This window comes from Gymnodraco acuticeps, unplaced genomic scaffold (assembly GCF_902827175.1).
Source record: "Gymnodraco acuticeps unplaced genomic scaffold, fGymAcu1.1, whole genome shotgun sequence".
NCBI classification, from domain to species: Eukaryota; Metazoa; Chordata; class Actinopteri; order Perciformes; family Bathydraconidae; genus Gymnodraco; species Gymnodraco acuticeps.
This window is the reverse complement of record NW_022992216.1, coordinates 677,896-749,984: the sequence shown is the minus strand read 5'-3', so window position 1 is coordinate 749,984 and position 72,089 is coordinate 677,896. Positions and strand designations below refer to the sequence as shown.

Sequence of the window (72,089 nt, the reverse complement as noted above, 5' to 3'; positions counted from 1 at the left end):
TGACCCGGAAGTACGTCACTGGCAGCCATGATAAGTGCCGTTCCAATTCTCCAAATGAAAGGAAAGGAGGTTTCAAACTTCCTTTATAACCTCCTTTAGCTTAGGAACCACTGGACCTCCCTAACCGAAAGGAGAGGAGAAAATGCTGCCCCACAATGCATTGCAGCCGCAGCATTTGCCATCACTCAACAGTCGGCCGTTCACGGAAACAACCGATTATGACGGAGAAATGATATCATGAAAGTTACGGTGCTTATTAAGCATTTTAAAACGTGTGTGGTAAGTTGCCAAAGTGCTTTTTTCTGAACGTTCATCAGTATTATAATCAAAAAGAGAAATATGAACGTTAGTTTTTACTGAAATGATCAAATAAAGTCAACATTTCACAGTGTTTACTGAGCTGTGTGGGGTTTGTTCAACTTTTAAAAGATGTTTGAATGGTGACACAGTGATAGATGTTAAGGACTAACGTTTATAATAAATACATTTGTATTGACTTTAAGATATGTTCATAGTTCATACAATCATACGTATTGGGATCATTTGTATTAATGTGGACCGGAGGGAGAGGGTGACGAGCATAAGTTTCACTTTCCTTTTTTATTTCAATTCCAACTTTGGTCATGAAGAATATGTTTCTCTGTTGTCCACGTTCATAAAGCATAAAACAACAGCATCAGAGCACAGTGCAGAGTCTCTAGATGAGTTTACAGTAGTCCCTCGTTCTTATTAAACATCCATTTTGTAGTCCGCTGTATAGAAAACTGTAGTTTCCCCACAGCAGCAGACGCACATTCATGACGTCCGCTGGCGCATCATAAACACGTCGGATAGTGAAAGTGCATTCGGATTCTCTAAAGTACCGCGGTCTCTTCTCCTAAATCCTTTTGAATTCTCCTATCCACTATCCCTTAATCCCGTGACGTTTCACTCAGAGGTCAAGGAATAGGAGATAGGGTTAGAATTTAGGAGCTGATTTTTGGATTATCGGAACGCAACCCATCCTTCGATGAAATCCTCAGACACTCGCCCCGCCCCCTTACTGTGTATCGCTCACTGATTGGACGATGCAGGGCATGCACTGATCTGATGCTTCTTGACATGAGAGCAGTTTTCCAGCGGAGTGAAGAAAATACATGAACCTCACGGGAGTCACTCCTCAGTTTATACCGTGTTTTGTTTCAATTAATGTATGATTTAGTTACAAATATGTGATATATCTGAACAACAAAGTGGTCAAAAATCATTTTATTCATTTTTTGGAAACATTTTCATGATCGCATTTTTCGTTTTGCATTTTCATTTATTGTCATTTCCATTCAGTCAGTCATTAAGTGCTATTAAAATGTGAATGTGCTACATATCCAAACAAACAAACAAAGTGTGCAATCCAATGAATGTTAATCTAACTGGGTTTTGATAGATAATATCTCTCTTTTTCTTCTCTCAATTATTGTATTTCTATTGTGCACTCTAATCAATATTAATCTAACTATTGTTCGTTTATACATTTTAAGAATGGCGTTTATCTTTTTTGAGAATGAGTTCTTATTTTATTTAATGTATTTGGGTCTACAACAGATGATACAAATGTTTGTGTCAGTAAATGTGTACTAACTGAGGCGGGGGTGTTTGTGAACACAACGGGGACAGAGCTATTTAGGCTTGTTTGAGACGCGTTGCGGCTCGCCTCGAAAGTAGACGAGAATAGCCGATCGCAGCCGGGGGAGGTCTCAAAAAGCTCGCCTGAAGTCGGACAGCTCGGAGTCGGCTTCGTCTTCTTCTTCTTCTTCTCTTGGTTTTTTGGCGGATTGCAAAGAACTTTAAGGTGCATACCGCCACCTCCGGAGTCGGCTTGACTCGGTTTGCATTTATAAAGAATGCACACATGTGTTTAATCGTTAATGTCAAATATGTACTAAGTAAATACATTTGTTCCTGCTCAAGATTAGATTCAACTTTATTGTTATTGTACATATTACAGGTACTGATACAACGAAATGCAGTTTAGCTTCTAACCAGGTGCAACAAGCAGTGAAGTGAAAAGTAATGTACACAATCTACAGAATAAAATATAGAATGAATTGAATGATGAATTAACAGTGAGGGGTATGAATACACTAGATATCAGCCTGTGAGCAGTATGAACAGTGTGTATGAATATGCTAAGATATATAAAGTATGAAACGGTAAGCAGTGCAAGTATAGTATAACATATATAGCCTAGATATTAATGTCATGATGATAAACATTGTGGAACAATGATGAAAAATGGGAATGGATGTGGCGACATAAAACTGACACAAAACAACAACACACTTTTGCTGAGCCAATTGGAGAGTTTCATCAGCAGCACGGGGTAAAAACCACCAATGAGCGCTCAGCTCGAGATACCAGCGAGTCGTTTCCCATCAAGCATTTCGCTTCCGCAGCCCGTGGAGAGGAACTGTGCCGCCTCGCCACGCCTCGCTCTCAAGGCTGCGGGCGTCTTTGTCTCGCGAGATTTCAACGTCTCATGTAGGCGAGCCTCCAGAGCAAGTCGGACAAAATGACTAACCATCATGCAACGCACTAGCAAGACGTTGATCTCAACTGCGCAGGTCTCGCTTGTCTCAAACAAGCCTGCTGTCAGACGATCAGCTGTGCAGTGTCATCACAAACGGACGTCGCTTCACGTGACGCTCCGGAGGAAAGGACGTCCCATTGCTCTTAAAACTCATTTCCCTGCTTCTCGTGGTTTCCTTGCGTCTCTACCAAGCGGAAAACTGTGGGGTAGAGCCGGTGTCAGTACCAGATATGTTCGGGCTACCAGATATGTTCGGGTGTATTTCCGTCGCATCCGTCATATTCGTCATATTTTACGGCAACTCAAGAGGGCCATCACGGTCAAATTCCGAACATTTAAACATAGCCGACACTTCATTCTTTACTTTGTCCGTTATTATGTAGAAGATTATACTTTTTCTCCGTCATGTTGTTTCCTTAGCAACAACTTCAAACAGGCATAGCCTACACTTCATTCTTTACTTTGTCCGTTATTATATGTAGAAGATATTAATTTGTTCTCCGTCATGTTGTTTCCATAGCAACAACTTCAAACAATAACAACTAACCGCTAGCCGCAAAGCTAGCATCACAGCCACTGCTCCGTTTTCGGAGACTTTGCACACGTTTTTCACAAACATTTTCACACGCTAGGAGTACTTCCAATAGCTTCGTCTTGATCTTTAGATGTGATTTGATGTGTCGTGTGTCCCCCAACTCCTCTCCAAAGTTCAGATATTTAATAAAATACTCAGGGGAGTTTCCTGAATGTTCATGCCCAAAGCCAAGCACTAGGCCCTGGGTAAATTAAGAGGCTGATCTCGGGCACTTTTGTCCACTTTCCCTGGTGGCCGAAACTCAAGCCAGACATCCATGGAATTGTCTCAGAGAGTAGATGATCAGTGGGGCCTTGTTTTTACTGAATGATGTGTTTTTTTATGGGGAATTCAAATATGAGCTTATTTTTAGGATTTTCGGAGACTTTGCACACGTTTTCACAAACATTTTCACGCTAGGAGTATGGGAGTACATCCATTCGCTTCGCCTTGATCTGTAGATGTGATTTGATGTGTCGTGTGTCTCCCAACTCCTTTCCAAAGTTCAGATACTATATAAAAATACTAAAAGGTAAATAAAACATTAAACATAATGACAAAATAACAACCTGAAATATATGTATTCTATCTACACATTTCGTAATTATCTAATCTAGTGGCCTTATAAAAGTGTTGGCTAAAGTAACGCAGAATATATATTTGTTTTAATTGTAAATAATTAGAAACATTATTTATGTGCACAAGTACATGGGACCCCACCATAGCACCCCACACATAACAAGCTGTCCCGAGTTCCTCCGGCTGCAGTTCCGCAGACGGCCGGTGTGTGGCAGCAGAGCGCTGGGAGCAGAGGGAGGTGAGTATATGACGGATATGACGGATGACGGATGCGACGGAAATACACCCGAACATATCTGGTAGCCCGAACATATCTGGTACTGACACAGGGAAGCCAATACGGAAGTGCCACACACTGCAGTTCATATATTGGCCGATAGGCGATGGCTGCAGAAAGGAGCAATTTCCATAGACCCCCATGTTAAAATGCCCAACTTTACAGCAGAAAAAAACATGTTTCTACCCCTGGCTCCATACATTTTATTATCGATATAGTTAGATTCCACCTTCATGATTATGGATCTGTGAGTGAATTGTTTTCTAACGCAACCCTTTTATTTATATTAGGTCTTAAAGTTTGTGCATAAATTAGGGCGTGGTCACATTGAGTGACGGCTCTGTCAAGTGCCTGCCGCTGTTAGCTTCTTGTCTCTCTGCTACCTGCTCCGTGAAGCTAGCTACAGGGACTCTGCCTGCTCAGCTCATCCAGGAAACACAACTTGTAGCCGGCCGTGGTTGTTTGTTCTTCATGCTTATATATCGGACTATTGTGACTCGCTCTGCGGTTAAAACAGACGGTGCATGAATGCGGTTTTGCGGTAAGTGAAATTCTAGTGCTTTATTTATGTGTTAATGATTTTAATCAGCCACGTAATGAATGGTAAGGCTTTGGTTAGCATGTAAGCTAGTGGTAGCTACATCGGTGCTAACGATTGTAATCGTAGCCTCCAAGTTAAAATCATAGACTGTATATATAAAGGTTACAACGAAATAGACAAGTGTTAAGTGGGATAATACTGTTGAACAAACGGCTTCTGTTTGAGGTTGATAAAATAAGGTTACACCCTTGTAACTTAGAGATATTGTATTATGTAGGTAGAACTGTATGCATCTAAGGTTAATTTAAATTGGCTATGCTCAAGTATGTAGACAAGCTAATGTCGAAGTAGTGTATGTGAAATCAACCTCACAATAAGATGTGTGTATATTACAATTATTAATGTCATATTTCAAGATGATTACTTAGATATTACAATATGGTTGGTTGAGCTGGAGTTCATTATTGAGCTTACACGTTAACGTCACAGTCATCTGAAGAACGAACCCAAACCTTGTTGTTTTTATTAATTGCATTACCAAATGGGTATCAAATAAACAGTAAGCATTGGTAACACAACTTCCAAAGTTACAGTAAAATAAAAAGGACCCTGACTCGGACCATACACAATCCAACATGTTCAACAGAAGAGAATCAGTTATATTGTTTGTACACATGGTACTTTACATATATATCTGTGTGTTTAAGGTGTCCAGGTGATGCGGACAGGCTGGACCAGAGAGTGAGAGACAGAACTGGACTCCTCACAGCAGTGAACTTCAGCTCAGGTACAAATACTCTTTTTTCATACTGTACAAAGAATCAAGAAAGATATTGGTTTAAATGAATGAAGTATTGACTTGAATACACTGATATACATTCCATTAAACAATACTAAATACTAGATCACCTACACATCAGTTAAGTTGAGGGTTTTTTCCATGCAAAAAGTTACATTTAGATATTTAGCAATATGACTTTGTCAGCTTTCTAATTTAATGTATTGAAGGCAAAGATATTTAACACATAGTGAGAACTGCTACTATTTATCTCTCAATATTGTCTGTAAAAAACGTGGTAAAAGTTATTCTTTCAGTGAGACAACAGAGCAAGCTTCTACAGTTGCACTACGTTTTGATAACAGTTCAATATTATTTTGATAATAACATATATTTCAATATTGATGAACTTCATACTGTTCATTCATAATCTGATTGTCTTTGTAGCTCATTGTTGAAATAAAAATAAAAACATTACAATTACAAAATAATGATATCTACAGCCCCTAAACACACAAACACACCGCTTTCATAAATAACACACTTGTTCTGCAATAATATGTTTTATGTTTCCTGTCATTTTTGTTAGGAAAGGACATGCCTGAAAGACAGGACATTTTCTCCTTCTCTGAGGGTCAAGAAGAACATCCAAGAGGAACATTAAAAGCTGATGTTACGAGATTTTAAGACCAGTACAGGACATTCACTAAGAAACTACTTTTATTGTAAACACAGTCAGCTGATCGAATGCAGCTATTTCCACATCTACACTCCATTTCTATTTGCCTCACTTTATGAGCTTCACAACATGTACCTTGTTTTGCAACGTCACAAATAAATGGGGCCAATCTTCAGTCAGATGTGAATGTGTAATCTAACATTTTCAGTAAGAATAATGGACAAAAGGAGTGCAAATACAAATACAATTTATTGAAATGTGAACCAAAAGTTAATCAAATGTTTTAAATAAAAAGCACATATGGACAGAAGGTGTAAACCTATTAAATGTATAAGTAAACACATTTAGTCAAATAAAGTGACAGACTAGGCCTGTGCAGTTGGTATCAGCTTTGCCCAGCATGGGCTCCTCCATCAGGCCTGGTCCTCCTCGCAGAGGAAAGACCCTCAGTCCTCTCCAAACCAACAGACAGGACGTCCATCACACGGACGTTTCTCCCTGAAGTCTCTGCTGCTCTCTGGACACCATGCTGTCTCAATCCGTCCACACTGAATATGAGATTGGGAAAATGAAAATAATAAATGCTTTAGACAATAAGAAACATAAAGTTGACTGTTGAGTTGCTCAGTTTTTTTAGATTGTCAATACTATTACTGTATAATTAATATGTCAGGTTAAGAGGCACCTTCAAATAAAGATTGGTCTTTAAATACATGTTGTCTTTTGAATTGTTTGTCTAAAGTCAAGGATCTATAACTGGTACTTAGTTGTAATGATAGTCTGGTTATTATGTTGTTTGGAGGAGGCCTCACAGGTAAGAGCACTAACTAGCTACCATCACATGTACCTTAGCTTGACTTAAATGTATTAAACGTATAGTTAAGTGATATCAAAATATAAATAACTAATGTCATGCAAACATATTAATATTTGCTTGATTCCAGTGTTGAATTTAGCACAATTGCATACAAACGTTAAGGGGTTTTAAGATTCTGAAGTATTATGTTAAAACTCGATAACTTAGATTATTATTTATAGTTTTGCTGAATAGTTTCATGTCCGCTTACCTTAGAAACGTAAAATGCGACAGCAGTGTGCAGATGGGGAGCATGTTAGCTTAGCTTGGTAGCTTCAGCTAGCTCTGGAGCTTCCAGCTCGGTGGCAGCAGATCCCGCCTCTGCTCCGCCTCTTTGCCCTTATTTGGAGCAGGCTGGAGAAGGCGGGAGTTGAACTCTGGCGTCACTGTCGAGCCGTTAGTGGCCGACTCCGCCTACTAAGGGCTTCACGGCAACTCTGCAGAATCCTATGGGTGACGTCATGGACCCTACGTCCATTTATATATACAGTCTATGGTCTCTACATGCTTCCCTGGTGGGAGGGACTAGACGCAGGGAAACGACGCAAGTGAGGGACGCAAGGAATCCATTTAACCGAAGTGAGAAGGACCCCCGTTGTTTTCACAAACACCCCCGCCACACATTTACTGACAAACATTTGTATCATCTGTTGTAGACCCCAATAAATAAAATAAAATAAGAACTCATTCTCAAAAAAGATAAACGCCATTCTTAAAATGTATAAACGAACAATAGTTAGATTAATATTGATTAGAGTGCACAATAGAAATAAAATAATTGAGAGAAGAAAAAGAGATATATTATCTATCAAAACCCAGTTAGATTAACATTCATTGGATTGCACACTTTGTTTGTTTGTGTGGATATGTAGCACATTAACATTTTAAATAGCACTTAATGACTGACTGAATGGAAATGACAATAAATGAAAATGTAAAATGAAAAAAGCGATCATGAAAATGTTTCCAATAAATGAATAAAAGGATTTTTGACCACTTTGTTGTTCAGATATATCATATATTTGTAACTAAATGATACATTAATTGAAACATAACACGGTATAAACTGAGAAGTGACTCCCGTGAGGTTCATGTATTTTCTTCACTCCGCTGGGAAACGGCTCTCATGTCAAGAAGCATCAGATCAGTGCATGCGCTGCATCGTCCAATCAGTGAGCGATAGTAAGGGGGCGGGGCGAGTGTCTGAGGATTTCATCGAAGGATGGTCTGGTGGTTCCTCCATTATCGCTCCTCCATTATCGCTCCTCGATCCTCGATCCTCCGGCAGAAATAACAGCCATGGGACGGTACTCAAGATGGCGCAGACAAATCAACTTCCGGTGAGACCGAGGAGCGAGGAGCGAGGAAATGAAAATAGTCGACCTGAGACAGGGCCGGAAACATGAGGTGCATCTCACTTCGGTTAAATGGATTCCTTGCGTCCCTCACTTGCCTCGTTTCCCTACGACTAGTCCCTCCCACCAGGGAAGCATGGAGAGATGCAAGGAAACCACGAGAAGCAGGGAAATGAGTTTTAAGAGCAATGGGACGTCCTTTCCTCCGGAGCCGTGAAGCGACGTCCATGTGATGACGCCGCACAGCTGATCGTCTGACAGCAGCCAGATTAGTGCATGCGCTGCATCGTCCAATCAGTGAGCGATACACAGTAAGGGGGCGGGGCGAGTGTCTGAGGATTTCACCGGAGGATGGTCTGGTAGTTCCTCAATTATTGCTCTTCCGTTATCACTCCTCGATACTCCGGCAAAGATAAGGCCACTGGGACGGTACTCAGGATGGCGCAGACAAATCAACTTTCCGTGATACCGAACCTGAGGAGTGAGGAAATAAAAAATAACCGAAGTGAGACGCACCCAGTGTTTCACAGCTAATCACTAGCCACTTTCAGGTTAAGATTTTACACGTAGTACACGTGAAGATCTTTTAAATGTCATTTTCACTTGTAATTATTACATTTACATATATTCAAATGTTTGTACAACTTGTATCCGTAAGTGATTTTATTACAAATATATGATACATTTTTACACTTATTTTGCAGTAAATGCTGTTAAAGTATGCAAGGGGCTGCTGCTTCTCTCACCGAAAATAACCTGTTGATCCATTGAGGGGCTGCTAGATTGTGGACTGCTTGTCATTGAGTTTTTTGTATTGAGTGGCAACTTTTCTTTTATTTATTTATTTTTCGAAACTTCATATAGACAGGGATTTACAATATGTACTTTTGGTTATACCTTTCCAATCATATTCTTCTGGCAGGGCTGTGTCAGTTGTTTAGTGTAGAAAGAGCAGACATATATCTTCATCTCTTGAAATCCCAACATAAACAAGCCTGCAGTAAAACTAGGAAACAAAGCTAAGTATGAAATGATATAAAAACATAAAGAAGGAAAGCCTGTTGATACAGACACAGAAAAGAAAAAATAATCGCTGTATATCAAAGATATATCTATGATAGAATTTAGAAAAAAAATCGCACCTCTTACCTTTAATTATTTTTACAAATGTTTCATAATTGGTATAAATAAAAGAGACAATGCTGCATGTTTTTGTTTAGATGTGTTCAGGACATTCCTGGGCGTCAACCTGGCATCAAACAAGAGTCTCTGATCCTAGCATAAAACTGTGGAACACAAAGTATACAAAGCTAGTTCAAAAAAAGAAGAAGCTGGGGATGGTTCAAATGTGTTTACAAAACCACAATGCACAAATTCTACCCTACCGTGGTGCAGTGATGACATATTTTTGTTGGCCGACCCGGAAGGTAGCATCACAATGGCTTCCTTCACAAAAGGCAATGGGATTTTTCAATTGGATTCCTTAATATTTCACAATAAAATCTTAGTGGCAAACACATGTTTAAGATTCTTAACCGGAAATGCAATCACCAGAAGTAAAAGCTAACGTTAGGATATAAACAAACTAAGATCACGTTCCCATCACATCAACACCGCTATGCTAAAGGTGGACTTGTGTTCGCCGTGATCACTTTTTCCCTTATTTCTGCACCAGTCTATTGTGCCGTTAATGTAAAGAAAAGACACAGACGAGCCTGTAAAACTGTAGCCACTGAACCATGTTTTCCTTTGACACCAGTGACATGGCAACATTTCAATTTACGGTACTGCAGTGAATAATACAAGGACACATTGTGTTGTCTGTCATGAAAACCCACAACATCCCACTCTCTTCAAAAACATATCTTTATGAAAAACAAGGTAAGCAAGCATACACATTTTTCCCAGCTTTCATTAACATCCAAGGCTAAATCATATTGTGACAAAGCCTTGAATGTCAAGTTCTTTAAAAAATAAAGAATGCACCCCTCAACCTGTACCTTTTTCACAGGTAGGGAGACCTTTCTAAAACCTTTTTTCCATTTATAGCCAGGATATAGCTGTATCCAAATTGAATTAGTGTGTTAATGTTTCTTGATGCTGTGATTTTTCAAATGCATGCTTTAAATAGGAGTTGTGTAACCTTTACCACTGACTGTCCCCTTGTTGTTCTCAAGCTGTATGCAACAGTGCTTCAACAGTATTTAGAGCCAAAAAACAAATTGAAAAATCATGTTACTTTTCATATGAACTCTACTTGCTCAGCAGATGACAGCTACGCATAATCTGTCACAGTGCGTATCCCTGGCGGAGTGATGGCAGAATCGCTAGAAAAGAGGTGTATTTTCCAACACAAATGAGCAATTTGTAAGGCCATTGTGTGCAGTGTGCATCATTGTACTTTCTAATTTCCCAGACTCAGAATCCATTGTGGAAAATGCAATTGTGTTGTCGAGTGTGGTTTATTTTTTTGTTTTCAGTTTTTTTTTTGTCCGGCTTTTGAAACGAGTCTGACACACACATATTTTTTCAATTTATTTGTAACCTGTGTTTGTCTGTGTTCCCTTTCTCATACATCTAGGCCAAGTCAGGGCCCTTTCATGCGAGACTGTAGTAGTTTGACAAAGGCAGTGATGACAGTTAACAGTGGGGTGTCGAGGGCCACTGTACCACTCTTCCAGCATGAAGTGAACGCAACACAATGTACTCTAAGCTTGTTTTAGCATAAAGATTTTGTATAACGGAAATCAGCTACAAGCCTTACTGTGCCTATCCTTTTTCCAACCCATTTTAGATTCAACTACGCCTACATCGGTAGGATTTTGCGAAGCATCAGCGGCTAGTTTACCATGGAAACTGTCTCCTCACTCTCCGCCGCAAGGAGACTAATTCACTGGGGAGGAGTGGTCTGTAGCTCAGTATTCTCGTAGCCACGGGAAGTTCGGGATCGTTAATAATAATAATAATAATAATAGCTTGGATTTATATAGCGCCTTTCAAGGGACTCAAGGTCGCTTTATAAGTAATAGGGCAAAAACAAACATAACAAAACAAAAGTCAGACAGACAAAACAACAGATCGATTTAGGGGCCGAAAGCCTTGGCAAACAGATGGGACTTGAGGGCCCTTTTGAAGGCGTCAAGTGTGGGGATGTTGCGAATCTCCGCAGGGAGAGCGTTCCAGAGGGTGGGGGCTGCCACACTGAAGGGTCTGTCCCCGAAGGTTCGCAGTTTGGTGCGGGGGGTGGTAAGCAGGCCAGAGTCTGAGGACCGCAGGTTCCGGGGTGGGGCATGTGGGTGAAGGATGTCCGATAGGTACTGGGGGCAAGGGCATGGAGGGACTTGTAGGTAAGGAGGAGGACTTTGTAGGATATGCGGGACTTGACTGGCAACCAGTGTAGGTGGATGAGGGTGGGAGTGATGTGCTGCCACGGCTTTGTGTGCGTGAGTACCCTAGCAGCACAGTTGTGGACATACTGGAGCCTGTCCAGGGTTTTGTTGGGAACCCCGAACAGGACACCATTGCAGTAGTCCAAGCGGGTGGTGACAAACGCATGCACTAGGGTTTCGGCAACCAACTCCGAGAGTGACGGTCGGAGTCTGGCAATGTTCCTCAGGTGGTAAAAGGCCGATTTGGTCACAGATTTGACGTGGGAATGGAAGGAAAGGGTGGAGTCGAGGATGACACCCAGGTTGCGGGCTTCAGGAGATGGGGAGATGGAGCAGCCGTCGACCTCGAGGACGAAGTCACCAACCTTCTGGAGCAGGGCCTTGGGTGCCACAACCATAAGCTCTGTTGTATTGCTGTTCAGCTTAAGATAGTTGGAAGACATCCATGTTTTGATGTCATGCAGGCAGTTGATGAGAGACTGAGGGGGGAGCTGGGAGGATGGAGTGGTGCTGAGATACAGTTGGGTATCATCAGCGTAGCAGTGGAAATTGAGTCCATGATGTCGGATGATCTGGCCGAGGGGGAGCATGTAAATGGTGAACAGGAGAGGGCCAAGCACAGAGCCCTGGGGTACACCGTGGTGGACTGGGGCCGGTGGTGAGTTTGAGCCACTGATGGAGACAAACTGTTTCCTGTTGTGGAGGTAGGATGTCAACCAAGACAGCGCTGTGCCAGTGACACCTAGGAGGTCCGAGAGGCTGGTGAGGAGGATGTTGTGAGAGATGGTGTCAAATGCTGCAGAGAGGTCCAGGAGGATGAGGATGCTGAGGCGGCCAGAGTCAGCAGCAATGAGGAGATCGTTGGTGATCTTGATGAGGGCGGTCTCAGTGCTGTGTTGCTGTCTGAAGCCGTTACTTGCTACGAAGGTTAAGACCTAGAGTTACTGGCCATTAGTCCACTTTTCATCTAATTCCCTATAGGCTAACCAGTGCAGCCTGAAAGTTAGCAAGCTAGCCAGCAAACTAGCTAGCTAACTTGCGAGCCCCTAAATGAGTAAAGTATAACAACCTAATGTCACAGAGTAAAGCTGCCAGAGGTCAGTCCTGCAAACTAGCAAAAAGTATTTAGGCTTTACTGTAAAACCAAAACGTTATGTTTTTCTACACATTAAACATACAAGACAGCACGTGTTATTTAGCAGGATTTACAGGTGTACATTTTGTTACATTTGTTTATGCTAGCTGTTTGCATCTGTTTCAAGCAGTTGTGCTAGGCTAAGCTAACAGGAGCTGGCTGAAACTTCATATTCGGTGTAGGCCTACACATAATGTGAGTGGTAATAATCTTCTCATCTAACGTTAGCAAGGAAGCATTTCTTTTCAAAGAAGTCTAACTATTTCTAACTAATTTGCTTTTGTATATAATAATAACAATTCCAATCAAATTGGAAATGACCTGTGTATACAGTATGAACACCCTTATACCAATCGAAGTCAAACTCTCACTCCTCATTGGATATACTATTATTAAGCAAACAGACCAACAAAGACGACTGTATCAACACTTTTAGGTTTAAATGTAACTGTCCTCTTAAATCCATTCAACAACATGTTTATTGCATTCAACAAATATTTACAGCACACTCAACAAGGAATCCAAAAATGGTGTGACATGTGTTGGATGAAATAATAGATTAATGCTCTCCCATGGGGACATTTGGGTAATGTTTTCATTTAATATGATAGTTTTTTTCAGATGTTTTGCACGACCTGCTGTTATATTCCATTTTGATAAACAATGCAGTGCTCCGGCAACATGAAATATAATCAAACCTGTAATTCAGTGGTTCCATGGGTGGATACATACACTCTGCAGAGCTGTCAGTAATTGTCAGTTGTTCTGCTTTCCTTTGCCTGTTCAACTCCACCTTCACGTCTCACATTGCTCATACATTACCATACTTAGATTTCAATAGCTTGCAGGTAAAACGTAATCAGTTTTAATATCTTGATTTAAAAAAAAAATGTTTGCCTTGTACCTAAATATATTAAGTCCTCTTCTATGTAACACTGAAGTGTAGTTTAAAAGAAAAATAAATACCTAATCATTCATCTGAATAAAGCCAATTAAAAAATACTGATGACAATAGACATGACAGAGATTGCATTTATTGTACCGTTTCACTGAATAAGGACCAAAACATCATTACAGAGACCTTCCAAATCTGTCATTCTGTCTGCACAGTTTATATGGTCCTGTAAGCATGGCAACAACCACTCCAGATATCACACACACACACACACACACACACACACACACACACACACACACACACACACACACACACACACACACACACACACACACACACACACACACACAAATAGTCAAACACACCAATGGCGCGTTTCCACTGCAGGCCTCGCTCGGCCTCGCTCGGTTAGGCCCGGCTCACTTTAATGCTGCGCTTCCATTACAGTTTAGGAACTGGGGCAGTTACTATAGTAACGCAGTGTAGGCGGAGCCGTGACGTCATCTTCAATGAGAGCCCGAGAAAAACAACACAGCCGTTAGCTCTTAGCACTCAGAGCTCACAGCTCCTCATATCTGTTCAGAAACTAGACAAAAGTTAAACAAGTACAAACCACAGACTGCCTGTGTCATGATGAATACAGTCGCTGGTTTATTTATGTCTGTATAGGCCGTTGTTGTGAGTGTGGACAGTCGGAGCATATATAACGTTAGCTTAGCCAAGCTACATTTAGAAAACACGCATTTTAAAAGGGTTTTTCGCCTGCCGTCTGTCTGCAGACTTGTCAAAGCATTAATTCATGGTTTTTACTAACCGGTATCAGTATGTTGTTACTTCGGCATCATTTTTGAAACGTGTATTACAATTAAATCACGGTCAAATATGTTCATCTTGTTGTAGTTGTAGCCCCCTTGCCAGCGATTCTCTCTCTAGTTTAGCACACTCAGCCCGACTCAGTCTGGTTGTTCCTGGCCCTAGAACCACGATTTAGTCGGGCCAGAAAAAAGGTGAAAAAGTAGCCCCGGGCCAAAACTAGGCCAAGTGGAAAAGCAACCAAAAACGGGCCCCGCACGGCTCGGCACGCTTAAAGCGAGCTACCCGCTACAGTGGAAACGCGCCACAAGAGACTTACAACACCCAAACTAAAATGTACTTTAAAAAGTCAGTGCGCTAATCTGAAAACAGGGTCAGCAGTTCGACCCTTTCTCCTGCAGTCCACATGTCAAAAGAGGTTTCTCAATACTCAAATTTCGACTCCTCGACTCCTCGGTCCTCCGGTAGTGACCCGGAAATGAATTTTAGCGCGCCATTTTGAAGGACATCTCATTTCTCTAAATGCACTTCGAGGACCGAGCATCGAGGAGGCTCTATGGAGGAGCTCTAACCGAGGAGACACTGATGGTTCCTCCACGGATGCATTTCCGGGAACGGTGGAGGCGTGACGCACGGCCGGACTTATCTCAGCCAATGACAGCTCTGCATGCATCCCCTGGATATTATTGTAGAAACTGCTTTCATCGCAACGCGATGTTTACAGTGAGAACAGCTGTGAGGTCCGTGCAGAAAGCAGAGCAGTGTGTAAAATATATATCACTCAGTATAACAGGCCTACATTACTCTCTGTATTTGTATGCTGTAGTTTAGTAGCAGTGGCGGTTCTAGACCAATTTGACTGGGGGGGCCACTGGGGGGCCAGTTATTTTCTGAGGGGGGCACAATAAATGCAGGATGAAAAAGAGAACTAGACAGTATGAAGTAATTGCGCATAAGAAAACAATGCAATACAGTTATTGGTATTTGTTTCAGTACACTTATTTATTTCAGATAGATCTTATAGTTATTACTGTTAGCTTCAGCTTAAGTTATAGTGCAATGTTTGCAGTCACACCATATTTATATAAAAATAAAGGCAATGAACAGTTAAATCTCTACTTTACATAAGGGTGTCTGCACAATCTCACATTACAGCAACAAAATCCTGCGGTTTTTGGCAAACCGAGTACCAGAAAATATACATTAAAAAAAAAAAAAAAAAACTTTTCATTGTTAGGGGGGCCACAGGGGGGTCAGAGGTCAGTGTTAGGGGGCACTGGCCCCCCCTGCCCCCCCTAGAACTGCCCCTGTTTAGTAGATATCTTCAAACAAAGAGTCGATATTTTTCTAAGACCATTTAGTGCTTCACATAATAAAATACACAATGGCTGTAGCCTGATTATGCTTTAGGAGCTGTAAGTGTGTGTGGTAAAGTGTGTGTGTTGTACAGTGTGTAGATGCAGCGGACAGACGGGTCTCAGTTGGTTTGGTGTCCTATGCTTACTTTTAATACTTGTAAATACAACTTTTGGCCCGTAATTTAAATTCCCCATTTTAGCGACCAGAGAGAGGGGGGTGGATATATCCAGTCTCTGATTGTGTTACGTTATTATGAGAGTGCTCTCATACTTGTTTGATTCTGAAATTGTATTTATATAAATATATGTGTGTATATGTCCGCATCTGTAGCCTGTTATTGTCTCATTATACCGCACTGTCAATGAATTCAAAGTAAATATATAAGTCGTCATGAACACATCTGTCCATCAGACAGAGGGCTGCTGTGCCTCCTGTCATCATTAATGGATGTCTCTTTAAAATGACCGCTCAGAGGAGAGGAGTTCTCATTTCTCTAATCGCCTGCTGCTTCCCCTCCTCTCTCCTCGGTTCCCCTCCTCAGTCCTCCGCTCGCATCTCCTGTAGGCGGCACCAAGTCTCGAGGATAGGAGTCGAGGATAGGAGTCGAGGAGGGGAAATTTGAGTATTGAGAAACCTCTAAAGTGTCCTTGGCCTATTACTTAACCCCAAATTGCTTCCGCAGGTATGTCTACGGTACCTAAAACCCGGAAGTAAACTTCTTCCGGTTCCTTCGTCAAAAACCAATGCAATTTCTCCATAGGATTTTTGAAAATAGCTCGAAATAAGGTCTGTGGTTGACACACATTTAAGAGAGGGATCACGTTTTGTTCAGCCGGATAATCTCCACATGTCAACCCTACTTTTATAATTTTTGAATCATAAATCTAGTCGCCAGAAGCAAAATGCTAACGTTATGCTATAAACTAACTACAAGCTAGTACAGCAGCAGGGTCGCACGACTTCAATGTCACGCCAACTTAAGATCGTTTCAACTGACTTGCACTGAAACTGCACTTTGAACACTTTAAATATTATTAACATGTTAAACTGTATACCCCGGTTATCTAGGCCCTTTTTGTTTTGTTTAATGTATACCACGTGTATCTAGGCCCTTTTTGTTTTGTTTTATGTATACATGTCACACTGTGGGACTGTGGAAATCGATATTTCGATATTTCTGGATGTATAACACATGTAGAATTTTTGACAATAAAGCTTTCGCACTCTTGCATATTTTAACAAAGCTTTTCATTTTAGCCACACTGAATTTAACTAGAAGTCATGGCTGTGTCAATTACCAGTCTGATATCGTTTTACAAAGATGACAAGAAGAGTGTAGATAGAGGAGAGAACCACTACAAATCAGGACACGTACAGCAGTGCAGCCTAGATGAAGGTGTGCTTACCGGTGTTGTCAGGGCTAGCATGAGGGACAAGGTTTATAGTGTCGGTGAGTAGTGGTAGCAAGAGTACCGTTAACCTAGAGTTAATTTATTCACATTAGTGACATTAATTCCCATCAACAAATCCATTTTATGTGTCACATGAAATCTTTATTACAAATATTACACACCAGAAAACACAGAAATATCCATGAAATAAACATACAGTAGGCTATAAACAATTAAAGGGATAATTGGGAAGGCATTACAAATGTAAATATATTTTAAATAATACAACAATCCCACCACCACAAGTATCAGGAGAAGAGGAAATTCTCTCCACAAAATGCGAATGCCCACGTGGAGAACGGAAATGCAGTCATGCGGCTGCATTAGCTATCTTTGCCATCCACAATTTCAGCTGCACTGACACCCCCTGTCAGTGGAAGAAGACAAAGGCAGCTAAATGTACGCATTCAGTGGAGGAGCTATTTCCTCCAACCAATAACTAATTTAACCCGCTGACAAGAGAGCCCACCTCCGAAGATCGTGACTGGCTGAGGGACAGACTCGGGGGCAGGTTCTCAGGAATTTCTTGGCTTCTCTCCCCTGAGCCAGAAGAGGAACACTACAGCTTGGAAACACTTACTGTTCCTGAAATGATAAAATCTGTTGGGCATCAGGGACCTGAGGCAATTGTGGCAAGCATGGCATTGTCTGAGGAGCAACAGAGGGCAATTCAAGTGGCTACCACTGGTCAGCGAACCAACCCAAACTGGCATTTGTTCAGGAAAGGAAGGTTGACTGCCAGCAACTTTGGAGCTGTCCTGAAGTCAAAGCGTGTGACTGCTTCCCTTACGGCCCATCCACACTACAGCTTCGACAGCTTCAAAAACGGTTTCCAACGCGTCTGCCCATTCACTTTGAATGGGGTGACGTCACTTTTCGCCGAACTGCATTGTGGGAAGCAGAGCGGAGCTTTCCTGGCGTTTCAGGCTGCAAAAGTTGAGCAATGTTCAACTTTTGAAGCTTCTGAAGCTTTCGGTGGAAGCGTCAGCCAATCAAATCATATGCCAGTACAAGCTCTAGCCAATCAAACCGCTGCTTGTGTGTCAGGGGCGGGAGATTCATGTGATTGGTTGTTGGTTGAGCTTCAGACACGCCCAGCTCCAAGCTTTTTTTTAAGCTGTAGTGTGGACGGGCCGTTATTGCCAGGGTGCTAGGGCAACAACAGACATTGATGGTGTTTTGTCTGTACAGTGGGGGACTATGAATGAATGTGAGGGCGTCAGGGCATTCACCACTGCAACCCAGATGCAGGTCCATGAGTCAGGTTTGTGGCTCTCCCAATCAGGATTGTTGGGGGCATCTCCAGATGGTCTGGTAGGGTCTTCCACTGTGCTGGAGGTAAAGTGTCCCTACGGAGCCAGGGAAATGACAATTAGTGAAGCATTGCAAATCAAGGGCTTCTGTGTCAGTAAGGAGGGAGAAACATTCAGCCTGCGTGAGGAACATCCTTACTGGCACCAAGTGCAAGGTCAGCATAGGCTAAAACAAAACATCTAAAGATATAACCTTGCACTTTGATAAGTCTCGTGAACATTTTCACTATTTTGACATTTGTATAGATCAAAATTGAACTAAAGAAATAAATGGTAGATTAATCCATATTGAAAATAGGTGTCAGCTGCTACTGTATACTAATTAGAATAGTTATATTTCTTAATTAATTAAGATATTATATGTTTGTGTTGCAGCAGCATAACAAGAAACACAAAATATAAGTTATTATATATACAAAAGTATGTGAGGGATGGAATATTAAATTAAGCCACACAGGTTTTAATAGGATTTATTCATTATCTTTACTTATGTTGCGGTCTTTTCAGCAGCGCCATCTCTAAAACGCAGTGGTGTAGTGGGCGTTGGACGCGGGGGTACGCCGTACCCCCACTTATTTGGAGCATGATCTTTTTTTTAATAGTCTAATAAATATAAAATCATTGCCAGTCTTATCAGTTGTAAGTGTGTATTTGTTGTAATAATGACAAAAACATAATACATTTCACAGTAATTATAATAAAAAATAAAAACGATTTCCTTAAAAAATGATGATTCGTCATCACGCTTGTGACCCCGCGGCGAGCTGGCCATGACACACCCACGGCCAGCTCGCCGCCCGCCGGTTTTGCGGCAGCTCTTTCCCTCAAGAACGCTAACGAAAAAGCTCTATAATGGCAGGCAAACATTTTTTACTTGACTTCTTTTCTAAAAAGAAATATAATTCACAAGAAGAAAGAGGCTAGCAGCACCGAAGCTACAAGTGAAGCTGATAGTACTACATCACCAGAAGAGCCGCCTAAAGACGTGGATAATGCTAGCACTAACGTTAACGTTAGCTGCGCTAGCAACGTTCCCCTGGCTAGCTCAAGCTCACCTTTCCCAGAGGTATGGACGGAGGAGATGTGGCGGAGGAAACAAGAGGCATACCCGTGGATAGACTGCAAAGCTGGGAAACTGGGCTGCAAAGTTTGTTCATCCATTTCGGATGTATCAGTCTTCAAAACGCAAGGTGTGCGTGTGTGTGTGTGTGTGAAGCAGCGCTGTCTGCTTATTTGCAATATAGGCTAGGCCTAATCAGAATAATTTCGAGTCCAGATTCAATGTTGTTTGCATAGGCTATATTTTTGGTTTCGTTTATTTAATAAGTTAATTTCAGGACAACTTTGGGAATTTTGTTTGTTTGTTATGAATTTTAAATAGATTTTGAAAGTGGAGATAGAGAGAGAAGCAGCGCTGTCTGCTTAGTTGCAATACTGTAGTTTATGCAATTTAGGCCTATACATTGTTTATGTAACGTATGTGCCAGTGTGTCCATGGTTTTGAGTCTGTGTGTGTTGAGCGCAGCGCCGTCTGCTTTTTGCAGTACAGTAACTAAAGTAGGACTAAGCATACCGGTAGTTTCTGTGGACCTGTCTGCCCGTTTTGTGAGTGCACTGTGCGCGTGCGCACTTGTGTGGCATTGTTTGGGATGACCTGATTAAAATAGCGTCCCCCCAGTAAAAAAATCCCCACTACACCACTGCTAAAACGGCGATACAGTCACTACCCATCATTTAAATTTCACCGTGACATGGACAAAAATGTAACGTCAGCTTACCTCATAGCACGAATCCAGACTCTCCTTTGGAAAACATTGGCCGGGAAACGATAGAACGAGCACGTTTCATGCGAAGAGCTGTGGCTGCAACCCGGAGCAAAGCAACAAACCATTGCGTAGTTAACTAGTAGCGCTAGCTTTAGCTAACGTTAGCTAACGAAACGAACTGCCGAGTAAAATTGGAAAACACTGCTAATTAATTATTCTATAATTTGTAAAACTACGGTGTGAAAAATTATAATTTCAAAAATACAGATTATATTGGTCAGATATAGATGTACAGATAGCCTACTAAAGATACTACAGATATTAAAGATAGGCAGTTCTATTTCATATATGGCTTCGCCCTGGCCCCTACACACGGCCGCGGGCATTGACGCTTCAACGCTTCTGCCCTCCATTCACTTTGAATGGGGTGACGTCACGATTTGCCGAACTTCATTGCGGGAGCAAAGCGTAGCTTCACTCGCGTTGCTCGCTTCAAAGGTAGAGCAATGTTCTACTTTTGACGCCTCGGTGGAAGCGTCAGCCAATCAAATCCCATTTATGCAAATCTGCCAGTACAAGCGCTAGCCAATCAAACCGTGTGTATGCTGGGAGTGACAGACTGCAGTTCATTTCCTCATCCAAAAAATGGAGGAGAAAATTATCGTGGCGGTAGGGAATCACCCGGTCCTATATGACCAGTCCCTATTCATCTACAGAGATCTAAACCGGAGGAGCCAGGCATGGAGGGAGGTGGCAGAGGCAGTGGGTGAAACTGGTAGGTTTTCGCCTGTTTGGAGAGTTTATATCCAGGTTACTTCGTTTGAATGGACAGCTAGCTAGCATAGACAGTATATTTAGCAAGCATGGAATGTTGCATTAAACAGCACCAGACATTAATGCAATTGACAGTGATAAAGGGATTTGGCTTTCATTAATGGAGGAACAATTTAGTAAATTCTTCAAGTAATTAACTTTATTATTTCATTTCATTAGAGGAAGTATGCAGGACAAAGTGGAAAACGATGAGGGACAGGTTCCGAAAGGAGAAGGCAAGGGAGAAGGAGACAAAGAGAAGCAGGGCAGGGTCATCCAGGGGATTTAAGCCCTGGCGTTTCACGGCGGTAATGTTTGTTTTTAACCCCATTTCTCATTGACCGTGAGACGTCCAGCAATGTCCCCCGGCAAACCCTGCCCCCATCCAACCTGGTGCCAGAGGCAGAGAGCCAGCAAGAAAGTGAGCTAGACAGTCAGCCAACAGCCAGCCAGCCAGCCCAGGCAGGGGAGACAGGACAGGAGGAGGTGGCGATTGTTCAGGACCAGGACCGGGGAAAAAGGAGAAGGGGAAGGGAGATGTCCTCCTTTGAAAAGGGCTTGATGTCAGCCATCAGTCCTCTGCTCACACCACCACCTCGTTGTCATCCTCCACCACCCCCACCAGTACTGGTGGAGGATGAGGACGAGTTCTTTTTAAGGAGCCTCTTGCCTGCCATCCGAAGAATGTCGCTATCACAGAGGGCAAGAGTCAGTTTTCAGTTCCACAAAATAATTTTTCAGAACAGGAGGTGGAAGAGAACTGATTTTTTTTTTTTTTTTTTTTCTATCCACACACACCACACTACATGTTTTACATTTATCCACTCATCACACACTGACATAAATAAAAGTTATTTTAAAAGTATGTTATGGCTATACTTGTTCATGTGGTTTGTCATTTGCAACATACCAGAAGCTTCATGTATGTTGATATATAATGTGCTGTCTTATGTATAATTGTGGTTTATCAGTAAAAACAGGGCTGAAGGAAAAAGGTTGTTAGCAATATCATAATATCAATTCAAGAAACATGTTTATTAGGAATGTTTTATTTTTAAATGGCTCATTTGGAATATTTGCTTTTTAAAGAAAATATGGGTAGCTCTTAAAAGAGCTTTTGGTTTGGAGGCTCTTAAAAGAGCCATGGTGACCCTACACCACATTCTGCTGCCATGGCATTGCACCCTCCTCATTGAAATAGGAGCAGAAGTTCTCCCGCAGTTGGAGCGATCTGAGTGTGGCATTGTTGGAGCCCATCCTTGGTACATCACACAAGGTTGGAGTATCTGGAGCTTCATCCGTGGACTCTGCGATAGGTGTGCGTGATGTCCTTCCTATCGTCTTCCTGCGGAGGAAGTTGTGCAACACACAGGCGGCCTTCACACACACAACTCTGTTACCTCGGGGCTGGTGGTGATGGCACGCCTGAACATTCTCCACCGAGATGAGAGGATGCCAAACGCACATTCAACCACCAACCTGGCCCGGCTGAGGCGGTAATTGAAGATCCTCCTTTCGCGTGTGATCTGGCGTCCAGGGAACGGACGCAGCAGGTTGTCCAGCAGCGGAAAAGCCTCATCTCCAACAAACACATGGGGAAGAAGGCCGAGCCGCTCTGCTCCTGGGATGACAGTGTCAGGTGGTAGCTGCAGACTGCCATCTCTGAGGCTCTCTCCAAAAGCGGAATTCCGCAGGCTCCCACTGTCGCTGCTCCTACCAAAGCCTCCGACATCCACTATCCTGAATAGGTACTGGGCATCCACGACAGCCAGCAGTACCAAGGAGTGGCTGGACTTATAGTTGAAGTAGAGGGACCCAGAATTTGCCAGAGCCTGGATCACCACGTGCTTCCCATCAATGGCACTAACACAATTTGGAAAGTTCCAGCGCTCCTGAAACTCAGCAGTGATGGCTCTCCAGTCCTCCATCTGTGGTACCGGCATGGTCTCCTCAACTAGGGCGGTCCAGATGGCACCCGCAACCTCCCTGACGATGACAGCCACGGTTATATAACCAACCCTATAGCTGAATGATATGGTCCTGTACGAGTCACCGGTTGCCAGGTACCTGAGAAAAAAGTAATATACATGAATACAAAAAAAAACAATTTCAGATCACACACACACACAGACCCCCCCCCCCCCACACACACCTGCTCTGTGTGCCACAGTACTGCTGCCGCACCCCTCTCTGCCTTTCTCACACACACAGACCCCACAGACACACACACAGACCCCACAGACACACACACACACACACACACACACACACACACACACACACACACACACACACACACACACAAAGACCCCACACACGCACACAGACCCCCCCACACACAGGGGAGCAATACTGTGTTTACCTAGCTATCTTAATTAATGTTATCCATCTGAACTAAATCACAGACTTCATTCATCATTCATCCATGGCATGCATTCTCTCTCTTTCTATACAGAGTCATATTACAGAAGTAGGAATACACAACACTTACCGTAGAAAGATGGCGAGTCGCTCGGCGGGTCCGATTGACAAACGCATGGTGGTGTCCGCCTTTGTAATTAGTGGACCCACTTTGCCGAGCAACTCGTCATAATGGTCTTTGCTCATCCTGAAATACTGCTGAAACAGTTCATCATCCAAACGGAGCTCTTGGACCAAAACGTGGTATTCTCCCCGTTGCAGACGTTTTCGGAGTATCGGATGTACCCAACAGCGAAGCACACGACGTCGCCTCCCGAGATACAATGCATATACCAATGCCACCCTTGCTACCAAACCGGCATCCATTTTGGCTGGAGTGGATAGAAGAACCGGGATTTTTTTGTTTACTATGTCCGGGGCGGGACATTCATGTGATTGGTTGTTGCTCGCGTTGCTCGCGTTGCTCACGTTGCTCGCGTTGCTCGTGTTCACTCCCCCAAGCTCCAGACAAGCCCAACGCTAAGCGTTAACGCCCGCGGCCGTGTGTAGGGTTAGGGTTAGCGCAGCCCTGAAACACTTGTAGTCCACGCCCACCCGCAAGGTGGGCCCCACCCTCGGGCTCCCTTCCGGTATAAATAGGAAGGAGGCCCAACAATCTGCTCCCTCTTTTCTTCAGCACCCCGTTACTGAAGCACTAGAGACACTTCAATTGCAGAGTAAACATGAGTAACAATTGTGTGAGAGATTGTCCCTCATGTGACTCTGGGTTCATAATGAGTTATGACCAGCACAGATAAAAGCAGTATGCGAATCCGGCCTGGGGTCAAGAACTTCCCCCCCCCTAACCAGAAATCAATTATAAACCCTATGGGAAACAAAATAAAGCCGCGAAAACTGGACTACCAGGTCCTCCAGGCTAAACATAAACACACCTGCAAAAATATGGCCTACAGCTCAAAATGGCAAAGAGGTATTCTAAGGAGAGTGTCTCCCGGCATTAGGACAGGCGAGACATCCTTCTCCTCCAGCTTCTCTTTATATATACACGGCTGAGTGGAATTTGAATTTGGAACACCTGGGCAGAGGCGGAGCCAGGGGCAGACCAGGTGCACCTGGGCAGAGGAGGAGCCAGGGGCAGACCAGGTGCACCTGCAGCAGGGAGACAGAAAGAAAACAAGGAGGGGAGCACGTAACATGTCTACAGACATCCACTCGAAGTCAACAATTTTTCTGAAGAATGTGCTGACATGGGGGTTTAAATTGCCATGCCTCTTTTTGGCTTTGGAGCCCGTCTCAGGATTAATGCCCAGGAAGCACCTTAAAACAATAAGCCAAGACAACCATTTCAATTTTACATAGATTTATACAGTATGTTGCATCGTTTATTTTAAGGCACATGCAGCGGTGCCCCTTTCAATTTAAGTAAAACCTGCACCAAGGAAAGAAATTAGTATTTAAAGCCAAGCTAGAGTGATGAAAGCAAGAAAATCACTTAATTTGTTGTGTTGTCACAGAGGATGGTCTGAATACAGTATTTTACTATGAAATAATACAGTAACATGTTGTGAAATCCTGGTTATCATTTATCCTGTACATTCACAGTAATTAACTGTGCCTGTATTGATTTCACTGTGAAATTCAAAATTACAGTATTATATTGTGAACATTACAGGTAAAGACTGTAAAGTGGTAAAACAGTAATTTATTGTAAAATATTACAGCTAAATATTGTGAAATCATGGTAATATTTTACAGTGTTGGTCTTCCCCCTGTTCATTTATTCAATTGTATTTGAGGGATGTCTCCCATTCCTCTCTGACACAGCCTGCACTGAGTGTCTTGTCAGAGTGAGTGACGTCAGGGATCCAGCTGTGCGCTCTCCTGCCTGTCTGCACGCAGAGAGCTGCTGTTCCCGCTCTTTTTGTCACTGGGCAAAGTATGACCTTCATCTCTACTTTCTCACAGCGGCAGTATTGTTCCCAGCCTTCGTCCCCTCATGGAAAATATTCATGTTATGCTATATTCCAGGGACTCATGCGCCATTACGCATAGCGCAATAGGCATGGGTTATTATCTGAGCAGCTGTGTCTGTGCTTCTGGTACCGGGCGGACCCAGTGGGGCGCAGACTACATCATGCTTCGCCCTTAACCCAATAGCGATAGCCTTAGAGGGCGAAGCCATATACGAAATAGAACTGAAGTTACCTACTGTAACTCCAGCATCTATGAGTAAATGGCACAGCCCTCTAAGTGCTGGGCCCCACTGGCTCTACGAATAGCTGAAGAAAAGTTATTTTGTATGGGAGCAGATTGCCGGGCCCCCTTCCTATTTATACCGGAAGGAAGCCCGAGGGCGTGGACTACAAGTGTTTCAGTGCTGCGTGGGTGCGCAGGGAGATTACCCAATAGCGATAGCCTTAGAGGGCTACGCCAATACTCATAGAAGCTGGAGTCACAGTAGGTAACTTCAGGTATTTGCTTTCAAGCAGAACACGGGGGAAAACAAACTTAGCAGGAGTGTTTACGTGTTCGGCGTAATGACGTACAACGGCCTCGACAATGTCTGTAGTCCTATTCAGCCACTCGGTAACAACCATCGTTTTTCAGACACGTAAACTCTTCAAAAATCACCAGTGGGGTCACTGCTGATGTATTTAATGTCGTAGAACAAAACGTGATTTATCTCTTAAATTTGTGTCAAACACAGACCTTATTTCGAGCTATTTTCCAAAATCCTATGGAGAAATTGCATTGCTTTTTGACGAAGGAACCGGAAGTGCTAAAAATGCTAACTTACTTCCGGGTTTTAGGACGCGTCACTGCGGTTCTCTATTACTAGCAAACTAGTTCTATATCAACACTTACAGAGGACATATCAGATGCTCACATACTTTTATTGTCCTCCGGTATTTCTAGAGAACCCCTTGTTCTTCTCTCTTGAGACCTCTGGTCCTCAACAATGCACCTGCCAAGTGTGCAGTCAATCGGATGAATGCTTGTCAAAAAACTTGAAAGACAGGCAGAAACTTCAATTGTAGTAATAAAAATGAAAGATCAGTTTGTTGATCAGCACGTTTTAGCTTTTACGTTACAAGAAAAAAGGGGGGAGGGATAAGAGGTGCCTTCTGGTATAATGTTGCACTCAAAGATGCGTGATTCTATGGCAACCGGACCTTTGTTTACCCCTAATGTTAGGCTCTGCGTCCATATAGCGTATTTTTCTGGCAGAATGGCCAGAAAATGTTGAACTCAAAGCGCTGGCACACAAATATAACGGAGCGATCAGAAAGAAGACTTTTTCTCAAGGCGACTGAATGTGACCAAATGCACTTTCTTCTCATTGAAAACGGATACAAAAAAATGCTCTCAAAAAACAGCTCTTTGGCTTCAGAAAACAATTATACCTTCACATTTTATTTTATTCCCCCAAATTCTAGGTTCTAGGTCTGTTTGTTTTTCCTCCAGCCACATAGGATCATCTGAGAATGGTGAAACTAGTGCAGACACACAATGCAAGTCAAATTGTGTTTTTAGTCACCCTCGTTGGACCTTACTCCTTTCCCTTGGACCTAAACGTAACTCTAATTCATGCCTCAGCCCACACACTAACGCCTCTCATTGTTCTACAAGCACGGAGGTAAACCGCCGCACATCTAGATGCACGTGTACGTGTGTCAAAACCCAACAGAGACAATTGTAGACGTCGTGATGTTTTAATCAGCCGTGGGGTCCCTCCCTGGCAGATAAGCGTCTGGTTACGTGTGTGTAAAGAGCGGTAGGGAAGGCAGAGTCACCTCGGCAGATGGCCCTATCAGTGTTGGGTAAACCAGCGGACAGGGCACCCGTGTTTGGCTTAACGGCCTATAAGTAATTCATTGTGTTCACTGAGAAGGAGCATCTGTCGACCCCCAGCCGCACACACACATAAACACACGCACACACAGACGAACAGACACACATACACAACGAGTTATGCATAGATGCATGGATAAACATACTTACATGAAAATTCGATCACATGCCCAAATGCAGGTGCTCATTTGTAGTGGGCAGTGCAGGTGGCTGGAGGAAAAGGAGAGGCCTTTGTTCCATGTGACCTGGCTGATCAGATAACTGATCTTAGTTAATACTCACTAGGAACTCATTTACCTGCTAGCACAGAGGAAAGCAGACGGAAAGGATTGAAGGTAAGAGAGACGATTGAGGAAGAGGAGGAGGAAGAGGAAGAAATGACACGTAGTTGCAGCTCAACAGGAACAGTCCAAATACTGGATTTACATTTGAACACTAATGGTCAATTTATGTTGTCCGTCACTCTTTATTGTATGAACTCTTGCACTATCACACCTCCCTTTTATAATATGTCTTCTCAGCCTGTAAACAATGTAACGCCTTAAACAGCAAGTGCGATTATAATAATGACATGCAGAGGCTATTCCTTTCCAAACAACTTGTATTGCATTTCTTTATTCATAAGCATGGCTCAGGATAACACCTGAAACTAAAAGGAGTCGTAAAAGAACGCTCTGCTGATGTGATAGTTATTTAACAAATTGCTTTTAATTGGAGCCGAAGGCCACACATTTTAACTTGTGGTATTGTGTGGGGAACAAAGTAACCAAGCGAGAGACTTTTAAATGATAATTGGCATGGTACAAAACACAGATCTGTAAACGGAGCCACTTGATGTTTAATTATTGCGGATAAGGCAAGGCATAAAGGAACAAATACTTAGAGAGGAAGGTTTTTTTTATCGTTTTGCATTTTGAAAATAAAGTAGAAATGATAACAGTTAAGTCAAACTGAAAACAATTCAGTTGAATTCACAGTATTAAAACCAGGATGCACTTTTTTAATTTTTGTTCAACATTTCAAGATACATTTTAAGATTTAAATCAAACTTTTGAGAATATACCAAACTACTAGCGAGTTTGAGCTAGACAAGGTTTTTTTTACTTAATCCATAGATTTTAGGAGGAATCTGGTGATATTCTATATTTTCTAATCGTCTACAAATACCATGAAAACACCAAAGCCAACAATAAATACATCATAATTCAGCATATTAATATATTGTAATAATTATATATCTTACAGTAAATGTTTGTTCCTGTTTGAGCAACAATTCATGTCGTCTGTTGTTTTTCCCTACTATGACAGGTCAACATGTCAGCTGTAAAAAGCCTTACTCCCACTGCATACAAATTAATTAAAAAACAAACAAGCAATGTTAGGTACTTTAAAAGCAAACATAATATTCCTAATAATAATGGTTTTCGGCCATTTTCCGCCATTTCTTTGTAGTCGCCAAGTGGGAGACGTTGTAGCTTTAGGAAAAAGGAGCGGACCTGAACCGTTTTCACTTAGCATTTAGCCCACAGGCAATGTGGCCTTCATTGCTGAATTTATATTAAAAAGTATTCATTATGCAAATACTGCTGAACATTGCTGCTCCGTATTTGCACTTTTTAGCCACAAGGAATCTGATTAAGTCTTTTTTTATGTGACTGTAAGGGAATACAGTTACCTTTTTTTGTATCATGAATCCCGTTAAATGTAATCTGTTGCTCCCCAAGCCTGCTCATAAACAATATGCTCTTATTTCCTAATATTAAAGGGGCCCTTTTATGATTTGGGGGGGTTTCCTTTTTCTGTAGTGTGATATTCATAAAAAAAATGACTTTCAATATATGTATTTTGTCAATAGATTAAACAACATTTTTATTAAGTTAGTTGAAAGCAATGATATTTAGTTGAATCTAACATTTAGTATTTAAACTTAATATTATTGCTTTCAACTAACCTAATACAATTATGTGTAATCTGTTGACAAAATACATTTAATTAAAGTCCATATTTCATTTTTAGAGTGTAGGTAAATGACCTATACTCCGTGGTGCTTCACTGTGATTTAAGTGTCAATATAATGCAGGAGGCAGGGTGGACAGATGCACGGTATTATATACTGTAACCATACTTGCTTTTCAAAAGTTAACGATACAACATGACAGTTACTTTTACAAATACTGCCAGTGGCTGATGGACATGTTCTTAAAGCATGGTTGTTTCCTTCAGCCAGCACTCTGCCAAGAGAATAATAACAGAAAAGTGGCCATCACTCTGCTTTTCAGCTCACACTCTCAAATGGCAGAAATGACAGGCCTGCTTCGGCTAGCTGTTGAGACTGGGCTGTAATGTGTGCAGCCGCTCAGTCCTCCACCTCGGCCATTCTACTGCCGGTGAATTGGGAACGTGAGAGGGGAGTGGGGCAAGTTCAGGTGACCTCTTTTTAAGCTCTTCCTTTGAGCATGGTCTCTTTTTCTTTGGGGAAAATGGCAAAAATAATTATGTCCCGGACTTAGCTGGCAACCTGAGTGAGGAGAAAGTTTGACCCAATGGAGAGGATTGCACGAGTCCTGTTTATGATCAATACTCTATTGATGTATAATGCTTGTTCTCTGTTCTGCTGCACCCAAGAACTGAAGCACACACACACACACACACACACACACACACACACACACACACACACACACACACTCATAATCAACGTTGGAAGGGTTGCTTTAAAATACAGTATTTCCTTTAGCATATTCAGGCAGTGGCCTATACACCAACAATGAAACACATGAGCACATAAAGCAGACATACAAAAAAATGCTCCGTTCTAGTTAAATACATACAATTAGGCTCACACACACACTATTTTATGAACATACTGTATAGGTTCACCTACTGAATTAAAAAATAACAAATGAACAAGTTAAAACCATAAAGCAGATGCAGGCAGTAAGCGTATAGATTCACAGTTAAAGTATTAGCCTACAGAACAGCAGTTTACAGAGAATCCAGAGTATCCTTTACATCAAACACAATATGGTCTCTAGTTTTTAGTAATACTGTCATCCTGCTAGAAATGTAGCAGTAATCTGATTACATATTTTTTTAAAGCATCTCTCAGGGAATACACTTAACTTTTGTGGTATCCTGAAAACGTAATCCCGTAACAGGTAACCTGTTAATTCATAAACCTGCTCATGAACAATATGCCCATATTTTCTTATGTTAAACGGGCCATGTTATGCTTTCTGGGGGTCTCCCTTTCTGCAGTGTGTTCTATAGGTTTTTATGCTTGTAAATGGTCTGCAAAGGCTACAATCCCAAAAGACCCCAACCACCCCCCCCCCCCCCCCCCCCTGCCTGAAACTTCACGATTTGACTCCTTTGTTTACTTCTGTAACATAATGACATCCAACAATTTGTTTGTGATAGGCTAAGGGGCAGGATATCTCTAAGCGGTTGACCAATCACAACAGAGCCGGCTAGCTAACCAATCAGAGCAGACTGGGCTCTGGTTTCAGACAGAGGGTGAAAAGAGGTGCTGCAGCACAGGCAGTAAGAGAAAAAGAAAGAGCTTTTAGAACATTAGAGCATGGAGACATGTCACATGGAGAAACTAAATACACTTATGAACCTGAAATGAGCAGAATAGGGCCTCTTTAAAGCTTGGTAAATAGGAAAAGCAGGACAGGAGGAAGTGAAGAGCGGAGAAAACGCTAAGGAAAACAAGTTTGTTTTACAGGGAAAACTGTAATTATGAAATGACAACTATCTTTTTTTTGCGATGAACAAAAGAAAGCAATGGATAATAAAAAATACTCACATTACATAAGTGTGTGCAAAAACACTTGCATATACTGGCTGTTGCTTTTCACTATCCTTCCTTCTCCTTGGTAACTCACATCTAAAATGATGCCTCACAAATTGAAATTGAAAATATGAAAACGTTTACCAGGAGGGTTCCCTTATAACCAATCAAGAATTAGATAAACGAATTCCCGAGGCTGAGGAGTTATTTCCAGCTAGGATAAATAACAAGATGTTGAAGAAAATGTGCGTGATTAATTCCGAGCCCTGTGAAAATGACGCTTCATCAAAAAAATACTTTTAAATTTTTTTTCAAGCAATGAGTTGCATCTTCTCATGACTTTTAAGGCTTCATTTTTTTTAGCTTGGTGTGTGCTCAGTATATATTTAGCCTATGATGATATGATAGCCTCTTGTGCATGGCTAAATGAGACGTAATTTGAGTGGGTTGGCTCACTGGAAAAGAAAAACAGGAAACACTTCCATAAAATATCTATGTAACAGCAGTTGTGTTTTGTTGGTGCTCTTGTCACACTTGGCCTGTGCCCCCTCACTTCACACACACTGTCTGAGGGTGAATATATTGTAATTGGCATGGAAGGTCTGGGCAGGAAACACATTTAAAATGCTGCTGGTCGGATCTAATGTGTCTGCGTATATATCAGCGTGTACTGTAATACTTTTAATTGAGTCTTATTTATAGCTGTAAAAGGACAGTGTGTATTACATTTTTTTTTTCTTCATTTAAAATAATTTGGTTTCACACTTTCTTTCTTTAACTATGTTTGGCATACCAGCTTGGCAACTTACCAGAGTTTTGATTAAACAAGGTAAAAGGAAACAGACCCGATTGTAAAACATACAAAGGAAATACCAGAATGAAAACCTACATACACTCACAGTTCACAGCAATAAGGAGCGTAAGATTCTACATGTCAAAATATGATTATCTTGTGAAATATGATTAATTCTTAAACAATAAAATGCAGAATTAATAATCCATGATAAGAACAGTAATTGCTCCGCATCTAGTGTATGTACATCTTGCCTATTACTTATATAAATGCAAAACTTCGATTTTTCTATAGCAGAAGGGCTACTTTTCTTTCAATAAAGATTCAGAATCTGCACCTGTACCCATCCATTAACCATCCATGCAGAAGGCAGAGGAAAGTGCGGCCTACAGACGTCACCCCACCCCCTTCACAGTATGGCGGTTCACATTTTGCGAAGCTGAGCGCTGCGGCAAACTGGCCTCCCATAATGCATTTGTGAACACTGTAATTTCTAAGGAAAAAAAGAAAAGCAGAAATCACCCACTTGTCAGGAAAAGACAGGAAAAGTTCAGCTGCATCAGGATTGCAAAGTTACACTGTTAAAATGTCCTATTGTGCTCTGAAATGAGGCTGGATCGAAAAGTTAAAAGCTTTTGTTAAATGCCAAACACAACCGTCAGAGTGAAAAAAGATGGACGAAACGGTAAAACTATGTATTTCCACCTGCTCCCATGCTTTGAGTAACCTTTTAGAAATGCCTTTTGTATAGAAGTTTGATCAAGCCAATGAATCTGCTCTATACTTTTCTTCCAGGTGTCCTTTAATGCAAATGCTTCTCTAGATATTTCCCCTTGGTTATAATGAGGATAATGATGGCAATTGCACTCCATTATTTACTGTTCCAAAAGTTAGAGAGTCTTACTGTGTCTTTTCTTCCTCTTTATTTATTTCGTAAGACCTGTTGTCACTGAAAGTCGCTGCTAGCATTTCCTGCTTGCCATTCTTTTCCACCCCTTATTTCCCCTGACTGCTGAAAGGGGGGCAATTTGAAGTTTTTCAAGTAACTCCATTTTGGGGTAGGGTGATAGTGCCAAAAGCATGCAGTTAAGAGCAACATGTCTGTGTTTTTTCACCTGGAGAAAAGAGATGTGAACAAGAGCGGGAAAAATAGAAACTGTCCAAAAAAAGGGTATAAAAACAATCAGACGGAGACTTCTCCATCTCTTCTCTACTTCATGGGGGGATGCTAAAAGCTGAGGCGAGGGTCCTGTGTAATGAGCAGTTTATTATCCATCTCTTAGAAAAGCAGAACTATAGGATGGAGAAAAAAAAATACTTTTGTGGTTTATTTTTGCAGTGCACAAACACCTGTATGTGCACACATACCTGTATGTGCACACACACACATTTTAAGGCAGGCTCGTCACAAGAACACAAGCACCTCTTGAACATGTGCACGCACACGCATTTCCACGCATACATCAACATCTCAAAGGTTTAATCAGGTATAGTTGAAAAGGAAAATGCCATTAGATTTTAAAGTGGATAATTTCACATCCTTTCGTCCATTCATTTCTTCATTTTTCTTTTCAAACTGGCCTTTTATGCATGTGCTTTTATGGAAAATTACAACATTCAATGGAGACCCCGCGGTCAGGGATAATTGCGCAAAGAACCATTAGCAGTCTTCCAAGACCAATGTAACTGCGAACATTTGTCTTCTTCTTTCATAAAGCTTTTCTCAATACGTTCCTCATAAGAAATTGGATAATCATAATTTAATTATCCGTCATTATGTGGAGCAAAAACGCAGGTCACCTTGTCTCTACTTATGCTAAATGCTGTCATAAACAAATAAATTAAACGACTAAACAAACAAGACAGTTTCATACACTGTAGGTACAGTGGCCAAAGCTCTGAGCTTTTTCTCTGCCAATTAGTTAAAGAAATAACAGTCATGCTCCAAGTTTGCTGGAGCACTCACCTGCACACCCACCTGCTGATCAGCAAATTGGCTCTTCAGTGGAATCAGCAGGTGTATGTTTGACTCATATGTGTGGCCAATATACGGTAACCTTTCACCTGCAGTTCCGTACTTCACATTTATGGGCTCAGAACTATGGGCTCAGAACAGTCTCATAATACACACATGCACACAGATGGATTCACACTTGTATTTCATGATCCGCAAAATGATTCACACTTGTATTTCCGGATCCACACTTGTGTTTTTCAATGCACACACAAATGTGTTCCGTTTCATATACATGTAAATAAAATCCAAATACAGAAAAAAGTTTTACATATGTATTTTTGATCCTCACATATTTGTTTTCCGTTTAAATCCCCTGAACCTGCAAACACAAACCGCTTTCTGTGCACGGATCGCTTTGCATTCGTGTGTGGGTTTTTTGAGACTCCCCTGACGGTCAGCCGATTCGTACTTGTAATTTTTCTATCTATAGCCAATCAGATGTCTCCTTCATTCTAAGCCAATCACATGAGCGCGCCCCCACGAGGGTAAGATTACTTCATATACGCATTTTGCGCAGTCCGGTCAGCTAGCTAAACAGAGGGCGGAGCATCAGGTGATCATGCAGAGCTGCGTGTCTCCGTCAGACTCAGCAGCTAATCTGATCTCTCTCTTGCGTCCGGTTATACTTCACTCGCGTTTATGTCCATATCGATCAGATCCAGCTTTCCTGATCGGCCTTTATAGAGAGCACCGATCAAACTATTAAGAGTGAATATCGGCCGATAATGACCGGCGGGGCTCCCCCGCGTTAACAGGTCACTGTCTAGCACTGGCTTCGTAGTGCACTGATCGATTAGGCTAAGCTAACCTGTAGCTGCTCCTCCACACTCACAACAACTTCATACAGACATAAATAAAGCAGCTGTATTCGCCATACAGGAAACACACATTTAAAACGGTGTTGCCTGCCGTTTTTGTGTACACAAGCATTCATCAATGGTTTGGAAAGTGGCGCTGTACCTTAATAATATAAAGGCTTGTATTTGCGTGCATTTCCTGTTCGGAAAGTGGCACTGTAATGAGAGTGGAGGTGTCCTGAGATTAGCGCCTGCAGGCAGGCTCCATTGACCTGTCAGCTCCGGACTGCGCAAAATGCGTACATGAAGCGCTACGTCATGAACGCAAGAAATCTACCCTCGTGGGGGTGCGCTCATGTGAAGACATCTGATTGGCTATAGATAGAAATAATTACAAGTACGAATCGGCTGACGGTCAGGGGAGTCTCAAAAAACCCACACACGAATGCACAGCGATCCGTGCACAGAAAGCGGTTTGTGTTTGCCGGTTCAGAGGATTTAAACGGAAAACAAATATGTGACGATCAAAAATACATATGTAAAACTTTTTTCTGTATTTAGATTGTGTTTACATGTATATGAAACGGAACACATTTGTGTGTGTATTGAAAAACACAAGTGTGGATCCGGAAATACAAGTGTGAATCCTTCTGTGCGCATGTGTGTATTATGAGACTGTTCTGAGCCCATACACATTGTATTCAGTTAAATGCTACTTTGTGTCAGAATTACATTTAGAGCATATTCTTTTCAGTTCCATTAGGGTTTATTGCAGAAATTATCGAATATTCTATTCTCGCTTTGGATAAAAACGTTTTACAAGTTTTATGTAATGTAATGAGGTGAACTGCCACCTCTCCAGCCACCAGTCCACCCTCCGTATTTGTTTTGGTCCAAACTGGTGGTGACCGTTCAGTTCCCAAGTCCCTACAGACTGAGCTACTGCCGCCACTATGTTTGTCCTATTGTTTATTTCGGAGAGGTTATTTCTGTTTTCTAAAACCAACACACCAATACAATATGTATGTATCTCTTAAGTTTACCTAACACACTTATTGTGTTAAACTGGGCTTAAACCATTATTTAAAACGTTTTTGCTGAAAAACTGATCACCTTTTTGTCTAATATATTTATTCTGAAGCTTTATGGCTTGATGTCCATGACTCGCATTTCCCAAAGGATCATTGCCTGCAAAACTGTTCTTTGAATTACATTATTTATGGTCCTGTCTTGGACAACTGCAAAGATTACTTTTTGGTTAATAATAGTCGGATTCTTTGTAAATGTTCTTTACACAAGATTTTTGAAAGTAAATTCTAAGTTTTGTGGATCTAATGATGAGTTTATACTTTTGTATACACCTGATATACGATCAGGTATTTTATATTTTAATTTTATATATTGTATATGTAAGTGTATTATTTGTGATGTCTTTCTACTGCAATTATGTTTATATTTTAAAATGTGCTGTTTATTTAATTGTTTTATTATGTCTATACTTTATTCAAAACATTTTATATGTTGATACCTAAACACATTGCTGCTCCTGTAACACAAGATTTTCCCAATTTGGGATCAATAAAGTATCCATCCCTCTATCTATCTATCTATATATATATCTATCTATCTATCTATCTATCTATCTATCTATCTATCTATCTATCTATCTATCTATCCATCCATCTATCTATCTATCTATCTATCTATTTATCTATCCATCTATCTATCTATCCATCATCATCCATCCATCCATCCATCCATCCATCCATCCATCCATCCATCCATCCATCCATCCATCCATCCATCCATCCATCCATCCATCCATCCATCCATCCATCCATCCATCCATCTATCCATCTATCCATCTATCCATCTATCCATCCATCCATCCATCTATCTATCCATCTATCCATCCATCCATCTATTTGTATCTATCCATCCATCCATCCATCTATCTATCTGTCCATCTATCCATCCATCCATCTATCTGTATCTATCCATCCATCCATCCTTCCATCCATCCATCCTTCCATCCATCTATCTATCTGTCCATCCATCCATCCATCCATCCATCCATCCATCCATCCATCCATCCATCCATCCATGAGGTTGCAGTACCACAGCTCACATCTGGGGATGTGGTGGCGCTGTTTAAAAACAGCCCTGCTATCCTCCTGTTCTGCTTCTTCTGCGTTTCCTTTACGGCTCACTCACAACAAACATAGCGGCTTTTTAGACGAATAAATGGTCCATGCAGTTGGATAATAACAGAAACGTGATTACAGGGGACACTCACCTTTTCACTATAACTAAAAATGTATTTGGACATTTCCCAGTGACGTGAGCTAGCTAACTGTAACTTGTCGGGCTCGTAAGCCAAACTTGAGCTGCTTTGCTAACAGAGCAGGCTGAACTTGGAGGACCAGAACGCTTCACATTTGGCTTTTAAATACTACATGTGAGTAACTTTGTACCCTCTCACAGTTTAGTGATATGCTTAGCGGTATCTGCTCTTCACTGTCGAATTGGCTGAGCTAATGACACACCTCTCAGGGTGTTAGCCCTGCAATGAATCACATCTGACTCCTAAAAGAGAAGATCCTGGCTCCTATTTCTGCTAAAGACTATTCTGTGTTGCTGTACTCATTTATATCCTCACTTAGCTACACTACTCAGGTTATGTGCATCAAAATCAGTTAGCTTGAAGCTAAGGAAATTGATCATTTTGAAGCTTCCCCCAAGCCCTGAGTCAGGACGTTTAAGAACCCAGTCTAGTGCTTCAGTTGAGTCAATCCTCTTCTTCCTTCTCCACCTGTTAAGAAGGGGAAATGCACATGTTATTCATTGCCAATCTGATAATAAAAAAACATGAACAACTGTTTTCCAATTACAAAAGTGGCAGTGCTGAAACTCACAGCTGTAAAGTCATCAAGTATTCAGTCTGACACTGATCTATGCAAAATATGTTTTAGAGGACACTGAAAAAAAAAAGGCTGACAGGGAGATGTTCTGATTTATACGGACCCCCTAAAGCAGGGGTGCCCAACCTTTTTTGAACCGAGAGCTACTTTTAAAGTTGCCAGTCTGCCGAGATCTACCAGTCCAAATAGAGAGGCGTAGCCATTACTGACAGCCTACTACCAGGTAAATACACACTTCTACGTGTATAAAACTGACCTTTGTACGATTAATACTCCATAAAATACTGCAGATCCTTTATCTTACCTCTTTCTAATCTACACACATACAAGTATTTAACTGAAGCTACACAACAGTGTTGTTGATACAGAGTTGGAGTTTATTCACACGTCACACTACAGTGGGTAATGTTTTCAAGAAACATTGAACAGTGCTGCCACATATGACACAGGAAAAAAAGAAAATACTCTGAACCCTTTCTTTGCCATTCAAATTAGGCTTACTAATAAGACAACTCAGATCTGAAGCTACACAGGAATCTGCTGCCAAAGTGCAATAAAAAAGACAAAATTAATAGAATCAAACCCTTTTTTTGTTGCATTTTAGTAGAGTATAAAAATAAATGCCTTTTTAAAATAGGATGCAAGCAACACTAGTTTATTAACCTGAATTGATGATAGACTATAATCAATTTAAGTTTGCATTCTTATACCATTTTGTACAATAATTATAATGAATAAGTTCAAAGAAACTAAAACTCACAGCTGATTAATAACGGTATCTAACTTGAGTTTTTATTATATCAAAAACCTGTTGAAATGCTTCTGTTATTTTTACTGTCCCCAAAAGCGCGTCGGCAGCCTCCAGGAATGCTTCTTTCACAACTTCGCCGTCTTTGAAAGACTTCATGTGTTTCTCAAGAACGTGACTGACACGAAAAGATGCAATGGTAGCAGCCTTGCTCTTGTTGTTGGGCCTGGTGAAAATGGACTGCTGTGCATTTAGCTGTCCTTTCAGGCCCCTCCCCTTTTGGGAGCGTAGGGCAGAATTAGGAGGGAATTCCGTCTCGTAGCGTTTGTTTACTGTGAAATGCCGCTCCTAAATGACCCTTCTTCGATAAAGCCACGCTCGCATTGCAGATGAGACAGATGGACTTCGAATTGGAATAGATACAAAAATAATCATCCTCCCACTCGGAGTGAAAATTATATATTTTGGGCTTTTTTGCTTCTACTCCTGTTGACACGGACAACGTCAGCGAAATAGTGCCCACTGCCCACCAGCCACGCCCCGACACATGGGGTCACGCCGGCCAATCACAACGCTTTGATGCATTCAAGTACATTATTCTGGTACAGGAAGTTTATGTTATAGGACGTTCATTTCTATTTTTAGACACATCTCGCGATCGACTGGCACCCCTGCCCTAAAGGGACATGGAAAAAAAAAAACAGAAAAAAAAAAGTCAGGATAACGGGTTAGTGGGTGTTTCTCAATGTCGAGGACGCTTGATTGGTAGCACATGTACCTCCGAGTCACTTGCTTCAGAAGCGAGGCAAGAATCCTTCCTAGCCTCGGAAAACGAAGAATTGTGGAACAGGCTAACGGAACAGGCTAACGTTGCTTGCTTCAAAAAGTTGAGCAATGTTCAACTTTTGAAGCTTCGACGGAAGCGTCAGCCAATCAAATCATATGCCAGTTCAAGCTCTAGCCAATCAAACCGCGTGCTTGTGTGTCCGGGGCAGGAGATTCATGTGATTGGTTGTTGGTCGAGTTTCAGACACGCCCACCGGCAAGCTTCAACAAACACCGCCGTGTGGACGCTGTGTAACAGGTGTGCTGGTGTGCATATGCGAGGCCCCGCCTTAAATGGAGAGTGATTTCCGCCAAAGATTTGGAAATCGGTCCGTGCGCAAAGCATTGTGGGGATTTTAAGACGGGAGTCTACACATGTGCAGCCTCGAAATTTCTCGCTACGAAGTACGCCGGCCTCGGTAGAATTCCAAGTATGTTGGACATTGGAACAGTCCTTCGGCGGCACTCGATGACGTAGTATGCTTGAAATAGTGGCTCTGGAGGAGCCTTCCTCGACATTGAGAAGCACCCACTTTTTACTTTTAACCTTTTACGCACTGCCTACACTGTTTTTACCTCCTTTCTAACGGCTATAAAGAGTGACCGGCTGTTACGTTTTAACCACACACACTTCTACACACACACACATCGAACTGCCCGATTACTCCCCCTTTTATTAGTTTTATGAAGGAGATGTCCGGTCACCAATGATGGGCGGACTGGGACTAAAAATCAGCCCGGGAATCTCACCCAGCCCAGCCCACGTAAACTGTCAACGGGGGGAGCCTCGCTGCGGGGAAACGGTGGACCTAATGGCCCGATCGGAGTGGCCCACTTCGGTACCGGGCCCGGTCAGTCCGCCACTGGCTCTGTGTGTATGTGTTCTGAGTGTTTGTTTCCCTTTAAAACAGCTGCTGGCAGCAGGTAGCCTACTCTGAGAGTCACAGACATTAATTCATAGATCAAAGCAGACTGGTTTACAAACTCTCCTGTTTGCCAATCCGGTGCTTAAACAAATAGCTCTTCACCCCTGGCGACATGTCCTTAAAATGAAGTCTGAGTTTGAAATATATCTCAAATAATGTATGCATTGTCATTTCCCCACATAAACATAACAGTCTGCAATGAAATGGTTGTCTCCTGTGTGCTCCCCTTCCTCCTTCGCGCACCGGTAACTTTCTCAAAAAAGAAAGTCGGGATAACGGGTTAGTTTCTCGTGCTCACAAGAAACGTTCTCGTGCACACGAGATACTAACCTGTTATCCCGACTTTCTTTTTTTCATGTCCCTTTAGGGGCTCCGTAGATTTACACTTGAAAACAAGAATTCTTTAGAAATCTATTGGCGTTTTCTCTGGTTTGCATAAAAGCAAATCTGGTTGTATCATAAGTCTCAAGAAGATGCTTACATTATCTGACCAGCTGTCAAGGAAAGCAAAGGATTTTTTTGGGTCATTTATAAAAATGGGACATTTTCAAACTTGCCTAAATAGCAAATATTTAGTTTTTCGCATATTCAACGACACATTAACAGCTTTATGTTTATGACATTTAATGCAAAATGCAGGGGTATGTTATCTATGTATATGTAAGAAAAGAAAACATACAATAAAAATTGTAACTTTAATGGTTAATAAGATATGTAGTTATATGTTTTTGTTACGCAAAACATATCTATTATAAAAACTGTAATGTATTACTGTGTTTTCAGCAAGTAATTATTTTATTTCTGAACTGATGAAAAAAACAACTAAGTATTTTTTCCTCTCTACAGAAAACACCATAACAGGAGTGCCCTTGTGATGTAGTCGTTTCTACGTACCGGCTTCCTGTCTATCTACCTTCTGAGAAGGATTTTAGATCACCCTCTAATCACAGCAATGGATGAGGACATCCAAACTCTGAAGCCCAGGCGGATCCAGAATCAGAACGTGGTTCATCGTCTCGAGAGGCGGAGGATCTGCTCGGGTCGCCCCGGAGCTCACTGGTACAGAGTCCGCTGCTTCCACCAGAACCTTTTCCCCAACTTTACTGTGGTCAATGTGGAGAAGCCCCCCTGCTTCCTGAGGAAGTTCTCACCAGATGGACGCTGCTTCATCGCCTTCTCCTCAGACCAGACTTCTCTGGAGGTAAAACGCTAATTTTTTTCCATCCATATTTCTCTTCTATACATTGGAGCTGATCTGGACCTTCCCCCAATACTTTGTGTGTCTCCCTCGTCTCCTCACCCATTTCGCACACACCAAACAACCATACACTTATAAATGATCCTTATTTAATTTAGTTGTATTCATAATTGTCTTTTTTATTTACCATATTATGTATATTTTATATTTTGAATCCTTTTAAAACAAAATATTATTATTTATATTCATATTTCTCACACACCAAACAAGCATTATCTATATTTAATAGGGATGTAACGATATACCGAATATCGCGGTAAATAAACGTCCCAATACCGTTGTGAGACTGACAAAATCTACCGCGATTTTTTTTTTTTAAACACTTTTTTTTGTTTTAAACCTTTATTTAACAAGGTGGTCCCATTGAGATCATCGATCTCTTTTTCAAGAGAGACCTGTCCAACATGGCAGCAAGTAGGTTACAACATGAACATAAAACAACAGAACACAAAAGGACATCGTATTTACAGGGCTACATTTACACACCTAGAGACATTGACAAGTACTAGGGCTGAACGATATATCGTGTCATGGCGATAACCGCGATATGCGCATGCGCGATATTCACACCGCAGGGACGTGCGGTTTTATTCATTTTTTTTTTTAGGACGTGCGATAACCTCTTAAGCACGGCGGTCCCCCCAGTGGACCCCCCCCCCGACAGTTTTGTTTCGAGACTATGTCTCAGGGCTTCTTAACATTTATGAAACTATTAATGTGTAGCACCAGATTAACGGGAAGACTCTCAGCTAACTGAAGATATGAACCATTTTTACCAAAACAAAACACAAGGGTAATACCAAGCCTCTGAATTGGCACTAAGCGAAAAAATGCTAACGCACTTTAGCACAGAATTCAAAATAAAGATACCCTTATTACTTATCGAAACTGCACATACAATATATCCGATTAAAGCTGAGACTCCACAGATTATTTAAGTATAGTATCATCACTAAGTGATCCGATCTTGCGACAGGGGAAGCAAACACAGACATCACAACACGTACCTTTACGGAGCTTTTACGGGAGATTGTCTCACCGTAGCTGTCAATCTGATCAAAAGACGTGTTCAATGGCATTAAAACGAGAAAAAAACGCGGCTGAATCGGTTGATCCATAGGTTAATAATGTATCTGTGGCTTTGAAGCAATTGTTTATAATCCATAATTCCATTTTTATGTAAAAATCGGAGCACAAAAGTTAGCTGCTAATGGTAGCCACCAGAGTGTATGCAGCTTCCGGTTTTGGCTACGCGTCACTCTCACTCCTTATTTGTTCATGTGTTGGTGTGTGTAGAACTTCCCCTCGATTCCATTGGCTCTAGCGGTTATAAAGAGATTTCATTCATCAAAATCGACAAAGGGGGGACAGAGATATGGAAAATCCACCCAAATGACCCCAGAAGTGGGTTTTTTGTGCTAAATCTCTCTAAAAAGGTCAAATGTCACTTGTTTTGCATCAATCTTGATACAGGGTACTTATTATATGTTGTACTTTGGATTCCTAAAGCTTTTAGTCTACTAACCCATCATCTAAGGGTAGTTTTCACTATAAGTAAAAAAGAATTTTCGAATCCTTCACCCGGTTAAATATAGTTAAAAAAAAACGCAATATATATCGCAGGGGGAAAAAAATCGCAATGTCTGTTTTTTTCAATATCGTGCAGCCCTAACAAGTACCAACAGTATATTTATATCTCGCCCTGTCAATAAGCCTCACCTTCTTGGCAAAAACTGTATTGTTTTTGAAGTGGTGGAGAGACAATGCACAGTTTGACCCACTGCTGTCACCCATGGCCAAAGCATATCTCTCCGTCCCACTGAGGTGGCGTTAGACTTTTTCGCTGTCCGTCATTTTGACAGACAGGATCGTAAAATGTCCGTCGTAATCCCTTATTACCCGTCGGGTCTGAACAGAGAGAGAGAGCACGCTCGTGAACTGTCAACGGGGGGGGGGCGATGTTATGCTGTGTGTGCATGCACCTCGCGGATACGCGCACAGCGTAAAGCAAAACCTCCCAGACATGTATTGATCTGTACGGCAAAGTACGGTTTGGAAACTATATAATTTCCTTTTGGAGGGCATGCATAACATGGCATAACACCAGAGCCTCGATGCGGGGAAACGTTGGCGCTGTTCCGAGTTTGTTCTAATCTGTCAAAATGACAGACTGCTTTCAGATTTTTCCGTCATTGTTAAATAAAATATTCGGTTAACGCGACCACTGCTGTCCCGGCAACATCAGTACCAAGCGAGAGAGTTTTTTCCAGAGCAGGGGATATTGTAAATGCCCAAACATCCCAGCTTATAAATACCTGGAAATGTGGACATTCTCATATTCCTAAAAACCTGTCACACGCTGGTTTTCTTGTTCCAGTCTGTTACTGTCACTTTGTTTTTGACACTTTAAAATACTGATATCCTACTAAAATGCTGTACAAATCAGATGTATTATTTAATAAAGAAACATTTTCCGAGTAAAACATTTTTTTATTGAAATTACCGTACCGTGGACTTGTTATCGCGATATTATCGTACCGTGAGTTTTTGGTATCGTTACATCCCTAATATTTAATTTAACTGAATTATTTTTCTTTTTAATTTGTTTTATTTACCAATTTATTTATCTTTTATGAATGATTATGATTATTATTTATCGTTTTGAATGATTATTATTTATATGAATCGATTTTTCTGAATTTGTTTTCATCTGTCTGACTTTATGCTATATATGTGACCTTGCACTTGTCTTCACCCATCCTGTGATTATTTATTCGCCCAATCAAAAAATTAAGTTGAATGAGCAAACCACCCAGACTGGAACAGACTTCTGACTACCCCATTTACCTGAGACAAAGAAATATAATGTTCTCTCTGCATGTTCCTCCCATAGATTTATGAATATCAAGGCTGCCAGGCAGCTCAGGACCTGCTGAGGGGCCAGGAGGGAGAGACCCTCCTGACGGCCAATGACCAGCGTTCCCTCAACATCCGGGGCCGTCTGTTTGAGCGCTTCTTCTCCTTGCTCCACGTCACTAATGTGGCCTCCAACGGAGAACACCTGAACCGGGAGTGCAGCCTCTTCACTGACGACTGCCGCTACGTCATCGTCGGGTCGGCCGTGTACGTCCCGGAGGAGCCGCCGCCCTACTTCTTTGAGGTAATAACACCATCACACTAACTATATATGTACTGGGAAACTCAAAAATAATTAAAACAACCATATTTTAACATGGTTTGAAAGTCTGATTTCCATTTCGCCATTGGCAAGATTATAATATGTGTGCTTTTAATGAATTAGCTAGAGACAAGTCCCCAAAAGCACTACACATGAAAATTATAATCCAATATCAATATCCTGCCATTATGTTTATATAATATTGTATTCTTTTTTTGTAAAATCTTTATTTGAAATGTTTCTTTATATGACATTTTATTTGATCTTTTCGTTGTACATACTTCCTTCTTATGTTTATATTAGGGCCGGGACTTTAACGCGTTAATTAAGATTAATTAATTACACAAAAATTAACGCGTTAAAAAAATTAACGCATTTTAATCGCACTTATTTTTGCACCGCGGAACGTTTCTCACTGGATGAGTTTCAGGCGTACCGATTATACTGGAGCACCAACTAACGTTCATGACTTCAGACAACAACAAACCACAGTGAACAACAGTGGGAAATGTTGTTTTAAAAAACGGACGGATGGAAGCGTTGATAAGAGCACGGTTGTGTGCAAATTATGCAAAATGGAATTCGCATATCACCGCAGCACATCAAGCCTCAAGTATCACCTCAATGCAAAACATATAGCAGCTAGCGTGGACGTTAGCCTCTTTTATCGCGTTCACACCAAAAAGAGCCGGTACTAAAATTAGTTCACCCCACGAAAGTCCCTGCTAGAGAGCAGGGACTTTCGTACAGCTCTCTTGTGAGAAGAGAGCTATATGTCTGATTGGCTGGGCGGATTGCAAACCACGCCCCGTAAAACTCCCAAAAAGTTTTGTGAAGCCGCCATTGTCGCCATATCCTCGCATTAGCATTATTAGCATTAGCCCAGCGCAGAAACGCAGAGAGACTAACTTATGGCAACACAAAATAAAACATGGGAGCGGTGGAGATGAGGAGGTGTCGGCGTTCTGGCGATTTACTCGGAAGGCTTCAGTAGAAGCTGCTGGGACTCCCAGCAGCTTCTACTGAAGCCTTCCCCAACTCCGGGGACTTCCGGCCTGGGACTTCAGGTGGCAGTATACGCCGTGAAGTGGTTTGCGGCCTGCCAGTAAACCCAAAGCAGAAGAAGAAGAAGTGACGTCAGCGGCTTCATTTGCCTAATCCTCCCCCAGGTTCAAAGAGTTCTCATGAACCTTTGTGGGAAAAGTACTGCGGTGTGAATGCGCCTAATGTTATACTAAAATCCATGTGAAAAAAATTGCTTCTCACTGTTCTCAGGTCAAATATTTATATGTGATTAAAAATGCGATTAATTTCGATTAATTAATTACAAAGCCTCTAATTAATTAGATTAATTTTTTTAATCGAGTCCCGGCCCTAGTTTATATACATATTTTTTCTTTCATTTATCTTTTATTAAATGTTTTCTAAAATGGAACAGCTGTCACAAAACCCAATTTCCCCCAGGAAGAATACATTATTTCTAGGGCTGTCAGTCGATTAAAATATTTAATCGCGATTAATCGCATGATTGTCCATAGTTAATCGCAAATTAATCGCACATTTTTTATCTGTTCTAAATGTACCTTAGAGGGTTGTTTTTCAAGTTTTGAATACTCTTATCAACATATGAGTGGACAAATATGCTTTATATGTTTGTTTATTATCATTTGATCAATGACAAATATTCTCATGAATATTAAACACAACAACCTCTGAACATTACAAATATTCGCCTGAATTCAACCTGGAACCTCTCTCATACAATAATACAATACAAAGTGTGTGTGTGTGTGTGTGTGTGTGTGTGTGTGTGTGTGTGTGTGTGTGTGTGTGGTGTGTGTGTGTGTGTGTGTGTGTGTGTGGTGTGTGTGTGTGTGTGGTGTGTGTGTGTGTGTGTGTGTGTGTGTGGTGTGTGTGTGTGTGTGTGTGTGTGTGTGTGTGTGTGTGTGTGTGTGTGTGTGTGTGTGTGTGTGTGTGTGTGATGGATCGTTGGAGCTATGTGCAACTCAAGGCATATGCTCGAACGGGAGCTGCCTGGACGCTACAATCATGTTGCGCGCACTATCCGTGCGGAGTGTGCTGACTTTTCGTACAATGTCCCACTGTCTGGCTTCCTGCATAAAGTCAAGTGCTCGGCGAAATGTCGCTCCTCTGTTTTCATTGAAACAGCTCCTTATATCCGTTAGCGCAGCTAGCTAGCACCAGATGCTAACAACAGCAATACACGTAAAGTGTGCCTCGCTCGCTCGCGCCACACATACACACACCCAGAGCCGGCCCGACCCATTAAGCGACATAAGCGGCTGCTTAGGGCCCCGCAGCCACTAACGGCCCGTACACACAGCAGCTTTTGGCGATTTGTCCACCGCTTCCAGCGCGTCTCCGCCCATTGACTTTGAATGGGGATGACGTCACTTTCCCTCGCTTGTCGCCGAACTGCATTGTGGGGGGGCGAGGCGAAGATTTCCAGGATTTTCAGGATTTCAAAGTTGAGCAATGTTCAACTTTTGAAGCTGAGCTGGAAGCGTCAGCCAATCAAATCCCGTTTATGCAAATCTGACAGTTCAAGCGCTAGCCAATCAAACCGCGTGCAAGCTGGGAGAGCCAGACCGCAGTTCATTCTATATTCCTAACAAAAATGGAGGAGAACTTAGTTATTGCGGTAGCAAATCACCCGGTTCTTTATGACCAGTCCCTATTTACTTACCGGGATACAAACCGGAGGAACCAGGCATGGAGGGAGGTGGCAGAGACAGTGGGTGAAACTGGTAGGTTTTCGCTTGTTTGGGCATTTTATATCCAGTTTACTTCGTTGCTAGTTTACTTCGTAAAGACAGTATCATTAGCCAGCATGGAATGTAGCATAAAATAGCACCATAGACATTAATCTCATAAATGTTCAAAATGTTAAAAGAAATAGTGGAGAAGAACCGGGGTTTTTTGCTTTGTATGTCGGGGGCGGGAGATTCATGTGATTGGTTGTTGGTCGCGAAATCCCCAAGCTTTCAGACACGCCCAGCTCCAAGATTTTCAAGATTTTTGAAAAGCTGCTGTGTGGACGTACCGTAAGGGGCCCCCTAGCAACAAAAAAATAATATATATATATATTTTTTTATTTAAAAAAAAAAAAACTCAGTACACCGTCGCCGTGATAAGTATGTTTAATTAATTGTGTTAATATGCCTAGATTGCCTACTCTCCAAGTCATGTATTATATTATTGAGTCAATAATATAATATATTAACCGTGCTTTACCTGAACCTCATCATGACACAAGAGAGGACGGCAGGATTGTAATTTCCCGTGTTCAGTGAATGCAACAGAGGCAAGACACCAGACCAACCAGAGAGTTGAATGGAAATAAACATCTGTCTTATTGGCTGACAGGTACCTATCCTGTGAGCTTTGACAATGTTTAAAATAAACTGTCAGTCGGACTCAGAGTTTTTGAAGATGGACATAAGAAAACATTTACTTAAAAAAGATGACAATTCTCAAGTGGTGGCTCACACAACAACCACAGAGCCACCACTTGAGCCAGGTAAACAAGGTATGTAAATGTCAGTAAACTTCCAAGTTATGCGAACATGTAAGCAAAGCATAAATTACAGCTACGTTGACATTACTTTGAATCGCGGGGGTAAGCTAAACCGTTAGCAAGTAGCTATAGCTAGCCAGATATATTAAATAAACACTTTGTCATACAATCTAAATGTAATGTTTTTTAGCGTTACCTGGTGATTTCAAAGAAAGTTCTCTGGGAAATGTTGACTTACTGTTCGACATGAAGCTAGAAGCTACCTTACAGTACACAGTTGATCCTGAGTCCTGTCAGTTAAAGTGTTTCATAGTTAGCTTAGCTAAGCATCAACCTACCACTGAAATATATGGATGTTATGTGACAGTATTTCTGAGAAAAAGTCAGCTGAAATGGTGGCATAGTTGCCACTGCTTTACATGTCAACATCATGTTTGAACGTATTTGCAGCAGTAAATGTGGCTGTTTGGGCACTGACGTTGCCATAACAACACCTGAATTTAAATGTGCAACCTCTTTTGATAATGATATTCCTATTGACAGCTAGTTTCTATATGAACATTATGAGATGGACAGCCAGAGAGAATAAATGAAAAACAGTTATGAAATTCTATATGACAAAATAAGAATACAGTTTGAAAGGGGAGTGATTTGTAAAATATCCATAAAGAAAAATCTGTTTACAGTTCTGTTTCATATGGGTGTTGAGAGATGTATCCATAGATCTCTTAATTTTGCTCTCAAAGTGCACCAGATTGATGCTTTTAACTTCAATATTTAAAAAATAATAATCTTCCCGGGGGAGCATGCCCCCTAGAGGAGGTGAGGACCCCCCTAGAGGAGGTTAAGTCCACAGTGTTTACATGCTTATTTATACAATATGTGTGCTTATGCTAACATCATAAGACAAAAGTTGGTTCCGTGTTGTGTGTGGTGAGAATGCGCTAGAGTGAGGGGGGCCCCCAAGCCAAAGCTCGCTTGGGGCCCCCAAAAGTCTAGGGCCGGCCCTGCACACACCCTCCCGGTCCTCCCGATGGCCAGTCAGTGCGTGCCGGTGAGCGTGGAAGTGTGGTCTGCCACAAGTGGGCGGCAGGAGCGGGGCTGTCAGCATCAGCTTGTAGATGGTATTTTAAACTCGATGCTCTCTGAAACTACGGGCGGCCGAGGAAAAAAAATACACATGCGATAATCGCGTTAAAATAATTAGTGGCACACATTTTTTTTTGCGTTATTAACGCGTTAACTTGACAGCCCTAATTATTTCTGATAGTGATTTTGTTCTTTCCCCTCTTAATAAAATACAAAAAGGAAATAAAATCAAACGTATTAAAATGTCCTTAAATATTTACTCTCATCTATGTTTCATCTCCCTCCAGGTGTACCGGAACAACGAATCTGTGACTCCCAACCCCCGCTCCCCTCTGGAAGACTACTCCCTCCACATCATTGACCTCCACACTGGCCGGCTGTGTGACACCCGCTCCTTTAAGTGTGATAAGATCATCCTGTCCCACAACCAGGGCCTCTACCTGTACAGGAACATCCTGGCAGTGCTGTCGGTCCAGCAGCAGACCATACACGTGTTCCAGGTGAGCAGATTAACACATTCAAATGTCAATCTGCTCCAAATCAATTTAAAGCTAGAGGGTCATAGGAGGGTTTTCATTCTTTCTCTTCCCTCATTTCCTTCCAGGTGACTCCAGAGGGAACATTCCTGGATGTCAGGACTATCGGGCGGTTCTGTTACGAGGACGACCTCCTGACTCTTTCAGCAGTCTACACTGAGGCTCAGGCTGAGAGTCAGCCGGGCTTCCCCCGCCTTTACACCGACAAAACCATCAACTCCCTCAAGCACAGGCTGCTGGTCTACCTGTGGAGGAGGGCGGAGCAGGACGGCAGCGCCACTGCCAAGAGGAGGTAAACTCTCACTTTTCAAAGTCGTTACTTTATTACATTTATTTTTTGCCACTTGAACAGGTTAAACCTCACAGACTTAGCGTAACGTTTTGAGTACTACACATTCTTTTGTGTATGATAGGCAGAATCAGGTTTATTACCAGGTAGGTTGACACGTATGGGGAACATGGTGCATACATAAAAGTAAAAAAAAAAAAAAAAACCACAGATAGAGAACTATTTTAAGAACACTATACTAACATTAAAAAAATATATATATTAAAATAAAATAAAGCAGTACTTACATTGAAATGGAATAAAATGTGAAGTATGTGCAGTAAAAAAAAACAGATATTTTCATAGTCAATATTGTGTACATTAATTTTAATTATTGAGTTCTCATTTGGAAATCCTTCTGTTTTGTTCCTGAGCTGACTCTCTCTGTCAGTGTTTATCTGAGGAGAGCAGAGCAGCACCATTGTAAAGTCACCTTTCACTCCAGCTTGTTTATTGGTTCATTCATCTGACCCAAAAGTTCATGGAACACAAGGTTCCCTTTGCACAATCCTTTATTTCTGTCGGTTCCCAATAACTGGAAAGATTAGTCAATTTAGTACAATCGTGGATACAAAAAATGTAAGTGGAAAAAATTGAATTTTCAAACACAAGGAAACCGCAACACAGGGTCATTGGGTTGTTGTTTTTCTTTTCTGTTGCGTTGGTAAATAAATAAATATAAATGACCTTTACTTCCTTTGTTCTCTCATCCCCACTAGTATAGTCCCGAACCGTACGATCTATGATTCATCAATAAATGGTTTTGTCGTAGGGTTGCAACTGAGAAAATGATGGTTACTTGCTTTTCTATAAAGTAAAAAATAAATGTTAGTTAGTCTGACTTCAAATCAAAAGATGTTCAATTTAAGGGCTGTGCAAAATAAATAAAATAATTAAAAATTGTATTTATATATCCTGATATCACAAATTACTAGGGATGTAACGATACCAAAAACCCACGGTACGATATTTATCGCGATACTGAAAAATAAAGAAAAAAATGTGAATTTATTTATTTATTTTTTAATTAAATAATACATCTGATTTGTACAGCATTTTAGTAGGATAGTAGTATTTTAAAGTGTCAACAATATAATAATCAGACCCTGCAATACAATAAATCAAGTTTCACTTGATTTATACAAGTAACTCAACTCTAACTCACTAATTCACTCACTCAGCATCATCAAGGTTATCTTTTAGGAATATGAGCATGTCCACATTTCCAGGTAGAAGCTGGGATGTTTGGGCGTTTACAATATCCCCTGCTGTGGAAAAAACTCTCTTGCTTGGTACTGATGTTGCTGGGACAGAGAGATATGCTTTGGCCATGGGTGACAGCAGTGGGTCAAACTGTGCATTGTCTCTCCACCACTTCAAAAACAATACAGTGTTTGCCAAGAAGGTGAGGCTTATTGACAAGGCGAGATATAAATATACTGTTGGTACTTGTCAATGTCTCTAGGTATGTACATGTAGCCCTGTAAATACGATGTCCTTTATTGTTATCTGTTGTTTTATGTTCATGTTGTAACCTACTTGCTGCCATGTTGGACAGGTCTCCCTTGAAAAAGAGATTGATGATCTCAATGGGTCCATCTGGTTGAATAACGGTTTACATTTTTTTTTTTTTTAAATCGCAGTATATTTTGTCAGTCTCACGACGGTATTGAGACATTTATTTACCGCGATATTTGATATATATCGTTACATCCCCAGTGTGCGAAAAAGTATACGTCCCACCGTCCGGGACGTGGTATTTACAATATCGGACAAGTAGATCTTTCAATTGACTTGTCCGGCGGACAAGTGACGTTTTTCGGCCTGATTTATTGAAATTATTGATACATTCAGTTTACAAAAGGCAGAACTCATTCGCAAATTGTACGTGTCCGCCATTGTTCGTTTGATTTGATTGATTGTCGTTTGACAGTGTTAGTTTCGGTTCTGCTTGTCGATTCCTAAGGAAATGCATCTCGCCGTTTTCTGTACAGTTAGACGGGGGCGGGGCGGAGCAGGGTGGGAAGTGCAGCACAGTGGCAGGGTTGGGAAGCAAAACTCGGTTCCGAGTAGGAACAAATAATAATTGTCCAGTACCGGGATTAATAAGAGTTGTGAGGACAGGAGGCGAGGCCGAGCCCTGCGGACTGCAGCTCTCTCTATGCTCCGTATCAGCTGATCGCTGCACGATGCAGCTAGATCAGGTCCTCGATAATAGTAGTGAAGGAGGCGAGGCGGGATGCAGACTAGAGGATAGAGCTCGATAGCGATCGGCAGATAGCAGATGCGAGATCTCTCTCTCCTTCTTCTCCTCTCTCTCCTCTCTCTCTATCTCCTCTCTCTCATCTCTCTCTCTCTCTCATATCTCGTCTCTCTCTCTCTCTCTCTCTCGTCTCTCTAAACTACAGCGGATCCGCTGCCCGTGTAACAGCCTCATCCTTGTCAAACTTTCTTATGTTCTTTCTCTAACACGTAATGAAGGTTATTAAGCGTTTTAGCTCCTGTGTTGTTAATATTGACCACCATGTCCTTTATGAAGTAAAGCAGCCTCCCTGTCTGTGTCCTCGCGCTGTCCTCACATCCCCGGACCCCCAGACTCGGAGGAGCACAGGGATGTCACTATTGTTTATGAAGCAGGGTATAGAAAGTAGCTATATTATTGAAATGAAAATACTATTTATTTACTTTTACAAACAGTGAGCAGCTGGGCAGCTGCAGCATGTGTATTGCAGGACATGGGTAAGCATGCAAGCGTCTTTGAGTTGTAGAAAAGCGCTAGGCCTATAGGCTATAAATATAATGTATTATTATTATTAGGTTATGTCCTATGTGTTGGACATGTGTGGTTGGACTCTGTCTCACAGGCAGGTTGCAGTGTAACATCAGAGGACACTGGGCCAATTGTACATTCTCAAACTGCACCACTTAGAACTAACTAAACAATGCAGAGATTATTTTTATATAATTGTATTCAATAACAGTAAGAAATTAAACGGTATGAAGTGATTTGTAAATAGGAATACAGATTTGACTTAATGTTTTCATAAATATATTTTTCTCCCAGTTTGTCATGGGACTTATTTTTACCCTCTCAAAGAACCGGAATTGAGAACCGAAAATAACCGGAATCGAAAAGCAGAACCGGAATCGTTAAAATCCAAACGATACCCAACCCTATGTGTGATGCAGTAAAATCTTACCGCTCACTTACGTTGAGCGGTGTCGTAAAAACCGTTGGAAAATGTAAAATACGATGACGAAGAAGAAGATTCCAGTGGCCCCAATTTTTGTCCATTCTGGACAAGTGAAACATGTATTCGGACAAGTAAATTGCCAAACTCACTTGTCCATGGACAAGTACTCTCTAAAAACGTTTTCTCACACTGATCCCTACAAATTACACATTTGGCTTTACAATGTGCACTGCATATGACAACCTCTGTCCTCAGACCCTCACAACATACAAGGACAAACTCTGAAAGAAACCCCACAATTAACACTGAAAAAAGCCAACTCAGGGAGAACAGCGGAGGAGGGGACCCTCTCCCGGGGCGATAGACATTGTTTGAGATAATACAAAATAATACAATTACAACATAGACTAGGGCTGTGCAATTAATCGTATTTTAATCGCGATTACGATTATGGCTTGTGACGATTATGAAAACAGCATAATTGACAAAATACGATTATTTTTGCTGGGTGTGCTTTCGCCCCTCCCTAAAAGCCCCACTCGGCCACGTGGGAGTGACATGTGTTCAGCGCGAGCGAAGATGTCAGAACAAGAGCAGCAACTCGTTAAAAAGAATGGTCGCGGGGAGATTCCCAGTCGATCGCAAGATGTGTCTAAAAATAGAACAACAATATTCTGTTTTATCGTTAATGTCCTGTAACATAATCTTCCCGTGCCAGAATAATGCACTTGAACGCATCAAAGCTTTGTGATTGGCCGGCGTGGCTGGTGGGCAGTGCAGTGACAGTCCGCACACACACAAGACCGCAATTATGGCAGAAGCAAAAAAGCCCAAAATATATAATTTTCACTCCGAGTGGGAGGATGATTATTTTTGTATCTATTCCAATTCAAAGTCCATCTGTCTCATCTGCAATGCGAGCGTGGCTTTATCGAAGAAGGGTCATTTAGGAGCGGCATTTCAAAACAGTGCACAAACGCTACGAGACGGAATTCCCTCCTAATTCTGCCCTACGCTCCAAAAGGGGAGGGGCCTGAGAGCACAGCTAAATGCACAGCAGTCCATTTTCACCAGGCCCAACAACAAGAGCAAGGCTGCTACCACAGCATCTTATCGTGTCAGTCACGTTCTTGAGAAACACATGAAGTCTTTCAAAGACGGCGAAGTTGTGAAAGAAGCATTCCTGGAGGCTGCCGACGCGCTTTTTGGGGACAGTAAAAATAACAGTAGCATTTCAACAGGTTTTTGATATAATAAAAACTCAAGTTAGATACCGTTATTAATCAGCTGTAAGTTTTAGTTTGTTTGAACTAATTCATTATAATTATTGTACAAAATGGTATAAGAATGCAAATATTAAGATCTGTTCTGTTTAAATTGATTATAGTCTATTATCAATTCAGGTTAAGAAACTAGTGTTGCTTGCATCCTATTTTAAAGGCATTTATTTTTATACTCTAATAAAATGCAACAAAATAATGGGTTTGATTCTATTAATGTTGTCTTTTTTATTGCACGTTGGCTGCAGATTCCTGTAGCTTCAGATCTGAGTTGTCTTATTAGTAAGCCTAATTTATACTTTTGTAGCAACACTGTTTTTATATAATGGCAAAGAAAGGGTTCAGAGTCTTTTCTTTTTTTCCTGTGTCATATGTGGCAGCACTGCCACAAGTTCCTCTTCAGAGAGGGTCTTCAGTACAGGTGGCAATATCGTCACCTGCCTGCGCTCATCTCTGAAACTAGACCATGTAAACAGGCTGGTATTTCTTGCAAAAAATATTTAAGAGATAACACGAGCAGCCCTACCAGCATTGGCCATGGTGGCCAACATTTTTTTATTTGGTCTTAAATTGTAGTTCAACATTTATTTCCTGTTACTTCTGGACCATGACGGTTGGCCAGCCTTCAACGTTTAACTGAGTGGAATATGTTGAATATGTTTCACCAAAATGTTGGCTATATGTTAAGGAGTTTTCAGTAGGTTGTGACAGTGCACTGCAACATGTTTGATTTAATTTATTTTGGTCTAATTTATTTTTATTTATCATATTAATATATGTTTAGTATGGTTTTGGAAGTGCGCTCCAACATATTTGTTGATCTTGTTTATTGGTAAAATATTATTTGTTTTAAAGTTCAATAAATGGTCAATGAATAATCTTCAAAATAATCGTGATATCAATTATTGACCCAAATAATCGTGATTATGATTTTTGCCATAATCGCACAGCCCTAACATAGACAATCCAAATGACAAATTATTTAAACGTATATAAAATAAAAGAGGGATCCAGGAGTTAACGTTTTTTTGTTTACCTCAACAAGATCCCTTTTCTTATATATATTCTGGGGGGAATACATTGGGATAAGGTACCACAGTCTGTCAGTGAGCACACTTACTACATCATACAGGCGCTGTGAAAGATACTACATTCAGTCAGCTTCAGGAAACTAAAGCTGTGAAAAAGAGAGGTGTGGGGCTGTTCAAAAGTAGGATAAAAAACAGCTACTTCGTCATAACCTGGTAAACATTCCTGGACTTTTACTACCAAACATATTTACACAGTTTGAGTCTATCAAGCACCTCTCCATGACATGCTAATGTGAGATACTCTTTTTCTTCAGATTCTTTCAGTTTTTTGATCAGCTGAGGAGGTTGAGGATGTGGAAGATGCAGCTGTTGGATGAGCATCACCTCTTCATTAAATACACCAGCGAAGACGTGGTCACACTCAGAGTCACCGACCCTTCGCAGGTACAAACACAAACACACACACACACTCACACACACATCTGAATTCCTCCCTGTGTTCTCCTCGTTACACTCCCCTGCTTCTCATGTCTTCTGTTTGTGCTGCATGACAGGGATTCCTCCTTCAGGTCTCCATGGACACCTTCCTCTTTAGATTCTCAACACTGCTGTGATATATGCTTGGCAACAAACCACATATAGTAACAGACGGATCTAATGAATATATTCTTTATTTAAAATCTCAGCTCTCTGACTACCTCTCCGACCAGCCTTTTTGTCTTACCAATAAGAATATACACTCATGGTCATTATACACATAAAAGCCAGAGCCTGTAATGCCTTGTTACTCTATCATAAAACCATTCCTGACTATCTTGGCATTTCACTCCATATTTCCCCCTCTCTTCTCCCCCCTCTCTTCTCTCCCCTCTATTCTCTCCCCTCTATTCTCTCCCCTCTATTCTCTCCCCCCCCACAGCCGTCGTTCTTCGTGGTGTACAATATGGTTTCTACAGAGGTGCTGGCCGTCTTTGAGAACACCTCTGACCAGCTGCTGGAGCTGTTTGAGAATTTCTGCGACCTGTTCCGAAACGCCACGCTGCACAGCCAGGCTGTCCAGTTCCCCTGCTCTGCCTCGTCCAACAACTACGCCCGGCAGGTCCAGAGAAGGTACTGAGGAGACACATTTCTTTATTAGGATCCGCATTTGCACAAGCATGAGAATTGTCTTTCCTTCCTGGGGTCCACATACTAACAGTCAAAAATGTGATACTAAATCCAAAAAAGGCAACAAACATAAACAACTTATGTAATTAACAATTAACCATGGAAGTAAAATATCATCCTTTCATTTATCATTGAGTGGTGAGGGATGACGTATTTTGTAGGCCAACCTGGAAGTCTTTTTGGGATATCACAGACTATAACTCTGGCAAACACGTTTACCATACTTACAGGTTTTGTCCAGCAGGATAATATCCACATATTAACACCCCTTTATGATTTTAAAAGCATAAATGCTGTCACTAAAAGTAAGTAGTAAGACTCCAAAAAACCACATCACGGTCACATGACTATGTATTACCACCGCTAAGCTAAAGGCTGCTAATGTTCGGCGTGATGATGTTTAGTAGTTCTCATTTAGTCACTTTTAGCAACCAATGCATAAAAGACAAATTGAAGCTTCAGACATTTACGAGTGAGGTACAGTGGAGGAAATATGTATTTGATCCCTTGCAGATTTTGTAACTTTGCCCACTTACAAAGAAAACAGTCTTTATTTTTAAAGGTAGGTTTATTTGAACTGTGAGAGTTTTATACATTATATAAAAGATACAAATAAGTATTTGATCCCCTTGCAAAACATGTGTTAGTACTTGGTGGAGAAGCCCTTGTTGGACAGCACAGAGGTCAGACGCTGAACATTTCAGGAGGGATTGTGGTCCACTCCTCTCTGAAGATCTTCTCCAAATCCTGAAGGTGTTGAGGCTGATGCTTGGCATCTGGAAGCTTCAGCTCCCTCCACAGATTTTCTATGGGATTAAGGTCCGGAGACTGGCTCGGCCCCTCCCTCACCTAAATGTGCTTCTTCTTTAGCCCCTCCTGTGTTGCTTTGGCCGTATGTTCAGGGTCATTGTCCTGCTGGAAGACCCCTCCATGACCCATGTTCAGTGTCCTGGCTGAGGGAAGGAGGCTATGGGCCAAGATGTTCACGGTACATGGCCCCGTCCATCCTCTCCTCGATGCAGGGAAGTGGTCCTGTCCCCTTAGCAGAGAAACACCCCAAAGCATAATGTTTCCACCTCCATGCCTGACGGTGGGGATGGTGTTCTGGGGTTATAGTCAGCATCTCTCTTCCTCCAAACACGGCGTGTCGAGTTGATGCCAAAGATTTATTTTGGTCTCATCTGACCACATCATCTTCTCCCAAGCCTTCTCTGATCATCATTCAGAGGTTCATTGTCAAACTTCAGACGGGCCTTTCATGTCCCTTCTTGAGCAGGGGGCCTTGCGGGCGCTGCAGGATTTGATCCATGATGGTGTAGTGCAGGGGTGCCCAACCTTTTTTGAACCGGTCTGTGGGAGACAGAATTCTTATTTGTTGCAAGGGGATCAAATACTTATTTCATACAGTTAAATTCAAATCAATTTTGATCTTTTATATAATGTCAATTTCTGGATTTCCTTTTTGATATTCTTACTCTCACTGTTCAAATAAACCTACCATTTAAATTATAGACATTTCGTTGTAAGTGGGTGAACTTACAAAATCGGCAAGGGATCAAATAATTATTTCCTCCACTGTAATTACTTATATATTTTATGTCTTATACCAAAACGTGAAAAGACTGTTTACCACAGATGTTATTCCAGGCATCTAAACAAAATGTGTAACAAATTTAAAAAATGACTGAGGCAAGGGAACTGGAAGAGGTAAAAAGCTAACTCACCCTAATGTGCATATAACTAAATCACGGTCTCATCGCTAAGCTAAAGGCGGCTAATGTTCAGCGTGATGACGCCATTTGTCTCTTGTTAGCAACAGCTGTTTTTAAGACATATGGAAGCGCCGGACCATCACATGATGGGAATTTATTTTCAAGCATACCGAGACCATAACCCTAAAACCTATCCCATAATATCTTTGGTGATTGTCTATCCTAACCCTTGCGATTACACATCTGACCAAATTCAGTAAAATCATAGTTTGACCTCATTTTGTCATGCATGTCTTTTACACTTATGTAAGAGCAATCACTTTATTTTGACCTCCTTGTAATCTTTGAATAATATCGAATTGAAGCTCTGGACCAAATGACCAAACAGTAATCAAGCTGTGACCGAACGTCATATGTATAAGATGATTGAATTCAAATGCCAAAACTCAACGTATTTCAGTGTGAACGGTGCTGGCAAACTGCAAGGTCTTCTCTGAGTGAAAGAAAAAAACTATGTACCTGATGGTGTGCAGCCAAATGTCAGAGAGGATTTGAAGAAGGTGGTTAGGGAGGGAAGCGGATCAGCAGCGATCGCCTGGAGGCGGAAGGAGTTTTAAGACTTAATCATGAGATAGAGGACAGACATTAAGACAGTCAGCATGGCTGGAGGAGCCGTGATTGAATTTGGCAGTTCGACTCGCCATCGTCAGTGACAAAATCCTCCATGGAAGGTGAAGACGGAGGACCAGGCAGAGGGGAGGGTTGAGGAAGGAAGGGAAAATAAAGGATATTTTAAGCGAGGAAAAGGGCTTAGAATTGGATTTTAGAGTGGTGAAAATTGTTGTCAGGAAGAAGCAGAGGAGAAATTAAAAGTTGGGGCGCACATCTAGTAAACCAGATTTGAACCACTTAGAACTGGCTTGGGTAAACCCAGTTCACAAGGCATTGAACTGCCACAAAAATAGAAAGGAACTGCAGTTCTGCAAGAAGGAGACAGGTAAGAGGAAAAATATGGAGAGAACGGAGTTACTGCTAGTGTCTTGGAAGTACAAATTAGCCAGTAAATGAAGACAAATGATTAATGAACAGTAAACACTGTCGCATTCGCATTTCCACTGCAGCAGCCTTTTAGCTCTTGGCACCAAATAATTGGTTTAACTGCGACAACAATAATATGCTTGACCAAAAGCAATATTTGAGAGCAGCATACATTGGAGATTTACGCGAGCAACAGCAGTTAATTTGTTGTTCTTGCCATTCAAACTGGCTCTGTAAGTCTAAGAGCAACATGAACACAGCTATGCCGTCGACATGTTGTTGCTATGAGGGATATTCATGCTGGCGTTGACGTCATGACGTGGCTGCTCTTGGGCTCTGGTCAGTGGAAAGGCAAAAATGGTTCTTAAGTGGTATCCAAGTAGAACTAGCCGCAGAACAGAACTAGAACTCATTTCAGTGGAAAAGGTTAATACAAGCACTTTTGTTGTGAATTTCGGCCACATTGCTGCATATTATCTAAGGGATACTGTGCTGATGTCCCTGTTTTTTTCTGCTCCTCAGATTCAAGGACACCATCGTGAACGCCAAATACGGCGGGCACACAGAGGCGGTGCGTCGGCTGCTGGGTCAGCTGCCCATCAGCGCCCAGTCGTACAGCAGCAGTCCTTACCTCGACCTCTCCCTCTTCAGCTACGATGACAAGTGGGTGTCAGTGATGGAGAGGCCCAAGACCTGCGGAGATCATCCCATCAGGTATAGACTCCATCAGGGTCATGCATTGTGGGTGTATTACATTTACTCCTCCCTTCTCTGAAAACGGCAGAAAGCAACACTGATCTCTATCATATTGATGCCTTAGAAACTAAAGGTCTGGAATAAATAAATAATGTAATGTCTATTCTTTGTACCCCCTCACCCAACAGGTTTTATGCACGGGACTCTGGCCTGCTGAAGTTTAAGATCCAGGCGGGCCTTCTGGGACGGCCGGTGAATCACGCTGTGAGACGCCTGGTCGCCTTCACCTTCCACCCCTTCGAACCCTTCGCCATCTCTGTGCAGCGCACCAACGCAGAGTACGTGGTCAACTTCCACATGAGGCATGTCTGCGCATGACCAGCTCCTGCATGGCACTGCAAACAAAGTCACACTCGGAATCAAATTGGAGGACTTCTGTTAGGAGGTGGCAATACAACAAACACAATCAGGAGGCACAAAGCAGATTGTTCTGTTAGTCCCCCCTCTCATCCTCCAGGGAAATCAGCGGTCCTCTCCCCGCACCCTCCTAATGGAAACCACTGTTCCTCGCCTCTTTCCCCCTTCCATCACACAGTGGTCACTCCACTTCCGCCTGCTCCTCCCCCTCCGCGAGAAGGCAGCAATTCTGCCTTTTTCCTTTCGTCGGCAACGCTCCTCTTTCCCCCTTTCTCCGCTGAACAAAGAGGGACCTGTAGGGAGGAGAGGCTGGAATAAGTGTAAATGGAGATGTAGAGAGTGATTGATGTGCGACAGAGATGGTAGCCGTAGGTAGCCGAACCACAGGTGTTTCTCTTTCCCTCACTGTGCTCTGAAAGCTGCACATTCTGCTCATGCAGTTGGTCCATGACCAGCTGTCCAACAAACAATCTTTTTATTTTCCTCGCATGGATGGGGAAAATGGTTATTTTATATTATATTGTTTTTACACGTTTTTACATATTGCCGTTTGTATATATTTTATGCCAATAAAATTGTTTAAATGTTGCCATGTTGATTTCTTTATAGCTTGAACAAAAGCAGCGGGATACAGTCATTCTAGTATTTATTTTTCTCTTTTTATTTGAGTGGTTCCATATTATGTTAACCAATTATATATGAACACTGGACAGGGGAGGGCTCACTGTGGCAGGAAACCTGAAGTGGAATTAGTATTGTCTCTAATATTACCACGCACGCACGCACGCACACACACACACACACACACACACACACGAAACAGAGCAATATTTGGCAATTTGTTTGGCTTTTCTCTTTGACATTCCAGCAATTCTCAGACCAATTTATATACATGGCCAAGACTTCCGAATATAAGTATGCTGTATCTACACTTGTACCCAAAGCTGGTTATCACATCGAGCAGTGGTTGGTATTTGATATACTTGTCCTGGAAAGTCTGGTCCATGTACAGGTCAAAGGCACAGCCTACTTCTAATATTAGCACCTCCCTGTGGTTGGTGTCAACAAAAACAACATCAGGTGTATTTGGGATGTTAGCAAAGACATCATTGGTAAAAACAAACCATTCTGGTAACACTCTAGCGTGCTTGTACATTGCTGCGCTAGATGGTAAGATGTTTCGTACCGCATCCGACACAATGTCCACAATACGGTCATGACGGGCTATGTACAGGCGTTTGTATGCATTACATCCATTTGTTATGTGTGCAATGGATTCTAGGTGTTGTTGTGAATCCTGATGGTTTAAACAGAATGGAGTGTGGATGCGAGGGTACCAGGTGGACAGATTGTACTTAGTGGGTAATACCTGCAGTCTTGCTTTGATGGTAAATGTCAGAACATCCTCACCAACAGCGGGGTTCTTAAACACTGAGTGTGAGACTGAGTGGTCAGCAAACCCCAAACAGGCTAGCTTTCCCTGTAGTCTGAGTCCACACCAGTGCTGCCTGATCTCAGACTGCTTCATGCTGAGCAGAACCCTCCTTGCAGAGTCTCTGTGCAGTTCCACAGTCTCTTCCTGAGGTGTTGTGATGTCGGCCTTCACAACCACACTGGGGTCAGTGATCAGTTCATCAGAGACGGGGACTTCAGTCTGTGTGTTGAGTCTTGTCCATTTCAGCTGGACTCCAGTCCGATTGCAGAGGTCATTGAGATCTGGCCAGTCAGACCCCGAAGCCCCTGGCCTGAGAGTCCAGTTTCCCAGAGTCTTTCCTCCTGAAGCCGAGGAAGTTGTTCTGGTCTGCGCTGGCTAGGGGGATCTTCCTTCTGTGTAGATCCAGCAGGAGAGAGGCCCTGGCCATTTCTCTTACGGTGACATCATCATTGTTAAGCATGTGGATCAGGTGGGCTAGCCTGGTGGCTATGTAGGTCCACTCGACATTGGGGACTCCCAGCCCCCCCTCTCCACATGGGAGAAAGATGATGCCCCGTGTGGAGTGTGTGTTGAGGCCCACCCACTTTCTGACCAGCTGGACAGTTTGGTTTGTCATTTCTCTCAGTGCCTTGAGAGGGATGTGTACATTGGCAAAGAGATGTTGAATTTTAGCCAAAGCCACCTCTCTCACAGCCTGGAGCTTCATGAGGACGGGGAGGGGGGACAAGTCAATCAGGTGGAGACGATGGAGAAATTCTGTAGTGAGCTCCTCGACCTGCTCCCCCCACTCGCCAGCGATGTTAAACCTGTGGCCAAGGTATGGGTAGGTCTCATTACGGGAATACACCTTAATGGGTTGGCCCATTACAAGAAAGGAGGGGGGCTTGTCGTTCTTGGCCTTATACCAGCGGTTGCCTCCACTGCGGCGCTCATGGAGTACGGCACACTTAGCTTGCTTCACCTCCAGCCCCGACCATTGGAGGAACTCATCAGTGCGCGCCAGCATGTTAATGATGACATCCTCTTGTCGTGATGACACCTGCACGTCGTCAGCGTATCCCTGAACAGGATTTGGGGATTTAACATGCAAAGGAGCGCACTGGTAAATCCACTTCATCCATTGGTTGAGTGCTAGGATGAAGTTCACGGCACTCCAGGGACAGCCAGTTTTTATTCCCACCTTCAGTGCAATCGGCTCTGTGAGCTGCTGCTCACAGATAACCTGGAGAAATGAACCTTGGTACACATTGGATACAATATTCACCAAAGGCTGAGGCAGGTGAATTTCCTCTAATGCTTGTAGCATCACCTCATGGGAGAGTGTACCAAACGCGTCTCTAAAGTCCAAAAACACTGTGTAGAATTTAGATGATCCATGTTTGAAATCATCTATTCCGGTTTTTAAGCAAAACACATGTTCGTTCATTCCCTGTCTGTTGATATATGCTTTCTGATGGGGGGAGAGAATCCCTGTGTCCACCAGCCAGGGTAAGATGCGGGTGAGTAGGCACTTCATAAAGACTTTGTATACAGTGGGCAATAGTGAAATGTCACGCCAAGTGGAAGGATCATCTGGGACATTTTACTTTTTTGGTATCCTGTGAATGAGGGCCCCTTTCCATGAAGCAGGCACCTTCTCATTGATCAGGCAGGCATTGAAGATGTGTGTGAGTGTCTGTGTTGACACACACACAGACACACACACACACACACACACACACACACACACACACACACACACACACACACACACACACACACACACACACACACACACACACACACACACACACACACACACACACACACACACACACACACACACACACACACACACACACACACACACACACACACACACACACAGAGAGAGAGAGAGCCTTTATTATAAACCAAGATTACTTGCTCTTAATCAGTGTTTTTTTTTGCTTTTTGTGCTCCGCAATCAAACTTTCTTTCTCAAATTGGGCCACTATGCTGTTTAGAATGACTAAATAACCTGTGGCCCTTGCACATGTGGGTCCCTTAGGCAAGCCTGTGCATTTGTTTGTGTGTATATTACTCGGATAAAAAAAATCATCTTTTGTCTAACAGCCGATTCAGTACTTTTTCCATCAAACTGCCTTTAACGTAACCTAATAATCGATTTACGTTAACAAACCCCCCGCAGCATATCTCAATGGATCCTTATTAACCTGGAATAATGTTCACGTAAATCTGTAACACATAGCAGACACTGTGTAAGTGTAATCATATTTAATGTGAATACTGATCCCTGCAGTCTGTTCCCCTGCAGTGTATAGATTCATAACATCACCATTTTTATATCAGCACCATCTGTGTCGGAGACTAAAGCGAGGGACATCTGCTTAGCTTAAATGTGCAGATATAAACACATATGCAAATGTGCGAACACCCGTCACCCGTGACATACAGTGCAAATGTAACACATAAACAGACATACATGTATAATAACGAGACGTAAAGCTAAAATAAACACACACCCAAGCAGCTGCAAGAGGTCGTGGAGAGCAGATGCTGAGGGATTAAGTGTTCTCCAAGCCTCTGGTTACACACTATTGTGTGTGTGTGTGTGTGTGTGTGTGTGTGTGTGTGTGTGTGTGTGTGTGTGTGTGTGTGTGTGTGTGTGTGTGTGTGTGTGTGTGTGTGTGTGTGTGTGTGTGTGTGTGTGTGTGTGTGTGTGTGTGAGAGAGACACTAACAGGGGTTTGAAAGAAGGTGTTTACAGGTGGACAGATGATGGAGAGATCAAACAATTATTGAGAGACGGTGAATGGAAAAACAAGATGAAGTGTGGATCGATGTGCTGTGAGTGCATTACGCAGCTGCTTAGTTTGGCTAAGCACAGTAACTACTATCTCCTGGATCAAGGCTTAAGGAGGCCATGTTATGTCATTGTCATTACAGTGTGTTTGTGTAAGCTGGTGTGACATCATGCTGTGATAATCAGCTAATGGCAGGAAGGGGTGCACACTGCAAGCACAGACAGGCATACATATTGAAGAACAATGTGTTTTGTCCTCTGGAATTGTACGGTGGCCGTTACAACGGCCCAAAACATTTCCATTAGGAGAAACCTGCTGCAGTTTAAAAAACAATGCCAATACAAAAAACACAGGCAAATGCACAGCATTAAGAAAACATTTACCAACTTGACGAAACATGTTCACTAAAATCTCTGCATAAATTAAATGCTTATTTTGCATTTGTTTTGGCATAATTGTATTTTTATATTTACATCGATTTTGAAAGTGCAGCGCATTTCCGCTATTGCAAGTGTTTTGGGCCGTTGTAGCGCGTTGGCAACTGAAGGCCACTGTATAATTGTGTGTGTTGACTGGCGAGCATTTGACTAAGCACCTCCGCTCGTATGTTCATGGTCCTGTATTAATTACAAGCAGTGGTTGAAAGTACCTTGGTACATTTTAGATTATCAATACAAAATATGAGTAAACTGATATAATGTACTTTTTTAGGTTAAAGTTACCCAGAAGAATATAAAGTAAATTAAATACAACCCACTTTTACCAAGTGCAAAAGTGAAGGGATGAACACATTAACATGCTCAGGGATTAATGGATTACATATAACAGGATTACATAATCAGGTTACAAAAATCGGTAACTACAGGTATATTCCCTTACAGTTAAAAGACGTTATCAGATCACTGTTACATTTATTTTTACAAAAATGGGGATTACAAGAAGGATTACAATGCTACTAAAAACTAAAAAGAGCATGTGGTCTTGGTTGTAGAAGAATGTAAATTGTATTTATTCTCTGTAAGAAGTACTGTTCTGTAGGCTAATAAGTGTGAATCTATACGCTTACTGCCTGAATCTGCTTTATGGTTTTCACTTTCTACGGTTAATTTGTTCTTTTTTTTATCCACTGGGTGAACCTATATGTACATAAAATACTGTGTGTGAGCTCAATTGTATGTAATAAATCAGAACAGAGCATTTTCTGGCAGGTCAGATTTCATTTCTGCTTTTTTAAACTGCAGTATGTGCTCCTGTATTTCATTGTTGTTGTACAAAACACTGCCTGAATATGCTTAATGAAAGCAGGTGTTGCTATAAATTAAATCTCTGAGCAGAGAACACATTTTGGATCATAAATATCTTGCTTTCTTCTTTTCTAAGGCAACATTATTTAAACATAATACACTTAATTAAGAAAAAGTCTTATATAGATATTACTTATCTAAAGTATTTATTTTCATTGCATTTGATATTGATTTAATCCAACAAAAATGGAAAGTAATTACATTACTTTAATATTTTGATCCTTAGATTAGGTCACAAGTTACATGTTGTTATACAGGTAACTAGTAATTGTAATGGATTATTTTTGTTTGTATTAACCTTCCCAACCTTGCACATGAATGCATGAACAAATGTAATACAATCACTTAAAAATATATGTTGCTTTAATGTGCCATTATGCACTATGAGTACTTTTACTTTTGGTACTTAAATCACCAGCAATAGGAGGCTTAAATGCAAAACATATTACTACATGAGCCCGAAGCCTCCTGGTACTTAGTACAATAACAAATGTGTTGTATCAGTCTTATTCTGAACCATCAGGTAAACCCAGAGCCTTCTCTCTGACCTTGGTTGCTAGGGAAACATAACCACTCTCTGCTTGGTAACCAAGTATTTTCTAATTGCTGTTGTCTTGGCAACAGCGCAACCAATGTTATCCAGAAAAGGCCACAATTCTAAGTGTTTCCTGTTGCAGTACTCGTCTTCTCAGAGCAGTCTCTGAACTAAACACACAGAGACACATTTAATCATTTAGACAGCAGTTGTCACAAAAAATGTAACAACTGTGGTTCACAACGTGAGCTCTTACCTTTGCAGGTTTGTTTCTGGAGCTGACAGATGGCAGGGTATACACTGTAAACACACACAGGTATATAGTAACAGGACTGAAGGATCTGCAATGCAAAACATCTATTTTAACAATTACGTTTTAGCATGTTGTTCAACCTACTGAACATGAAATGATTCAAAGCGTTCTCAAAAGGAGCATTTCAGGTTCTATTCAGGGGTTTTCTTTTGTTAATGGTCAAAGAAACCATCATTCAAGCTTTATCTACTTTCCAAGGTTAGGGGAGCACTTAGAAACACTCACAAAATGGAATACTGAACACACATTACTGACAATTCTGCCGCGTCATCAAATATCCCAACAATTAGCATTAGTAACAATTAGCTCCAGTTATTTTTTTCACTACAGTAGTTAGCTTAAAGGTCACCTATCACAGTGGTTCCCAAACTTTTTGTGCCCAAGGCACACCAAAGGACAAGTAAAAATCTCAAGGCACACCTATTGTGCAAAATAGCCCTTATAACACGTGTTATCACTCATATCATGTAAAATATCTGTAAATGTGCATAATTATTTACTAATGCCAAATAAAATGTGACAAAGACAACTATATTACGAAATATTTCAGAAATTAATTTGAAACTTTATCAAATTAGGCTTCATCAAAGCAGCATCACACTCATTTAAACCAGACAGGTCACAAAATTAAAAATGAGGCAAAGGAAACTCAGCAGAAATTCAGCACAGATAACTGTCAATGCAAGGAAGCTGCATTGTCCATGGTCCTGAACTACAAATTATAAATTATAAATTATAAATGTATTACTTCAAAAAAAGTAATATATTATACTACTTCGTTACTATCTACATAAAGTAACTAGTTACTTTACTCGCCGAGCACGTACGAACTGCGCATGCGTGAGTGGCAATAACTTTCCTTACCAGCAGGCGGCGGTAGTGTATATTTATCATTCAAAACAGGCAACAACCGGAAGACAGAGAAGAAGAACAGACTACGTGATATAAACAAACAACAAATAGCGTGTGCTGGTAGCTTCACCTTAGCACCTTACCTGTGTTCTTTGTAGTGTTAATTTCGTTGACTAAAACTATGACGAAATATGTTCGTCAACGACCTTTTTTTCCATGACGAAAACGAGACTATGACGAGACGGCACCGACGGCAGTAAACAATAACTGTAACGAAATCATCATGCAATATCGTTGACGAAAAGTGACGAGACGAAAATGTAGTTTACTAAATAAAAACTATGCCAAAATATCTCTTTACTTTCGTTGACGAAACATGAGGAGACGAAATATTATCAAAGATAACGTTACATCTCTGATAGTCAGTTTTTCTCCCAGCAGTTCCATTTCTGGTGCTGCGGCAGGGCAGCAGCTGTGTGTCTGTGCTGCGCGCGGCGGTAGATTTGAATTACACCGGGCAGCGGCACACTGAACTGTCAGGAAGACTCGGGTCTAACTCATGGTCTAACTAACCTTATTTAACAGAAAATAAAATGGCAACAACAGGACTTGGGAGCAGTGGTCGCACTCGCGTTAACCGAATACCCCCCCCCGTCAGCGCGAGTGAGTGATAAATTGTGCAATCGACGGATAATAATGGATTATGACGGAAATGTTACGATCCTGTCCGTCAAAATGACTGACAACGAAAAAGTCTAAAGCCACCACTGCTTGGGAGAAAGAAACAATGTGATATTTGGGCCCATTTTCGTTACAATGAGGCGGAGAAAAAAAGCGAATGCATTGTTTTATCAGAAGGTAAGCAATGTGGCCATAACACAGCTGGTAAAAACACCACAAACCTGACCAGATACTCTCTGCAAAGCTGCATTCTTAATCATTCAACCTGTGTTTTTCATCAAATAAGGACAAGATCAGTGGCGGCCGGCCCATAGGGGCGCTAGGGGCGCCGCCCCACCTCTTCCCACATACAAAAAAAAATATTTAAAAAATATAAAATTAAAAAATATATATTTAAAAAAAATATATTTTATATTTTTATTTTTAATTAACAAGGTAAATATCATACAATTGGTATCAGTAAAATGTATAATCTACAATAAAATCTCGTTTAAAATTGTGTTACGATGTCTAAAGTACTGATAAGTCACATGTTTCCTGCCTGGCCTTGCCCATGGCATTCGTTTATCATTACCGGGCGGAGCCCCCGAGACAAACAGCAGCAACCAGCACGTTAAAAAAGTCTCAATAGTAAACTGTGCCGCCGAAACATGATTTCAGCCAATCAGCGCCGTCAAATATTTTGGTCACGAGGGCGCTGACGTTGGCGCCCACGTTGCTTACGTGCCTTGACGTAAGTTGTTTTTTATATAGACCAAGGTGACGCAGTATGAGAATATATGAGAACTATGAGAATGGCTTCGTGTGCAGGTGGAGTCGACGGACCACGGCCCGCACCCAATTCAGTGCAAGAGCTACTCTCCAATCCTTTTGAAAGGCGAAGTTTGGGAGATAAAATCATACTTAAAGACCTTGGACCGGACCAACCCGATTTGTGCATATCACAGAATGTTCGTGAGAAAAGCAAACCATATACGCGAAGTTTCACACGTAGCTGGTACAGCAGAAAGGCTTGGCTAGCTGGATGCAACAAGGTAAATGCTGTCTTCTGTTTTCCATGCTTGCTATTCAAACAGCCGGGGACAGATACGTCGTGCCCGTGGACTGTGAAGGGGGTAAATGACATGAAACATTTGTCCGAAAGAATTAAAAAGCATGAGCGCACGATGCTATGCCATGCTAGGTAAAGCTAACATAGCCGCGCAGCTAGATCAAGGGTGCAAGATCTCAGTTATGAAGCACAACGAAGAAGTAGACAAGAACAGGCACGTCTTGTCGAAGATTATTGATTGTGTGGAATTTTGTGGGGGCTTTGAACTGGCTTTGCGTGGCCATGATGAGACTGACACATCCGACAACCCCGGCGTTTTTCGGGGTTTAGTTAACCTGCTGGCCTCGTTAGATAGCGTCTTGGAGGAGCACCTTAAAACAGCTACCGTTTTCAAAGGCACTTCAAAGACGGTGCAAAATGAACTGTTGGACTGCATATTAGCAGTTACTAAAAATTACATTATGGAGGAGGTAAAATATGCCAGTTATTTAGCTATTCAGGCGGATGAGACCACTGATATTTCCACCCACTGCCAGTTAGTCCTTGTGCTACATCGATCCCCATAACAACGTCCAGGAGCGTTTTTTTGAGTTCATCCCTCTTCAAAATGCGAATGCTGACACAGTTGCCACCGCGCTGATGGAGAGGCTGGGCACTATACGCCCCGATGGACAACAGGGCAAACTAATCGCCCAAGCCTATGACGGTGATGAGGGGAGCTAAAGGTGGAGTTCAGCGGAAAGTGAAGGATGTTTACAGTAGTGCGCACTACATCCACTGCTATGCGCACTACATCCACTGCTATGCGCATCAGCTGATCCTCATCCTCATTATGCAGCAGGCAACATCCCACATCCCCAAAATAAGTGCATTTTTTTCAGACCTTGGTGGATTTGCTGCATTTTTCTCCAGGTCTTTTAAGAGAACTGCGATCCTGGATCAAGTGGTGGCACACAGACTTCCTGGCACTTCCACAACACGATGGAACTTTCACAGTCGTGCTGTTAACACTGTGTATGAGCAGAAGGAGAACATCCTGAAGTGTTTCAAGGCAATCAGAGACTCAGGTGACTTTGATCCCATAACAGTGAGAGAAGCTGGGGGCTTTGTGAGAATGATGGAAGATGATGTTTTTGGCTTTTTCCTGACATTGTTCCACAAGATAATGCCACATGTAGACATGCTGTTTAGCCAACTGCGGAAGAGGAACATCGACTCTGTCTACATCAAAGGACTCATCAAGAGGTTCACCAGCAGCATACAGACAATCAGGTAAATCATTATTTACAATGGCTGAGATGTGCTTATTATAGGAAATCTATGAAACCTAAATGTGATTTAGCTGAACACAATAGACCAACTCATACATACTTGTTTAAATATCTTAAACAGGCTAACTGGAAATGTATATATTATATAACGTTTATAAGGTGTATCTCTGACTACTATTTCAAATAGTCAAACCTAATTTGTCAATTCTTCCCACAATGAGTAATTGTACATGGTTACTTGTGGTTTGGATCAGGGGAGGATTTGGGGAGGTTTTGTTGTGGGCGGCTGTTGTACAGATCCATCAGGAGGAATGGATCCTCCTGATGGATCTGTACAACAGCCACCCACAACAAAACGGAGGGGACTTGGACATGAAGAGCAACAGCAGTTGGCTAGAGAGGTAAGCAGTAATAGGAAGGTGTTCTATGACCAAAAGCTCCTTTAATAATATAGGTAATTTCATATCACAATAATGATACATTTCACAATAAAGCCCATTTTCTGTAAATTCAATAAATAGGTAGGCTAGTTAAAATATCCACATAAAAGGTATAGATTGTCCTTCACCAAACACCTGATCAGCGCCACCCTCCTGCAAGGAGACCTGTTCGAGCAACACAGCCAAACATTCCCTGAAGCAGCGCTGAAAACAACTGTGGAGGCCTACCCTCTACTGGACAAGGCAAAGCTCAAGACGGAACTGTCCCTCGTCTATGACACTGACCAGTTCAGGGCTTGCAGTGGTGCTGTTAATCTGCTCCAGTTCTTTGTTGACAACAATCTGCAGGAGACATTCACAGAGACTGTCAGTCTTCTGAAGGTTCTTGTAACCACACCCATGGCTATGGCTACGGCTGAGGCAGAGAGGTGCTTTTCCACTCTGAAAAGGATCAAGACTTTCTTGAGGAACAGCATGACACAGGATCGCCTGAATGCTCTGGCTATGCTGTCAATTGAGAAAAAACTAATTAGCAGCATTCCTGACTTCAACACCAGAGTCATTGAGAGGTTTGCCACTCAGAAGGAGAGAATGGCAAAATTCCTCTACAAATAAAGACACACACATACACACACACACACATACACACACACACACACACACGGCCGACCCTTAAAAAATAAAATGCGTTTTATTAGAGAGACAATTAAACGGCTGCAGAA

At 41.8% G+C, this 72,089-nt stretch overlaps 1 protein-coding gene across 1 annotated transcript; it reads left to right on the top strand.

The window, feature by feature from the left end:
* The first annotated feature begins 37,021 nt into the window (after positions 1 to 37,021).
* Positions 37,022 to 61,288, top strand: det1 (DET1 partner of COP1 E3 ubiquitin ligase). Its single transcript, XM_034205870.1, has 9 exons — positions 37,022 to 37,276; positions 41,085 to 41,439; positions 44,390 to 44,656; positions 49,589 to 49,801; positions 49,906 to 50,129; positions 55,985 to 56,114; positions 56,590 to 56,780; positions 60,110 to 60,301; positions 60,472 to 61,288. Exons 2-9 carry the CDS (start codon positions 41,191 to 41,193, stop codon positions 60,659 to 60,661), a joined length of 1,656 nt encoding a protein of 551 aa, XP_034061761.1. The 5' UTR covers positions 37,022 to 37,276; positions 41,085 to 41,190; the 3' UTR covers positions 60,662 to 61,288.
* Positions 61,289 to 72,089: the final 10,801 nt, after the last annotated feature.

Coding starts and splice junctions, on each gene's coding strand:
- det1 (XM_034205870.1), top strand. CDS start 41,191: ATGGATGAGGACATCCAAACTCTGAAGCCCAGGCGGATCCAGAATCAG. Junction 44,657..49,588: donor CGCCGCCCTACTTCTTTGAG/GTAATAACACCA, acceptor ATCTCCCTCCAG/GTGTACCGGAACAACGAATC. Junction 60,302..60,471: donor TGCGGAGATCATCCCATCAG/GTATAGACTCCA, acceptor CTCACCCAACAG/GTTTTATGCACGGGACTCTG.